Below are 56,699 nucleotides of genomic sequence, written 5' to 3'. Positions count from 1 at the left end.
ACTCTTTCTTTTTTCACCCCTCCAGAGTTTTTCTGTGGCCAATATTGTTAGATTTTTTATTTACTTTTACAATATTGCCCTTTATGTTCCCGTTTTGAAGATTCATGTACATATTATTTGAACATTTAGAAAATTCCATAACTTTACCGTTTTTCTGTAGGTCAACTAATAGTATTTGAATTTCCGATTAAGAAAGGCTAGAATTCCTTTCTTTCTCGGTTCACAATACAAACATGTACATATGTAAAGAGAATGTGTTTATGTGAATATGGTTTATTATTTGTTATTATCTATGGACGAAACTCGAGCTCTTTTCATGATGTTTTTTTTTCAATAAAAATGGAACTCGTAAATTTACTTACCTTGTCATTGGCAATTTGCAAAAATATTTTGTTAAAACACATTCTGATCCTTTAAAAAGATGCTTGAGATTCTGATTGACAAACCAGTTCTTTCAACAATCAGTTGGAATTCCAATGGGTACAAATTGTGCCGCGTTATATGCAGACGTATTTTTGTATTCATATATGAAGCAGACTTTGTCCTAAATCTTATGCGTGAAAAGACTAAAACACTTGCTGTGGTCTTAAACTCTACATTTAGATATATCGATGACGTATTGTCAATTAAAAATGGTAATTTCCATTCTTATGTCGATGCGATATGTCAGGGTGAGCTTGAGATAAAGATATCACAGAGTCTGATACATCTGTTTCATATTTGGATATTTTTCTTGGAAAAAGATTCTATGATAAACGTCAACTTCCCTTACTTATGCAGCAATTCACGCCTTCATCTTCATCCCTCAGCCACATAAACATGGCAATTTAAATATGTACCATACCGTTTTCCATATCAAGCAAGCGTACTTGGACTTATTTTTTTCTTGAGAAAACACGATAAAAATTTCGAACAGCGGGTGTAATCGGTTAACAGGAGATGCTCACTCCTCCTTTGCGCCAGATCCCACCTCTGACGTTTCAGAGGTCATTGTTTGCTGTGTTCCTATTTTGTATTATGTAATGGACTTTTGAGCTTGAATACTGTTCGTAATCTCTAGATGTTTCGTTCAAAAATGTGTGTTAATACTGAAGCTGAAAGGATAAAGACTGAAGTTAAATATTTCCAAAATTATCGGTTTTACATGTATATAATATCTTATAGTAATTTGTTGCTGTAGAATTTCACATGGAAATTTAATCTTTAAAAGAAACTTATTTTATCTAAAAATTATTAAAACTGAATTTTGGGACATTTTCATTGACACTTTTTTTTGTTTACACTTTTACAAAATAAACCTTACCCTTAATATTTAGGAAAAGAAGAAAAGAAATTTTGTTGTGTATTTATGAAACATATTAAATATATATATATATATATATATATATATATATATATATATATATATATATATATATATATATATATATATATATATATATATATATATATTCCAGAAAATTTCTGAGTATATTAATGTGAAGAAGCAAAACCAACTCAGCAGCATTGTCATTCCGTGCTCAGTGATGTGTGCAGAGTTTAACAATTGAACACACCAGATGAATCGTAAACATTAACAATAACAGAGCTCGTGGTTTTTTTTTTACGTTCACAGGTGTGTTGATTTGATATGAAGGCGCATGCTCTTGTGAAACAAGAATATCAGCAGTCTCGTTTAAAGTCATCATTTCGTAAGTTCTATGGTCGGTACTATGACCTGTCACAGACTTGAAGATAAATTTTATCAATTAAAGTATTTGACTAAAATAAATAAAACATTTTTTTTTATTTTGAGAATTATCGAATTTTTTTTTTTTTTACTAAAAGTTTAAATTTTGAAGCACAAAGCAGTTATTTCTCCCAAATTTCAAAATATAAAATTTTATAATTAAAGTATTTGACTGAAATAAATAAAACAATAAATTGTTTTTTTTTTAGTCATAGAAGAAATAATTATTACTTTTGAAACCTGCATTAATACTGAAAAAGTGAATTAGAACGATAAGGAACAGTAATTAAGCTCAAATGTACATTTAAACAGTAGAACTAAAAAGGATCTATAAAACATCCGTTGGGATCAGATGAAATAGAGAAGTTAATATCCTCTGTCGATTAGTTACACAAACTGGAAAAATCCGTTGACATTTCAGAGTCTAAATAATATAAAATAACAATTAGCATTCGACCTGGTGTCTAAATAAAAACTATACATGTATATTGATACTGTCAAGCTTAAACTCAATCATCAAACTAATATCAATTTTAGAGTACGTGTGTATACAACCAAAAAGATATTTTAACGAAATATTTGTAAATGTCCAGTGACAAAGTAATTACATTTACGGGTTCCAATTTAATGGAAAAGGCAACCGTCAATGATGTTAAAAAGCCTTGACTTTACTAGCAATTTATCATCGGGAATAGCTGTACGAATATAGAGTTTTAAAGCCTATGTGCAAATAAAAAATTGTGTGAATTTAAATTTTGTGGATTTGTATCGACATCCGATTTACTTCACTTCTCAAATACCAGTAAAGTGTTCTATTATACTTGTAATCCTGAAGTTGCACAAGATAAAAAGTAATGTAATAGCAAGAGACTATTAGTTTTTAGTATTTATCTTTTTGATCCTAGGTGAACGTGTATCTACTGAAAATGACGTAATATTTTCTCTAGTCAATGTATTATGGCGTCATAAAATACATTAATTGTCTCACATCCTGGAAATTCTTTAAATTTAAAAATATATTTTCAACATTTCATATAGAGCACATCCTCTGATCCAAAATATGCAATTACATATACATAGTGAAAGATTTATTTCTGGAGAACACAAAACATATTTTATTTTTTTTATCGTTGGCTGTGCTCGTATTTGGATTCTTTGCTGAAGGTAGTGAAATGCGAACGTTTTCTGCAAAATCCAAGAATACTGCATTTTCAAAACCTGTTTACAATACCTGAATTCTCAAGAAGAAATTTCATAATGGGAATTTTCAGCACCAAGTCTTTATTTTATTTTGATATGAAATGGAATAGAAGGTGATTTGGAAATTTCAAGAACTAAATTAAATTTTAACAACAGATGATTTATAATGAATAGTGAACTCGCACATGTGAATTGCATCCCGATGAAGCGACCATAAATTTTATAAAAGTTTTCAAATAAGCTTTTATTATTTAACCTTTCATTCAAACAGTTGAATATTTATGCTTACGAATTCCTCGTTGCGTATTACCTTGCTAAAATTTCTTAAACATTTTGTTTATCTTAATATTGTTCAATATCATCTTAATAGACCTTGTGGCCGAGAAATCCTTTTTAATTTTATTTGTGTACTCAATACTCAAAAGACCACAAAACAAATGTTTTAAACATCAGTAACTTTATATTCAATACTCCAAAAAACATGATAAATAAACAAAGGTAAATTTATTCTCATTCATTAATTTCTCTTTTTTAACACCGAGCAAATACACGTGTAAGAACAACTGATTATTAATGTCATGGTAGTTTTATCAAATAGAATAATACAAAATGCTTTTGAAGGACTCTTGCTACCAACATATACATGTATTAAGATATACTGTTTTGATTTCAAACAGGAAAATGATCAGTTTTAACTTTTCTGTTCTAATTTTTAAAATTAGAATTATGCATATAGAAAGTCTTATACGTTTTTGACAAATAAAATTAAAAGAAAAATACAGATTCTCATAAATACACTTAACCTAAATATCTTACATAAACAATAAATAAAAGCTAAAAATAGATGCTACATTTCCGCAAGTACTAGTATATTCATTGTGTAAAATATGTATATCATACACATATACACTCCTATAGTAAATAATAAAATTCCTATATAAAAATATATATATATCTATACAATAATGATTTTAGCTCGAAATATTGAACACTTAGTAGCATGTAATTTAAACTACATTCTAATATCACTCTTTCGAAATAATATCACATACAATGCATATCATATCCCTGTAGCTCTATAACAGATCTCGAAGCACACAGATATCTCTCCAAAACAATCAATCAAAATGACCGTATCGGGATCCTTTCTGTGATATCGATGAACCGATAAATCAATCCTGAGAATTATTTGTATATACAAGTCAGCTGTGTCTTGTCAACACAGTCCAAACTTGCACAAGCAAAGTTCCTTATGAATGGATTTCGGATCTGGAAAAAAATTAAACGCTTAAAAAATATAGCAAAATTGTGAAATTGATCAAAGGCATTTTAGTCAATTTCAATTTATTCATTGGTTAATTTTTACTGATCCAGAATATTGTGTATCTTATCAATTTTATGGTACTAAAAGTATACCAAAAGTATCCAGAAATATTAATTTTTAATACTTTGAAACTTCCGGGATCCTATGGGCACTTAAAACGTCTCTTTAGTAGCTAACATACGTGCATTTATAAGGTAAGAAGGGTATGGAGATAACGAACAGTATTCAATCTCAAAGTCCATAAAACAATACAAAATAGGAGCAGAGCAAACACACACCCACTGTATGTATACAGTTCAGGACATTATTTATTGAACAGCCCTTATATTGTCAATCAGAAACTCAAGCATCTTCTTGATGTCAACTTCAGAGTAATTGTGTGTGCAATCAGAATGTGTTTTAACAAAATAATTTTGCAAATGACCAGTGATCAGGTAAGTAAATTTACGAGTTCCATTTTTATTGAAAAGGCAGCCGTCAATGATATCAGAAAGCCTGGATTTTAATTTGTTTTTTTTTAATTTGATTTAAGAAGCAGATATATTATTTATAAACCTCTTCACGAGAAGAAGAAAACACTCGCTACTGCCTTCAACTCTACATTTAGATTATACCAACCATATATTAAGAAGGTTCCGTGAACTTCAAATTAAAGACACCACCGTGTCTGCCACAGATGTTTTATGTTTAGATGTTTAACTGATTAAAGACTTCAAATCATTTCAGACTTCAATCATATATTTTTTTTTAACTCAGACTGGAAACTGAGAGATAAGTCGATGTTACAGGAAGTTAAACAGCAATTCTATCGTCGTTATCATGACCTTGATATCAAATACAACTTATCATTTGGTCCTATTTTGGCTGACTTGTTTTATACCAATTTTAAAACAGACTGAATTTGACTGTGGAATGTTTTGTCTCCTTTATTAATACGTAATGCTCACGGCGAGTGTGTCCCGTCAACAGGGGATATTACTCCTCCTAGGAACCTGATGATCCAACCTCTAGAATTTCCCTAAGGCCCGTGTTTATATGCCCTTTTTAAATATTTGTTAAGTCTTTTTTTAAGATTGAGCACTATTCGTAATATTCGGCTTTTTTTCATTTTGAAGAAATAATCTTGACTTTCCTTTGCTTGCCCTCATCCGTTTATCCACGTAACACCAGTAAATCGTGGAAGAGAAAAAAATATAGGTTCAAATTTAAAAGTTTCTTGAAGAAGAATTAAAAATCTTTTATTACATTCATTCATAAATATTTTTATCTTATTACACGTATAAACAAATAAACCGGGATCTTTTTGTGTTAAATATAAGGATAAAGGAGATAACGAACAGTATTCAATCTCAAAGTCCATAAAACAATACAAAATAGGAGCAGAGCAAACACGGACCTCCGAAACATCAGAGGTGGGATCAGGACTACTTCAAAATTGAACTTATATAAAAGATACACTGTGCCTGTGTGCTATAAATCTTTCGAATTGTCCAAATCAAATTCAAATTATATAATTTACTAATTATTCATTTTTTATTAAACTGGAAACTAGAAATAGTGGTGAAATATGACACGACTTTTAAACCATCTATTTTCAAAAATTTTAATGCATTTAACTGGACCAAATAGTATGGATATATATGTAATTTATTGATTGATTGTTAGGTACAGAAAGACTTTTGAAATATCCCCAAACTCGATTACGTCATGATTGCTTGTGTCTCTCATTGAAAAAATTGTGTAAATGCCTTCGATATACAATCATATAGTTCACATGACCATATCAATGTAAAGTAAAAATTTTAAAAAGATATATAGGGACTACTAAAAGAAAATGGTTCATCGAAGCTGTTTGTGCAAACACAATAATTGAATCAACAGAATAAACTGTGTGATCTCATTTTGTGTTTTTCCCAAACGGTTACAGGACATGACTTACTATGACATTGTGGTTACATCGCTCTCTGTCATCAGGTGTACGACAACCGTAAGTTAATTTTTGAAATACGTCATTTCCTTCTGCTCCCCAGTCATAAACTATGTTGTATGTCTGGCTGGACTGAAAAAAGAGCATGAAACAATGCATTATTGTATTTAAACAGGCTTATCCTTGCTCATTTTTTGATTGTCTGTTTTTTCCCTTTTACTCTCGCAAAAACGATTTTATTGCATTTTGAATTTGACAGCCACAATTGCACAAAAGATATAAATTGTTATCTTTGTTTTCCTCCTGTTTTAAATTCACCTGCTTCCAAAGAGGGTGAAGATTGTAAACTAAAATGGGGCAAATATATCCTTGTGTACAGAATACAAATACCCTATATACAGGGTTTTCGCAGTCGTAAGCTATACAGAACATATACTGCGTTAAGAAATTTCAAAATGCATTATGAGACAAAACGGATATTTCTGTTTTTCCTAAAGGTTCTCGTTTATTAGGTGTCTCTTCCCCTCTCTCCCTTTTTTGTTTGGTGTCTTCTCCTTTTTTTGGAGGGGTATCAAAGATACTGCACTTCAATGAAAGGTTTTTTTACAAACATATATAAGAGATGATTCTTCTCTAGAATTCAATTTTATCAGCAAAAAGATGAAGTTAAACAGATAATTAACGTTCAGCATATCATTAGCATACCTTGTCTATTTTGCCAAAATTTGTGAAGGTGTCAATCGGTCCAGGATATTCAATCTCGCATCTGATAACATACCGCGCCCAGCGCTCCAAGTGATTGCTCCAGTTCTTTAAAGCAAAACATACTTGTATATCATCCTCAGCATATAAATCACGTGCAGAAAAAATAACATGCGCCAAATAACGAACTTTATTCCCTGAAGGCTTTGATAAACTTAAGGTGCAAGGGTATAAAGGTGTCACAATGTGCAGCCTTACCAGTTCCGACAATCCAGTCCCCCTGAGTGTGTTATGGACCTGGGCCAGGCGAACCTTGTCCGAACTATTCATTGGACCTGAACAAGATTATAACGATCTTCAAATCATAAAAATCAATCACAATAATTTTTATATTTTCATCATTTGAATATTGTTTGCTCATCTTGAAATCATCTTTTATTTATTTGTATCTTATTTTTGGAATTAAATTTAATGCAGTTGAAAATGATAAAAAAAGATATAGATACCATTACATGTATCCCTAAATCATTAAAAAAATGAATTGTATTGTTACTGTCAACACATACATTGTAGATTGTTTCACCCAATCTTTCTTTTGGATACTTTCTGATTTTTTATATCATAGAAAAAACAACATACAGACGTTTAAAGAAATGTATTGTTTAGTATGTTGAATTAGCATGCAGTAATGTTATCATTTGTAAATCAAGCAAAAGTAGTTAGAGATTATACCTTGTAAAATGAAATTCACAAATAAACAGTATTGAGATCAATCAAATATTTATTTTATTGTTAGAAATTAAATCGAAAACCACTTGACCACGAATTTGACGATCAGCCTGAAAATGAAGTAATAAAGAAAAAGTCTGTTAATGTCACAAATACATTGTTTCATTCGATCATTTACTTGCTATTTGTTGCTTTATAATTTGAACTATATGATAAAGTGGTAATATCGTTAAAATGATGTCAGGTTGCACAATTTTAGACAGTAGGTATGTGTCATGCATTCTCAAACTCTGCCATTGCACAGTAAGGTCAGTTTTGTAAGAAATATCTTTTAAAATAAACCTCCGCTTTTGTCACCAGATAATTAATGAATATCGCCTCAGCCAAAAACATGAAAAACAAATATTTTCTTAATATTTGATTTTCTACCAATATATATAAATTGTGTTTTCTTGTCACATTGTATCTCAAGGTTTTTTCTTAAAAAGGAAATTGCTCATTTTTTGGATTTCTTTTGATTATATGTCAAAACAGTGGAAAGAATGGGATGTTATCATATCATCAGAATCCAAATTATTTCAAAATTTACATGTATCTAATTTTTCATAACGCCTACCACTGAAGAATTTTTATACATGTATATAGCAAGAAAATGGCTGATAAAGCTACTGAAGGTTAAGTATTCTTATCTGCCTTTATTGTGCCATGTAGCATAAATTCTCATATTAAATGCAAGTATCACTGCACATCTTACATAATAAAAATGTCTACATGATGATCAGGGATGCAGTAAGTGACACTTCAGGCGAAGCAGACTTTGCGGGATCTACTGAGGGACTTACTTTCGATTCTTGCCGGTGCGTATCTGTTTCGTCTCTGTGCTTGTCGGCGTCGCTCTAGTTCACGCTGTCTTTCCCGCCGACGTCTCTCTTCCTCTCGTCGCCGCGCTAGTTCTGCTTGTAGTCGCTCCTCCTCTCTCTGGCGTCTCAATTCCTCCAACTGCCTTCTTTGTTCCTCTTGAAGTCGTCTGTCTTCGTCCTCATTCTTTCGGATAGCTGCAGCTCGCTCTCTGAGTTGTTGTGCTATCTGGTTGCGCCTGTGCTCTCGTTCCCGTCTGTCTCTTTCCTCTTCGCGCCTGCGCTGTTCCTCCCTTCTCCTCAGCAACAGTTGATATCGATAATCATCTCTCCTGGTCTGCCGTTTTACTGCGTGACATTTTATAGTAAGGACTCAATATGCATGCTTATCAGTTACCGTACCTTTGTCTGGGAATATAATCCACATTCTGCTACTCTTTATAAGGATAAGAACTTTAACATGTTTTGATTTATAGTATATATACACTAAATGTGTAAAAATATAAAATGTGATAAATCTAAACAGGTTTATTATATTTTTGGAAGAAAATTCCAGTTGATTCTAACATTTTTGTCATTTATTTGCCTTTTTGTTCAAAAACAGATATTTTATTGTTTTTTCTGCTATTCGTGTGTCCATCAAAATAATTGTTTATCTGACCAAATATCTTTTCTAAAATTTTACGATAAAGTTGTATGAATTTATTTCCTCATTTTTTATTGAAATTATCTAAATCTAGAAGAAATCTTTTGAATTCGTTAATGTTATGTCATACAATATAATTATAACAAATGCATTTAGTGAGTCTATTGTTGAAGATCATTATTTGCAAATTAGATGAGTACACAAGTGTAGAATTAGCGAGTTGATTAGATTTTATGAATTTTGTGAATACCATTATTTTAGAAGGGTTACCGTGTACAATTCTTTTATATTTATCGACTAGTAATAAACGTAAAGGACACACCAATGAAGCATTTTTGGGTATTAGAGCCAGTAAAACACATTATTTATAATGGATATACTCAATACCTCGTGCGGCTTGCGATGAGCGCCCTCTGGATACTGTAGGCGCCGCCCTCTGTTGACCAGTTCTCGTGTTATACTGTTGTTGTCTGTGAGATGTCGGTCGTCGTATGTAGCTCGGACTCCTTCCCTTCTGGGCCAGATACCTGGGCGTCGGACGGATCCGGATGTTGCCTTTGCTGTCTAGATACCTATATCCCTGGAGTACTCTCCCCTTGGTGTGTGATGATTTGTCATATCCGGTAGGTTTTATGATTTTATTCCAGTCTCTTGAAGAAGGTCTTTTTGTATTCAAAACTCGTCTTCCATTTGCTACAAAATAAAATTAGAATACACTAACGAATAACACATTTTAATTTGATTATTCATTTATTGCAGTGTTTTATTAACTGTTTTTTTAAATGATGACTTTGAAAGTGATAACAATATAATATAGAATATGCAGATCATGATGTCAGACAAGGTAAAAATACAATTATGATTATAATATGATATTGCTGATATTACAAACAAATGAAAATGTATAATGGGAAGTCAAACTCTATGCACTCGTCATGATGCCACCCAAGAAAATAAAAAAAGTAAATTCATAATACTGTTACATGATCATAACATATTTATGTCGTTATTCACATAAAAAGTAATTCAAAACAAAGCAAACAATGAGTTCATCTAAAGATAAAAAAAAGGTACAGAAGTTCATATCACGACATCATTCAGAGGCAAGAATGCGTCAAGGAGACCATATCATGATGGAAATGCGTATCATAGCATTTCAGACCCTGGATTAATAGATATTGTGAATTAATTACGATGTAGATCAACGCAAAGAAATGGAATTATGTATGATGATATCATACACACTTCATTACCATAGCAATCACATATTAATTACTTAAGTTTAATTGTCTAGCTTAATATCTTTCTCAGCAAAATAATCAGAAGAAACTTTACAGAAGTGCATTGTAAAACCACATATTTAGGTGGGGTCTAAGTTAAGGTTTGAGGAAAAAATATTGGTTTCTGATTTGGATGCGTGGTTGAAAAATGTTAAGTAGCATATGAAATTTTACATTTCATGATGGTCATTGATTTGCGGGTCTCTTCTTACCTAAAAAAAAAACAACGAAATTTAACCCCTCCCACGAAAATAAATGATTTCACAGTTATTAAAACAAAGATAGAGATGAAATATATGGAGATAACGAGCAGTATTCAAGCTCAATATTCCATTAAACAATGCAAAATGGAGCAGAGCAAACACGGACCTCCAACACAGCAGAGGTGGGATCAGGAGCGACAGTCAGCGATAAATTGTATTTGGTGACAAGGTCATTGATTCAACCATAGAACTTACAAATGATGACTTTAAACGAGACTGGTGATCTTCTTGTTTCATCACCTTTGTCGTTAACGTACCTGGTTTCAAAAACTGTTCGTATGTAGAGCATGCTCTTGCAAATTGTGTATCGAATCAACTGATGAAACATATGGATTTACTTACGACCATAGAACTTGCAAAATGGTGACTTTCAACGGTAGAGAAATATAAAACACATGTATTGGATATGTTCGCACTTTTCTGGCAGTAAGGATCAAATTCAATAGAGTCAGAAGAATTGAACATTATGTCAACATTCCTGATAAATAATCATTTAACCCAGCAAAACTAGAATAAAGAAAATAAACAACATCAACATCTCGAAGATATCAATGAAAGTGTAAGAATAAGGAAAATGACTTTCCCTGCCTATGAAACATATAGCGTACAGTATTCAAGATCATAAGTCCGTAGAGCAATATAATACAAGAGCAGAGCAAACACGGACCTTCAACAAATCAGAGGTGGAATCAGGTACCAAATGAGCACATGAACGAGCACACCTGCCGACCGGTCACACCCACCGTGTGCTCCTTGTCATGATCGGGAAAATCCGTCGTCAATTCAGTGTATAAATAATGGACTAACAATTAGCATGAAAAACGTCAGTCTCGCTTTCACTCAATGACAAATTGTATTTGCTGACAAGGTCATTGTATCGACCACAGAACTTTGAAATGATGAATTTAAACGAGACTGCTGATATTCTTATTTCATCAACTTGTTTGTCAATGATTTACCTCGTTTTAAAAAGTGTTCATACGTAGAGCATGTTTTTGCATATCGAATCAACTGAGATATATAAACTATGTATGTAGGTTATGAAGGTATATTGCTGCATAAGAAAGGGAAGTTGATGATAGAAAGGTAAAGTCATCACGTTTATCATAGAGCTTAGTTGTTAGATTACCATTAACTCTTTTTCAAGTAAAATATCCAAATATTAAACAGATGTGTCAAACTGTAGTATCTTCTTTCTCAAGCTCATTGGCATATATCGTATCGACATAAGAATGGAAATTACCATTGTTAATTGACAATACTTCGTCGATCGATATATTTAAATGTAGAGTTGAAGCCCAAAACAAGTAATTTCACGCATAAGATTTAGCACAAATTCGGCATCATATGAATACAAAGTAATGTAAGTCTGCTAATAACGGGGCGCAATTGGTATTCCTGGGGATTCCAATAGATTGTTGGAAGACCTGGTCTCCAAAAACCACATAGATATTGATAATTGTCAATCAGAAACTCGAGCATTTTTTATGACAACTTCAGAGTATGTGTGTGTACAATCATAAGGCTTTTTTTAAACAAAATAATTTTGCAAATGACCAATGACAAGGTACGCAAATTTATGAGTTTCATTTTCATTGAAAAAGCAGCTTTCAGTGATATCAAAAAGCTTGGATTTTAATTCATCGTGAGTAATTGTTGTGTATAAAGTTGAAAAGCCGTGAGGTTTTATTCTGTTGTGAAAGGGGGAGTAAAGAAGGCAGAAGCAGGAGAGCTGGTGAAGCTAAAAGGATCTACAGACTCTGCATGAACCTTTCAGAAGGACGAGACTGATCATGAAGTTCTCATCTAGTCAAGTGTAATATATGGTTTGCTATAATTGGCAAAAATATAGAAGATGGAAAAGATATGAAAAGCTTTTAGAGACTTCCTCCCAATATATCTCAGGGAGATTCTGAAAATTTTATTCAGCATAAATTACAGATGGAAGGGGTCATAGAATTATGAATTATTAAAGGTAAAAAAAAACACCAGGAGATGAAAATGGATAGGAGAAAAGTAAAGAAAAACGGGAGTGGAAGGCCGTACCAGTCTTAACTAAAAGTCTCTTGGAGACATTAGGAGATAAAAGGAGAAGACAAAGAAGACCAAAGGGACCAAACGAAACATGGAAATGTACCGTAGAGAGAGAAAAGAAAACACTGTATAAAAATCGTGGGATGAAGCCGCAGTGAACTGACAAAAATGAAAGGGAAGGAATAGAGTGAAAAGAAGTTACATGTACATATAATGTTTCCCAATATCATGATTATGTTAGAGAAATAAAACAGAACGAGATTCTAAGACAGGTTGATGCTTCGTTTAACGAAACCTTGGCCTCTTAGTCCTCTAGACATTTTATAAGGGTATATCTGACAGGTGTGTTTGTGTATTGACAGTAGTTTCCGGCTCAGGTATATTTTATGTAACCACCTTTTGTCAAAGTGACAGCTGAGGACTCCATCTAGAGAGGGGTTCTCAGCCGATGATACCCCCGTGATAATGGGTTCAGATAAACCCTTGTTTGAGTTTTGTTGATACGGATGTTCCGTGTACAAACACAACAAAAGAGCACGTTCATTTAACAACCCTGTATATATTAAGATAAGTACCTGTATTACTAGACCTCATGTCGAGACATTGTTAGAATATTAAGTTCGTGAATTTTATGAAAAAATGAAAACATGTAATCTAGCTGTTTTAGCTTACTTTGTTACTCGCTGTGCTATGATGTGTAGCGTCTTTTTCTAGAACTTGGAGTTATATCGAGTAGCCCTAGCTCACTTGCCTATGGAAGGCTGTACATCTAAACAAGTACTCAGAACTCATGTTTTAAAATCTTTGGCCCCCAGGCGTTGGCACTATTTTGATCCCCCACTTCTTAATGGCCCTGAGTACTGAGTAGATGTCTTAAAGACGTACAACACACTGGGGGAGATAACTCTTGCGATTTCAATTGAATGTTTGACGTGACGTCAAATTTAACGTCAAAAATAAAGCGTCAAAACGACGAGTAAAACGATCCCGATGTATATCAATCATGAAAGAAAATTGGGATATGGGGCTTGGCTTTGATTGCGCGTACCATATTCAATCAATAAGTATTTTTTAATTAACCCGATTAAACTCCGTAAAAAGCAAGACATAAAATACCATCCCTTAATGTTTATTTAATTTCATTTCATATACAATAAATTGTATTTTTGATCAAAGCGCAGCATTTTTTTTTTTTTTTTGAAAATTTTATTTTACATTGCCGAAATTCTCATTATGTACAGTTGGCTATATACATGTAACATTAATGGTCTTCATTACAATTTGTGCATTTACGATATAAATATTGTTTTTTTTTCTTTAATTAAATAAAATAACAATAAATAAACAAAAAAAAACTTTTTACAATGTAAAATCGATGTAGACCCTTACTGATCAAAGAGGAACAACTCTGAAAATGTAGGGGATGTTTATTTTCCTCCCTTTATTCACGTTTTTTTTCACAGAAACAGATACATTTACAGCAAGACCTGATAAATCCGAGAATTGAATACTATAGATCTCATATACACAATGTAAGTATAGAATTGAAAAGAATTGTTCACTTGTACTGAAATTATTTGCATTAGCATTGATGAATATCCTATTGCAGCAAATCGTTTGACTTTCTGTCAACAATGTCGGTTCGCATTTCCTCGAATCAAAACAAAACGTAGCCTATAAGATTTTTAAAAAATATCAAAGTGCGATTTGATATAAATCGAAATAGATGAAGAGTTTAATGTTTGTTATTTTGAAGTTAATGTGGACGAATACGGAATTTTCATACTAACTTTAGAAGCGACGACATTGAAAGAAATGCGTACAATATCATGAGGGGTGTACATCTATATATGCAAATGTCGATGTATCCCCACGGCCACATACTGTCTCGTTTGAAATAATGACATGAAAGAAACTACAATTATTCCATTAATATCACAGGAGATTTGAACATACAACATTTTTTTAATGAATAAAATTAAAGAAATAAAATTAAAAATCGACATATTGAAGTTCAACAAAACTTGAATTCGTATCCAGGTTTCATGTTATATGGAATGCATAACGCATACATATATGGACTAAACACTAAAATCCTTCAGTATTTTTTTCCTGATACATATAAAAAGAGTAGTCAATATTTATTCTGCATTCATGAATTTAAGAACTAATGCATACCTCCGGGATTCAAATGACGAAATACCAGTATCTTTGCACTGTAAACGACGTTTCGTCAAACGCTAATGGTCTGCGACACAAAAAAGGAAGGGGTGGGGGTGATAGGGGTATTCAAAAATTGCCTAAAAATCTACATTTAAATATGCTTTACATATGAGAACTTTTAAATTTGTAAGTTAATATATTTTTGAAGCAAAAGCAATATTCCAATTTATTGTTTTTAATGTGTATTTGTAGATTCATACATAGACCTAAATCGAAGGGACTGCCGACTTATGACGTCACAATCACTATCTTCTTGTGATTGCAGCGCCCTCACCGGGATGTATAGAAACAGACTTCCTGTAATGAAATCAATGTTGTAGCATCACGGATTTCTGCATTCTTTAAGGAAATAACAACAAATTAGAAAAATCAATCACATATCTAAGCTTTCTTCGACAAAATGATCTCGATTTACTACTTCAGAAGTTATAACTTTACGCTATGGAGTCGATGGAAACGTTTTAACTGCAGACATCAGCTGACTACGACGTGACATCTCTTGAATGCTGTCGATTATATTTTACGGTAGTACATGTTTATCTTCTTTTTTATTTTACAAAATAAGGACACAATTTATCTACCAATATTCGAAGAACTACCAATTTCAGATCTTCGCTGAATTAATATAAATAATAAATACATGATTGTGAAGTGCCGTTTACCATAAACTTGTGCTTGAGGACGGGACCCCCCTCCCCCTTTTTCGATATAGACCCCTGGGCTTTTTTCACATAAATAATCTTTCATTGACTTATTTGTGATAAGATCTATACCAAAAATTAGAAAAATTACCTAAAGTAAACGTTCTTTAGAATCTACCCTAGACTCTATATAAAAATCAACGAGAGTGCGGTAACATTTTTATAGAATGTTAGTTTAATCAAATTTTCTGAATTGATAGGATAGATTATATCACAAATGTGTCATCCATATATAATTTATGTGAAAAAAAGTCTAAAAGGCCCTGGGGTCTATATTTATGTGAAAAAGTCTAATAGGCCCGGGGGTCTATATTGGGGGGGGGGGTCCTGTTCTCAAGCACCTGTGCTGTTTACAGGTTTTAGATCAACAACTTAATAAATTGAGACTAGATGTTCCCGTGAATGATCTACATAATTATGTATTTTTAAGAAGCTGGATTTATGCAATTTATGTAATCGTGTTAATTCAGGATTACAACATTGTCAGTGTTGAAAAGATTTTCTAAGAGATTTTTTTTTTCATTTTTCCCCACAGGTTTTGTAGATAGCCTGTCGGCTTCTCAAATGAGAAATAGGGGTCTGCCTTGCACAGCAAACTCTATGGAAAATATTTTAGAACATGGTCATGCCATGTACCACCTGGTATTACGAGTTAAATGTGAAAGAACAAAGATTGGTCACAAACCTGCACAGGATTAAATCAACAAAAGTACCAAGTGGTGTGTCCCATGTATGCACGGATGAGTTGCACATGACTGGATTTCAATGATTTAATTATCATGTTAGAACTCCAATTTTTTCAACTATACTGTGTATATCCAGAATGTGATTATAATTAAATTTTGTATATCATAACTCAAAGACAAACTGCATCAATATAAATATTAAATAGTTTAATGTGACTGTAATGAAATATTATTAAAATCATTGTTATATTTAATTTTAGACTTTTCCTTTTCTATAGTGAGCTTATATTGGTGAGCACTGTTTTAGATGTACATGTATGTCATATTTAATGTCTTTTTAAAATATTTATTTTCAATGTAATCAATCACAACTCCAAAAAGCAAAATCATAATCGCTGAGCATCATGTTCAATCTTATCAGCAGCTTTGAAGAACAAACACTAGTAAGTAATTACTCTATATATGCAAGATCTACTGCCACTATGACTAAACTGTTTGATCTTGAACTAACTGCTTAAATAGAAGTTTTAATAACTTACTGTAGCTGTTTGTAGAAATTATACTCCCTATACCTTTTAGGTAGGACTTTAGGGAAAATGTTCTTCTTTATATCAAAAGAATCATATTTAAATGGGAACAACTTTACCCCTTTTAGCCCTATGGTAAATTTCAAACCCTAGAAAAGTTTGACAAGCTAAAAAAAAAAAAGGAAAATGTGTCCATTTTGAACAAACTAGAAAATCCTGTCGGGGGGGGGGGGGGGGGGGTACGTATAGGATTGAACTTCTTGCCTACTTTATAATAAAAAAAAATGGGGTGGCTATAGGCTTGCCAAAGAATGCTCCTATTAGTACTCATTACTTGTGTTACTGTAGGGGCCTGTTGCCATATCTTGTCAAACGCTGCTAGCATAAGATGTTTGCTCTTTAAAAAATTCACGTATCAATGGGCCTATCTGTTTCTTATATATGAACTTTTTTTTCATCGAGCAGCATCTTGAGCAACCTAGCATGCATTTTGACAGCTTCTCTGTGATCATGGTCATCATCTGTCTTAAATACTCAAACTATGTAGCTTTTTTTACTCATTAAAAACAAGATAAATACCTCAAAAGCTGCTCAAAGAACACTTTAGTGTATTAGTTAAAAGAATTTGGTACATTCGGAAAAAGTTTAATTCATTCCATGCTAAAATATCTCGACAATGTAGATGTAAATAACGTTATCTTTGTATGCCGGATGTTTTCATCCCCCCCAGGGCGCTTGGCATAGTGATATCTATTGTGACGTCATAGGAGTCGGCGATCCCTTCGCTTTAGGTCTATGATTCATATGACAAAGTGATCCCCCACTTTTTTGAATGGCCCTATTAAATCAAAACTGGTCGTACAAAAAATATACAAAAAATTATGAAGATTATTTTTACTACCAGCTACCTAAAGAAAGTTTTTTATCAAAATTAAACGACAGGTTTTTTCACAAAAAATTTTGAATTTGAAAAATACGTAATTTTCAGATCTTTAAAAATTATTTTGATGATATGTATTTGAAGCCCTTCACCGGTATATAGTGACTTTTTGAAAATCAAGGTTTAAGTAGGTCTTTTAAAAATTTTCTCTCCTCGTATTAATGTTCAAAATGTGCATACATACAGTAGATATAGTCATAAAAATAACAACGACAGGTGTGTTGTACATCCTTAATTTGAAGCCCTTCACCGGTATATAGTGACTTTATTGATCAGTAGGTCTTTTTCATTAACGTTCAACACGCTACAACCTAATATTACAATATTACTCTTATTGGTATAGAAGTATTATCAAATTTTGATAATTATACTTTCATTTCAGATAATAATGTCTCGTCGGTTTAGACGCATTTAACAAATCATTATATTTCCCTCATCAACAACACAGGTGAGATGGTCGACACAAGGATGGTATCGTCTGTTTCAGTTTACATATATTCAAAGAATTTGGGGTTAAAAGATGAGTGCGATTTTAGATTATTTATTTTATTCAAAACATTCTACACACCGAAAGAAGATTTTATGGTCATCTGTTGATTGAAAAAAAAAATCGTATTCAAATTATGTTCATCTTTTTCATCATTACAGAGCTAGAAGTTTCAAAAGCAGTTTCAGTGACTTACAAAATATCATCTTCCTGTGTGGTTCAGTCACATAATGACCTCTGACCCCATATTAAGTTAATATACCAAATTAAACAGGTTATATTTTATTTTCAGTAGTTTCATCTCAATAATTTTACCCCAAACATAACCTGAATGAATACACGTGTGTCCTCTTACCCGAGCAAAGTCCGCGGCGACACTTTGAATATAGCGGACACCTGGAGCACTTCCGGCCTCGCGAATATGGCGGACGACTTGTCACTGTTCTACAAAAAAATGTAAGTTAACTTTAGAAAAAAAAAGATTCAGATAATCATAGACATAATTGATTTTGAACATGTGATTCACCAGTTTAATCTACAAAATTGCAAAAGCATCGTCAGAAACAGACAAGGGTATCATTTAAGTTTGAATTTACGGATGTATGTACGCTGATTATAAATCCCCACTTTGTAGTAGATGAAAATGAAGTTTTTGTGACGTTAATTGGATCAGTTCCCTCATTCCTACTGTTCGGCCTATTCTTAATATCTTTTAAGATGTACGGGGATCTGCTGTTTTCCGTAAAAACACCTTGCATTTTTAACCTTTCACCCTTTATTTTTCTTTTTTAAAATAAGGCTATTTGCTATTTTCAATCGCTTCTTGATTATGATTGATAAAAGTATTACCTTGTCATTTCGTCGACCTATATATTTCTAGCTTGTTTTATAGACATCATCTCATGGAATTTGACATTTGAACTACATTGATTTTAAAATCTCAACTTTGCCACTTGAATACATGTACATGTATATGCTTACACTAACAGACAGCCTTTAACTTTTTTCGTAGGATTTTGGTCACAGTGTCCTTGCAGAAATACTAGATAATCAAGGATTTGCTATTTAGCAAAATTATTTTAAAAATTCCACGCAAACCCCGACTTTATATTATTACTTGACCTTCCTTCCTTCGAAGATAAAATCAAATCTTAAATTAATGTTGACCCCTTGAATATTGAATATTAAATGTAAAATGTCAGTCTTGGAATATTCTCGGAATTTAATCAAAAGAAAAAGCATATATCATGTATTTTGATTTTTTTTTTATTTCTGAAAAAATGGAAATTTTCATTATCTTACAAATATTGTATAACTTCCAAAATAATTCAAAAGAAATTAAGACTAGTAATCAAAATTTTTGCATAGTAATTTGTATGCAAGCAACTTACGTCGGCGAAAATAAACAAACAACAAAATACATATTTGCTTCCTCATCCTGTCGCTGATTGCGCATGCTTGAACAACGTGTAAGGGAACATGCAGCATTGTTTAAAGATGCAGTGACCATCTGAAAGCGAAAAAGGAAATAAAATAAATAAAGAAATAATCCTATAAGTCATCTTATCTTGTTTGTCATTCTAAGAACGATTGAAAGGTGCCATTTTGAAATATATATATATATTTGAAAATAACCAAAAAAATCACTGTTTTATAAAAGAAAGCAATCAAATTTTTAATGAAACAAAAAAAAAAAAAAATTAAGACAGTGGGATCGTTATTTGTCATTTATTTTTCATTCGAAAATAAAAAAAACTTGTAATAAAGAATATATAAGTATTTTTAGAACAAAATTGCTTTGATTTTCAAATTTCATAATTTGTTATACGCATGGATTGGACAGAATTTTACCCTCAAAGCCAACTTAAAAGAGTGTTTTGATTCAATTTATAAACTAAATACATGTATGCATAAAAAATAGTTTACCCATGGACCCACATACAATACTAAAGTAAGTCCTAGGTGTAATGTTTATATTCAGTTTCCTCCGAAATTTTATTTCAAATTAAAAAAGAAGAAAAGAAAACCTATATGTTGTTAAGAACTAAATGACATTGCCTCCCGCAAATCGTTAGATATAATCATCATATCTGATAAAACCCTAACGATGATAGATTTATGAATGGGAGGAATGCTGCGGTGTCATGGACGTTTGACGCAGTAGCGCCCTCTTTTGTGGCTGTAAGCGTGTTGATGACACAGATAGAGATGTTGTCTAGCTATGGAGGGGAATACCTAAGTAACTTGATCTACCTGAGATTTTATCAGACTGGAATATACACAGGTATATTTCACCAAATCAGCTCCGGTATGATGAAGGCTTTAAAGATCAGTTTTAAAGAATTATACACCCTTTTTCTTATAATATTTCAACAATTATTTGTAATTGTGCATTCATTCAATTATATGATGGCAATGAAATTTGAATACAAAAAAAGAGACTTTTCATACAGTCTTAACTTTGGTATAAAGGATGTAGAATTTGTATGCATCATCCATTTTGTGAATTATATTCTGGAAATTAAATGAGGAATAAATTCCATGTGAGACTGTGTTTGTACATTCCGACATGCAGGTGTTACGTAATTATTTTATGATAAATGTTTCCTACTCCATATTAATTTTTTCTGACATACCTTAATATATTCACAGGTGTTTCTTGCTTCACAAGACTGCCAGCCAAATCTGGTAATGTTGGATTTCTGTGTGGCCCAAAATCGGATAGCATTCATAATAATTTCCCCTGGCCGAGCTGTTGGATCAAATAGCTGTTTATAGAGAGCACTAGAGTATCGACTGTCTGGTCCACCGTCAAAATCACAGGATCGCCCTAGTCTGCGAGACTCTTTGGCCATCGTCAAGTCCCATCTCTTTAATTAAAACAAAAATATTTGTTAAATACTGAAGACTTTGTTCTAAAAAACTCTTTCAAAACAAATTTATATAACATTTATTGTAACTTGTATAAATTCATATTGTTTGACTTCATGATCAAAGTTTAGATGCGCATAAACGAAGTGACCAAAGCATTGGATTGGATAAGAAAGGGGTTGACAATATTTTGTCTGATATAATTACGTTATAGTCTATTTAGGTCGCTTATTAAGTTGTGGAAAACACGAAGCTATAGACTCCATGAGGATAAACAGGTCCAAAAAAGGACTTAATATGTACCTTCATTTGTTGTCAGGCACCGTCTTTAATCTGAGTGAAATATCTTCACTCTAACTTAGTACACCTTATAAGGCTAATTATTTGTGAAATCTTCTAAAACAGATAAAAGATTTATATAAAGAGGCCAATATAATTGTCTAGCCCTGGGGCGGATCTGCTCGTTTGATGGGCGAGGTGAGTGATTTCTACATTGTTTACAGAAGCCCAGGTGCTGTTCACAGTTGCCCGGGGACCATTAGATAAATATATACACCTGTCTGACGGAAACTGACACAGAAACCTATAAAATCATAACCCATATAAACCTATAAAATCACAACCCATATAAACCTATAAAATCATAACCCATACAAATCTATAAAATAATAACCCATACAAACATATAAAATCACAACCCATACAAACCTATAAAATCATAACCAATATAAACCTATAAAATCATAACCCATACAAATCTATAAAATCATAACCCATAAAAACATTTAAAATCATAACCCATACAAATCTATAAAATCATAACCCATACAAATCTATAAAATCACAATCCATACAAACCTATAAAATTATAACCCATACAAATCTATAAAATCATAACCCATACAAACCTATAAAATCACAACCCATACAAACCTATAAAATCATAACCAATATAAACCTATAAAATCATAATCCATACAAATCTATAAAATCATAACCCATAAAAACCTTTAAAATCATAACCCATAGAAATCTATAAAATCATAACCCATACAAATCTATAAAATCACAATCCATACAAACCTATAAAATCATAACCCATACATATCTTTAAAATCATAACCCATATACAAACCTATAAAATCATAACCCATGCAAACATTTAAAATCATAACCCGGTACTATAGTAACTTATTACCACAATGTATCTACTGGTGTATTATTTCCCAAAGAAACCTAAAAAATCATAACCCATACAAACCTAAAAAATCATAACCCATACAAACCTAAAAAATCATAACCCATACAGACAAGTTCTTGTACAAAATATAATTGGTTACTTAATGTTAAATACTTATTATTTTCAGTAGGATTTGGGGACGTTTGGTATTGTCAAAATATTACAAACAATAATATATATTTTTAAAATTTTTTAGACAAAGATTAACTGACTGTTTTCAACAAGAATGTGATGCTTTTTATTCGTCTTCAAAGTGTTTTGTGTATCGATATTTAACAAATTAACTGTGAATGCAATCCTATTTAACGAAACCAATTCCATCCAAGTATTTTCAATTGATTACAAAATATAGATTAAGCGGACATTTATTAATGATTAAGAAGGGAAGATTTACTCATATTCCTGGGGAGAATAGATTTTGTTTTTGTTGTCAGATGAAGGTTGAAGATGAGTGTCATTTTATTTTAAAATGTTCTTTTTATCATGAGTACAAGAAATTGTATATTAAAAAGTATTATTGGTATAGACCTAGTATGTATAAAATATTACAATTAATATCAACTGAAAATGTGAGTGAACTTTGTAATATAGGGAAATTCCTCCAAAAAGCAGAAGCACTTAGAGATATACATCTGTAAACTGAGTATTTTTTCTATGATTAGTTGGAAATATTGTATACAACAAGCAGTATTAACTTAAAAGACGTATGTCAAATATTTCATTTATGTATATTCATTCTGTGTTTTACATCCTGTATTTTGTAATCATGTTATCTGATAAGTCATATGATTTAAGGAATAAATAAATAAACAAACAAACCTACGAAACCATTACCCATACAAACTTATAAAATCATAACCCATACAAACCATAACCCATACAAACCTATAAATCATAACCCATACAAACCATAACCTATACAAACTTATAAAAGCATAACCCATACAAACTTATAAAAGCATAACCCATACAAACCACAACCCACACAAACCTATAAAAGCATAACCCATACAAACCTATAAAAGCATAACCCATACAAACCTATAAAATCATAACCCATACAAACCTATAAAATCATAACCCACACAAACCTATAAAAGCATAACCCATACAAACCTATAAAATCTAACCCATACAAACCATAACCCATACAAACTTATAAAAGCATAACCCATACATGTACAAACCATAACCCACACAAACCTATAAAAGCATAACCCACACAAACCTATAAAATCATAACCCATACTATAGAAAATTTTTACTACAATGCATCTACTGCTGTACTTTTCCCCAAAGAAATCTATAAAATCATAATCATAAGCCATACAAACCTATACAACCATAACCCATACAAACCTAAAAAAAATCATAATCCATACTATAATACATGTAACATATAACTGCAATGTATCTACTGGTATATTATTCCCCATGAAGATCTGAATACATTGTACATGTATATGTACATCTAATGCGATATACATTTTACATTAATACTCTTTTTTAAAAGTGTTGAATTATTATATTTGTAGCAAATCTTTTTGTTTGTTAAAATTGTTATTCATATATAATAAAAATTTAATAAGCATAGCCTAAACCCTGTTTGCACGGTATATATAGTGATGGTTCTTTGTCTCCGTTTCTATAAGATTAAGATTTTTTCAAAGTTCTTACGTAATATGCAAAGAGAGGTATTCAAATTCAATTACATCTTTATAGGTATTTGTCCGTTGCCCAATGGTAGAGTAAATATATATTTAAGAACATGAAAAAGAACGAAGAAATTAGACACCGGTATATTTGCTTTTATTTGGGAACACAATACTCATATAACTTCTTGCAAAAACATTTCTATGTACCAAGTTACGAGAGAGCGGATATTGACACCTTTAGTTTTCAGACTTCCTCCTGCCTAATGGCGTTGCAAAAACAAACGCAATCTTGTTGGAATCTACTTGACAGAACAGAATAATAGGGAAACAAGAACCACGTGACCTGCAATGTCCGGTTCGCCGCCACAAACAAATGTTTTCTCACGCCACCGTCTATTTAAATCCAAAAGTTTGCGAATTTTTCAATTTGATCAAATAAAGCTAAAAATATGTACATATTTATATTCAGCATCACTAATGAAATATACATGACAGATTATTGTAGCATTAAAACTTACCTGCTTAATGAATTTTCTGTTAATTTTTCGTTTAAAAAAATAGAGGAATAGGTGATTTAGAATAATACAAATTATAAATGTACTATTTTTAAATGTACTAAGGGATATCCCTAATCACAAAAATTCTTTTACCTGTATTTAAGTCGGTAGTAATAAATACACTTTCGTTTAATCTATTTTGAAATTCATATGGCTTTATGATATTCTATGCTTTTGTTTTCAAATGAGTGAAAAGGTAAATTCAAAGAGGAATAAATGCAATTTTTGAAGAGATTTAAAAGTATTTTAAAGTACAGTGTAGATATATAAATCTTTACAAACTCTGAACTACTGAGAAGTCAACTGAAATATTTCTTCTAGGGACAATTTGAAAAAGAAATTCTTTTGACATTTTGAATGCTGTGGAAAAATAAATTATTCTTAAAACTCAGTCATTTTGACAATTTTAATACACCTTGTAGTGTAAAATAAACATATTTTCATATTTGAAATATTGCAGTTATGATATATAAGGACAGATGATTCCGTTCGTATGCATTTAAAGGTACATATTTCATTAACTTCGTCATTGTGCAGTATGTTCTATCAGAGTGCCATTAGCGCTGTTAGTTAAGAAATTTCTGCGTTTTTTGACATTCTTGATTTATGTAGCTTTTGGCGACTTTGTCATTAAATCTAGCATTTTTTGGAATGGACTTAAACTGTTAATATGTTTAGACGTCTATTCATGTGAGATTTTATTCTGTATAGAAATATGGAGTTTTAAAATCATTTCAAAAATACATGTAAAAGGATTTTTTTTAAAATTTTGTTAAATATTAGAATTGGAGAAAAAAATTGATATCAAACATTTTAAAATCATAAAGGAATTCCAAAGAAAGACTTTTTTTTTTTAAAAATGGAACGATCCAAAATTGCAGCTTTGTTAGAACGCGAAATTATAATTATGAATGACCTTAAGCGGAAAGTTCTACCTTCATCTATTCCTTTATCGCAATCTACAAAACGGTATTTGAAACAGTCATTTTCCAAATAGAGAAGTTACTATAATCGGACTATATGGTCCCTTTATCAAAGTCAGATTGCCCTATCGTGTGCCAAAGACCCGAATAACACCTTAAATTAGCCCTCAATTCTATCACTAGACACTTATCACATATAATGTGCAAGTCAATTTGTACAAGGGGAAAATAACACATTTTTGTCAAGTGTTCTTGCTTTAATTTATAAATAAGGAATTTCTTTTCAAAAAAGGACTTTATAAGGTATGCAACGAGCGACCAAGGTAAACACGACAGTCTGATAGCTGCATGTGAACACAGCAATTTACGGAAAGGTTACAACATGGGATAACATCGGAATTAAACTTTTTTATTTTAATCAGAAGCGTGTTTTGATCGACAATTCAAGCAGCCAAGCTTTGTATCTACGATAAGACTAAAACAACGATACGTTGTGTTCGTATGCATTTTGTTAAAGATCACTAGGATATTGGACTATATATGTCATTCCTACAAAGCCATTAGTAAGTTTAAATTACGAATATATACATGTATGCAATATGATACACATTCATGAATTGCAGTTAGGTTTTTAATTGTACATAATTTATATGCGTAATATGGAAATGTATTAAATGCATTTCTTACTAATTCATTCATATCAGCCGCCCTGACGTCTCTCCGTAGGTCGTTAAAGTACTGCACGTTCATTTTCCTGTCCCTGTGGCTCAGGAATACTGAGACCCCGGGGTAGGAGGAACACTCGCACTCCAGGGCCAGAAGAATCCCCACGATCAAAGGCACCGTCAATAATAATGTACTATCGATTCCAGACATCGTTCAAAACTCTGTATTATTTCCAAGAATAACTGAATTAATATCACTGCCCCATTGTCTTTACACTATTTTCCACAAAAGTCTACGATTAGGCAGATAATCGGTGTTCCAGGTGTCATCAGAAGCCGCCAGAATCCGGAATAATTCACAGGTAGTCTGTACCTGGCCAAGTTAAATCACCAATTGCCGCTACTTAATTTAAAATAAAAAAAAAATAATCGTGGCCTGCTTCTAAGGCGAACGTTACCTGAGTAAAGATATATAACCCGTCACCACATCAAGGTACGGTTTTTTTTTCGGGCTGAGGCAAGATATAGTATTGATAAAATTCATTTTATGTACTTCACAAATGACCACGAGGAAACAGGTTATGGGCGACTTTCCAAACACTGCGTTTACTGCATATAATTCGTTTAATTTTGTCATAATTCAGTATACATTATATTATTTTTTTTTCAATTTTTCCTAGCTTGTATTCTGATGGAATTTGACGTCACACGGCGATATTGAATGAAGGGGTCAGCTGATCAGACGAGTTCACGTCAATAAGATGTTTAAATTCAACACTGATGACAAATGCATAATAAAACATTTGTATGCACAGGACAATGTAAACGTCTAAGATGAGGATTGCCAGAGACACGTTGACTCAAAATCCATGCAGGTATCCAAGATCAAAGTAGGGGGACAATCTTACATATTAGCAGGTTATTGGTTATGTACACAGTGTCTGAATATGTCCTCAGTGATGTAGTGTGCAAAACAATGTTTGTTTCTTAAAGCAATAAGAAAACTCTTTTCATGACTGTTGTATAAGAAAAGGGAACGTTTCTTGAATTTGTCTGAATGATTATTTTTGTAAACAAACATTTTGTGCATGCATTAACACTAAACAAAAAAAAGGAATTTTTGTCCATTCTAAAAACTAGAGGAAAAGACAAAACATTAAAAAAATGAAAACAAAATACAATGCAATAAAGTTTATTGCCCGGAAATGATATTTCGAAACCTCTTTTCTTACTTACTTAGTTGTTTGGTAAATGTCAGGGCTAATAAATTTTATTTACTTACATATTCATTTATCAGAAAGATGCCATATATATATTTTTTTCATTTGTAATTACTTGACTTTTTAAAGTGTCCTTTAGTTTATTTAAAAGTGTCTGAATATTAGAAAAAAAAATAAACTCAAACTAGCTTCATTTTCAAAGATTCCTAGTTACGTTAACCGGTTTTCAATTTTATTTTCTCACTCTCATTCTCACTTTCTTTTTAAGAATATATTTTTTTAGCGGGGCATGTTTTGAACTTTAAAACGAATCCATTTTATCAAAAATGAAGTAATTTTGCTCGTTTTAAAAGGACCATGCGTTAAACCCCAGCAGATAAAACCAGTTGAAGGAAACTCGAATAAAGGGAGCCTCGCCCGTAACCGATACTGTTAAAATACAGCTCTTACATACTAGACTGCGAGTAGGAGAAACTGCTACGTCAAACCTCGGGTAGTACATCTATCGCTCTCTACATCTCCCCGCCACACGCACTGTTTCCCTCCCCTCAGATACCGATCACAAATTTTGTTCCAGAGGAATTTTGTGTCAGTAAATGTGGACAATTAAAAACTTATATCTGTGGATTAATGTACGCATTTCCACCCTATGTCATAAACATATCATAAAGCGTATTAGTAACGCAAGAAATAATTTTAAAGTCACCAATATCATTTGTGACGTACTCATTGCCAATTATGGAACCTGAGGGACTGTTACCATGTCGCGAAAAATGGTTGTTTGGCCAAATGATGTTAAAAAATACTAGGCAAGCTATAAATTATATCAAATATCTTAAAATTAGCAAAAAACTTCGGTCATAAGCAATAAAATTTTACTTCACTTTTATTTTTTTTTTTGAGTTAAATGATCGTGGTCCAGTGAGAGAGAAGTTCATATTAGGACAGTGGACGTCAGATGGGGGCTATTAATAACGGAGAAGCTGGACCGCCCAGCCCGGGGGGGACGAGACAGCTGTCAAACTCGTGTCCTTTACCATCATCAACAACTGGTATGTAATGGAGGAACAAAGTTATGTATCATAAACAGACATGTTGTGCTTCAAAATAAGTACACGGTACATGCATGCACTCCAGTAAGTCATATTTGACGGAAAATTTAATTCTATTTCAAGAAATTGAATTCGTTATAAAATGTGCATAACAGCAATATTTATGTATATACCGTAATCCTTTTCCTCTTTTTTAATATTTGTTTAGATAATTTATTCTTAAAAATTGTATAGTTTTAGGGGGTTTTCATATCATTTTTAAGTACTTATGTAATATTTGATTTTTTTAAAATTTATATCCTATTGTTTTTTACATTTGAGTATTAGATACATGAAAAAATCCTTGTACCTCCGTCACTAAGACACACTGCTTCGATATCCTAGCCCCCTGCATTTCTTAGCAAAGAATTTCCTCGTCATATATGAATAGCCTATCAAATGTTTGCGAAATGGGGTTTAGAACATTCAATTTTCGTTTAATGGATCCCTAGAAGCATAGAAAGGCATGATTCAAAAAAGAAAACGAACATCTATAATTTGATTGGAAGGTGAAAACAAGTGTTCTTTTCAGGGAAGCGATCGGGAAGTGCGATATACAAATCTAAAGATATTGACAAAGTGTAAATTATATATTTGCATAATAAACAGAAGAATCATTTAGTAAACGCGGAAAACTTATTTTAGAGTACTTCACAGAACAAAATACATCTGAAAAGTAGCGCAAATCAGTTGTGGATACTTAAATAAAATACAAAGGCGATTAAGAATAAATAAAAAATACAAAACAAAATTAAAATCACAAAAATTAACTAAAATCAATTACATATATACTTTTTGCGTACTACATAATAAACCTGCAAGTTTATGGAGAAAATTTGTATAGGCAGTACAATCATATTCAAAAAAAAAATGTTTAGATAAATTTAAAAAAAAAACGCTGTCAGTTTCAATACACTTGATGTAACATGATAATATTTTTAAAATATATAACATGTTTCTGAATTGTCTACATTTAGTCTGTTTTTCCGATCTAGACAAGTAGTACAGGGTAGATATGACGGGTCTACAGGGGAAGCTTACTCCTCCATGGCACCTGATTCTATCTAGACAAGTAGTACACGGCAGATATGACGGGTCTACAGGAGATCTAGACAAGTAGTACACGGCAGATATGACGGGTCTACAGGAGATCTAGACAAGTAGTACACGGCAGATATGACGGGTCTACAGGGGAAGCTTACTCCTCCATGGTACCTGATTCTATCTAGACAAGTAGTACACGGCAGATATGACGGGTCTACAGGAGATCTAGACAAGTAGTACACGGCATGCAGATGTGACGGGTCTACAGGAGATCTAGACAAGTAGTACACGGCAGATGTGACGGGTCTACAGGGGAAGCTTACTCCTCCATGGTACCTGATTCTATCAAAGTAGTACACGGTAGATATGACGGGTCTACAGGAGATCTAGACAAATAGTACACGGCAGATATGACGGGTCTACAGGAGAAGCTTACTCCTCCATGGTACCTGATTCTATCTAGACAAGTAGTACACGGCAGATTTGACGGGTCTACAGGAGATCTAGACAAGTAGTACACGGCAGATATGACGGGTCTACAGGGGAAGCTTACTCCTCCATGGCACCTGATTCTATCTAGACAAGTAGTACACAGCAGATTTGACGGGTCTACAGGAGATCTAGACAAGTAGTACACGGCAGATATGACGGGTCTACAGGGGAAGCTTACTTCTCCATGGGACCTGATTCTATCTAGACAAGTAGTACACGGCAGATTTGACGGGTCTACAGGAGATCTAGACAAGTAGTACACGGCAGATATGGCGGGTCTACAGGAGAAGCTTACTCCTCCATGGCACCTGATTCTATCTAGACAAGTAGTACATGACAGATATGACGGGTCTACAGGAGATCTAGACAAGTAGTACACGGCAGATATGACGGGTCTACAGGAGAAGCTTACTCCTCCATGGCACCTGATTCTATCTAGACAAGTAGTACACGGCAGATATGACGGGTCTACAGGAGATCTAGACAAGTAGTACACGGCATGCAGATGTGACGGGTCTACAGGGGAAGCTTACTCCTCCATGGTACCTGTTTCTATCTAGACAAGTAGTACAGGGTAGATATGACGGGTCTACAGGAGATCTAGATAAGTAGTACACGGCAGATGTGACGGGTCTACAGGAGAAGCTTACTCCTCCATGGCGCCTGATTCTATCTAGACAAGTAGTACAGGGTAGATATGACGGGTCTACAGGAGATCTAGACAAGTAGTACACGGTAGATATGACGGGTCTACAGGGGAAGCTTACTCCTCCATGGCACCTGATTCTATCTAGACAAGTAGTACACGGCAGATATGACGGGTCTACAGGAGATCTAGACAAGTAGTACACGGCAGATGTGACGGGTCAACAAGAGAAGCTTACTCCTCCATGGTACCTGATTCTATCTAGACAAGTAGTACACGGCAGATTTGACGGGTCTACAGGAGATCTAGACAAGTAGTACACGGCAGATGTGACGGGTCAACAAGAGAAGCTTACTCCTCCATGGTACCTGATTCTATCTAGACAAGTAGTACAGGGTAGATATGACGGGTCTACAGGGGAAGCTTACTCCTCCATGGTACCTGATTCTATCTAGACAAGTAGTACAGGGTAGATTTGACGGGTCTACAGGAGATCTAGACAAGTAGTACACGGCAGATGTGACGGGTCAACAAGAGAAGATTACTCCTCCATGGTACCTGATTCTATCTAGACAAGTAGTACAGGGTAGATATGACGGGTCTACAGGAGATCTACACAAGTAGTACACGATGCAGATGTGACGGGTCTACAGGGGAAGCTTACTCCTCCATGGTACCTGATTCTATCTAGACAAGTAGTACACGGTAGATATGACGGGTCTACAGGATATCTAGACAAGTAGTACACGGCAGATATGACGGGTCTACAGGGGAAGCTTACTCCTCCATGGTACCTGATTCTATCTAGACAAGTAGTACACGGCAGATATGACGGGTCTACAGGAGATCTAGACAAGTAGTACACGGCACATGTGACGGGTCTACAGGGGAAGCTTACTCCTCCATGGTACCTGATTCTATCTAGACAAGTAGTACACGGTAGATATGACGGGTCTACAGGAGATCTAGACAAATAGTACACGGCATGCAGATGTGACGGGTCTACAGGAGATCTAGACAAGCAGTACACGGCAGATATGACGGGTCTACAGGAGAAGCTTACTCCTCCATGGTACCTGATTCTATCTAGACAAGTAGTACACGGCAGATATGACGGGTCTACAGGAGATCTAGACAAGTAGTACAGGGCAGATATGACGGGTCTACAGGAGATCTAGAGAAGTAGTACACGGCAGATATGACGGGTCTACAGGAGATCTAGACAAGTAGTACACGGCAGATATGACGGGTCTACAGGAGAACCTTACTCCTCCATGGTACCTGATTCTATCTAGACAAGTAGTACACGGCAGATATGACGGGTCTACAGGAGATCTAGACAAGTAGTACACGGTAGATATGACGGGTCTACAGGAGATCTAGACAAGTAGTACACGGTAGATATGACGGGTCTACAGGAGAAGCTTACTCCTCCATGGCACCTGATTCTATCTAGACAAGTAGTACACGGCAGATATGATGGGTCTACAGGAGATCTAGACAAGTAGTACACGGCAGATATGACGGGTCTACAGGAGATCTAGACAAGTAGTACACGGCAGATATGACGGGTCTACAGGGGAAGCTTACTCCTCCATGGCACCTGATTCTATCTAGACAAGTAGTACACGGCAGATATGAAGGGTCTACAGGAGATCTAGACAAGTAGTACACGGCAGATATGACGGGTCTACAGGAGATCTAGACAAGTAGTACACGGTAGATATGACGGGTCTACAGGAGATCTAGACAAGTAGTACACGGTAGATATGACGGGTCTACAGGGGAAGTTTACTCCTCCATGACACCTGATTCTATCTAGACAAGTAGTACACGGTAGATATGACGGGTCTACAGGAGATCTAGACAAGTAGTACACGGTAGATATGACGGGTCTACAGGAGATCTAGACAAGTAGTACACGGTAGATATGACGGGTCTACAGGGGAAGCTTACTCCTCCATGACACCTGATTCTATCTAGACAAGTAGTACACGGTAGATATGACGGGTCTACAGGAGATCTAGACAAGTAGTACACGGCAGATGTGACGGGTCTACAGGGTAAGCTTACTCCTCCATGGTACCTGATTCTATCTAGACAAGTAGTACACGGTAGATATGACGGGTCTACAGGAGATCTAGACAAGTAGTACACGGCAGATATGACGGGTCTACAGGAGATGCTTACTCCTCCATGACACCTGATTCTATCTAGACAAGTAGTACACGGTAGATATGACGGGTCTACAGGAGATCTAGACAAGTAGTACACGGTAGATATGACGGGTCTACAGGAGATCTAGACAAGTAGTACACGGCAGATATGACGGGTCTACAGGAGATCTAGACAAGTAGTACACGGCATGCAGATGTGACGGGTCTACAGGGGAAGCTTACTCCTCCATGGTACCTGATTCTATCTAGACAAGTAGTACACGGTAGATATGACGGGTCTACAGGAGATCTAGACAAGTAGTACACGGTAGATATGACGGGTCTACAGGAGAAGCTTACTCCTCCATGGCACCTGATTCTATCTAGACAAGTAGTACACGGTAGATATGACGGGTCTACAGGAGATCTAGACAAGTAGTACAGGGTAGATATGACGGGTCTACAGGAGATCTAGACAAGCAGTACTAGACAGATGTGACGGGTTTACAGGACATCTAGACAAGTAGTACACGGTAGATATGACGGGTCTACAGGGGAAGCTTACTCCTCCATGGCACCTGATTCTATCTAGACAAGTAGTACACGGTAGATATGACGGGTCTACAGGAGATCTAGACAAGTAGTACAGGGTAGATATGACGGGTCTACAGGAGAAGTTTACTCCTCCATGGTACCTGATTCTATCTAGACAAGTAGTACACGGCAGATATGACGGGTCTACAGGAGAAGTTTACTCCTCCATGGTACCTGATTCTATCTAGACAAGTAGTACACGGTAGATATGACGGGTCTACAGGAGATCTAGACAAGTAGTACATGACAGATGTGACGGGTCTACAGGAGATCTAGACAAGTAGTACACGGCAGATATGACGGGTCTACAGGAGATCTAGACAAGTAGTACACGGTAGATATGACGGGTCTACAGGAGATCTAGACAAGTAGTACACGGCAGATGTGACGGGTCTACAGGAGATCTAGACAAGTAGTACAGGGTAGATATGACGGGTCTACAGGAGAAGCTTACTCCTCCATGGCACCTGATCCTACCACTGATGTCTTCATGTCTTTGCTCTCTATTTGAATTGTTTTAGTGGACCCCTGAGCTTTATTACGGATCCTTATGTCTATATTTCAAAAATATTAAGACGTGTCTTAGGAAATTTTGAAAAAACACATACTGCAGTTCTTCAAAAAAATTGTTGAGTTGAAATCTTTTTACAAAGCCCTTCATTAGCTTAACTGTTTTTGTAATCTTATGTCAAACTTCAACAATGAAAGAAGTCGTCTTTATCCCTTTAATTCGACATTCAGATATATCGACTATACATGATCAATCAATTTTTTCCCCATTCAACAGTCTCTATTTTTGAGGGTTTTTTAGTTTAAAATATATACTCACCGTCAATAGAAACGCAACACCCTAATTTTAGGGGTGAAAATTATATACGGGATATAACTATGTACCAAAAAAGTTAGGACATCTTTTACTTTGCCAAATCAGTTATTTAACGGTTGAATGATTTTCATTCCATTACCGGAAGCTGATTTTTAGCTCCCTGAACAGAAATCAAAAAATAGCATTTTAAATAAAATTATTGTCAATATTTTGGGTTTTCAAGGTTTTGTACCTGTTAATCATAAGTCTTGTACTAAAAGTCCGGAAAAAAAATCCTTCTTTCTCTTCCGGATGTGATGCCTGTATTTCTTCAAAGTAACTGAAAGCACGCATTTTCATTGCTTATGTAAGAATTTTTCAAAATAAAGAAAAGGGAGAGCTACAGATGCAAATATACACTACATAACGACTTTTCGGGCTCATATGTTTCAAAAGCATGAATGGCAATTCCTTGACAAGAAGTCCAAGGGTTACTACACTACGCAAAGTTAGCGAAAATTCGACCTCAGTATCTGAAAAACAGGCATTTAAAAAAGGACAAGAATATTTACTTCGCTCAGATTAAGACATTGATAAACTTAATGCATGGTAGAATTCGGGCTGCTTATGTTGTACATGGCGGACTAGCACGTTTTAACTGAATGGTCAGAAGGGGGGATGTTTTAAAAGTTATGAGTTACTTTCTAAGGTCTAAAGATAACATTTAAAGTTTAAATGAAGTATCATTGTTTTGTAAATTTACTTTTTACATTTATGTATTCATTCTTAATCTTATCTTTAAACCTTATAAAGTAACACAAAACTCTAAAACATCCCCCCTGCAGATATGAAACGTGCTACCGCCATGTACAATATAAGCAGCCCGACTACCATGCATTAAGTTTATCAATGTCTTAATCTGAGCGAAATAAATATTCTTGTCCTTATTTAAATGCCTGTTTTTCAGATACTGAGGTCGAGTTTTCTCTAACTTGGCGTAGTGTAGTAACCCTTGGACTTCCGTTCAAGGAACTGTCATTCATGCTTTTGAAACACATGAGCCTGAAAAATCGTTATGTAGTGTATATTTGCATCTGTAGCTCCCCCTTTTCTTTATTTTGAAAATTTCCAACATTAGCAATGAAAATGCGTGCTTTCAGTTACTTTGAGGAAATACAGGCATCACATCCGGAAGAGAAAGAAGGATATTTTTTCCGGACTTTTAGTTCAAGACTTATAATTAACAGGTACAAAACCTTGAAAACCCAAAATATTGTCAATAATTTTATTTAAAATGCTATTTTTTGATTTCTGTTCAGGGAGCTAAAAATCAGCTTCCGGTAATGGAATGAAAATCATTCAACCGTTAAATAACTGATTTGGCAAAGTAAAAGATGTCCTAACTTTTTTGGTACATAGTTATATCCCGTATATAATTTTCACCCCTAAAATTAGGGTGTTGCGTTTCTATTGACGGTGAGTATATTTTATTCATTAAGAAATGGATTGAACAGCAGGCATAAATGCCTATGATCGTTCTCTCCATTGGTCAAGGTACAATTACAAGTACATGTAAACATTGAAAAAAATGTATGAAGAGTAGATTATCAATTGGTACATATTTAGAATTAATTCAGAGAGAGAGAGAGAAAGAGAGAGAAATGAAAAGAAAAATAATTTAACAAATGGATAGGAAAAATAATGATTATATAATCAAATATGAACAACAAAAAAGGGAGAAAAAACCAAAAAAATAAGAAAAACAAAAACATACGTTTGAGAAATTGTTGTTGACCCAGAGTAGGAAGAATTCCGTAACAGAGCAGTTTACCTGAAATAATATATTTCCCATAGAATATCATAATAAGCTAAAATTTCAATGAAAACCTCTTGGAGGTTCTTATAAAGGTATGTACATGATCAAAAAATGAAAAAAAAAATTATCCAGAGTTAGTGAGTCTACACCATATAATATGTTTTCTATATTAATTGGTATTTTATTTTCATTCATGTATTTAATCAGTAATTGTCGTTGTGAGGCATATTGTTGACAATACAAGAAAAAATGTAGTGAGTTCTCGTTTTGATATCCACAATTTGTACATGTTGGTGATTCGTTTAAGTGATCTTTGAAAAGATCAGCATTAAGCACACTGCACACTCTCCAATAATTTAGATTGTTCTTCAGTGCAATTATCCCATACCACATCCCCATATTCTACTACTGGTCGAACAAATGATAGGTATATTTTGATTAAGGAGTCTCTTTTTAATTTATATTTTAGTGTGCGCAGTATATTTAGTCTTAGGCAAGCTTTTTCATAAATTGTTGCGATATGTTCTGACCAACCCCATTAGACAGAGGTGTCAATCCGAGGTGACAATGACTTTGATTTTGGGAAATTATATTCATTGTGTTTCCAAATGTAATATTTGGATGTACTCGTTGAGTTCTAGAGGGTTTTTTAACAGAGAAAGGAAAATGTTTCATAAATCTCGCGTTAACTTAAATTTTCGCAAATTCTGCAGTTGATGATAGAATATTTGACTGCCTTTATAAAATTATTACTTTGTTGAAAAACCAAAAAAAAAAAAAATTAACACAAGCTGTATGTAACATGTGACATGTATTGTTTTGACAGTCAGACTTCCATAGAATTATTAGTACCCTTACTTATCCAGACAAAACATATACAGTGCCTTTAAAACCTTGCAATCCGTTATAAAAGTGTAGAAGAAACTGGAGTTAATACAACTTATACTCTTTCACTCTCAGCTCCCTTTCTAAGGAGGAAATTCTTCAAAATTGTATGTCACTTTTGAATAATTTTAATATTCCTGACAATGAACATGAATTTTAATTATCATGTCTATACTGGATACCGGTACTTCTGCATAAAAAATCCTAACAAGGATACATTGCGGGTTCCAGTATATGTTCAACCAAGCCTCTTTCTTTACTCTTAATATATTAACACTAGTGAGGGAGAAACTTCTAGAATACGAGTACTGTACAACACTATATTCGAGAAGTGGTGTAAATCAGATGTGGATGCTAAAACATTCTAAGAACTTTTGGAACATTTCAAATAAAAAAATACCAAAAATAATAACATAAAAAAAATTCCCACTTTTCAACTTTATATGCAACTATTCCAAAAATAAATAAAAGTTAAGGCTTTTTGATATCTTTGACAGATGCTTTTTTCAATAAAAACGGAACTCATAAATTTACTTATCTAGTCATTGATCATTTGCAAATTAAATTACTTTATTAAAACATTCTGATTGAACACGCAAGTACTCTGAAGTTGACATCAAAAGATGTTAGAGTTCTAGATTAATATGTGGGTTTTAGAGATCAGGTCTTCCAACAATTTTTTGGAATTCCCATGGTTACCAATTGCGTCCCGTTATTATCAGACCTATTTTTGTATTAAAATGAAGCAGAATTACATCAAAATCTTTTACGTGAAAAGAAGAAAAATCTTGCTGTGGCCTTATACTCGACACCTAGGTATATTGACGATGTATTGTCAATGAACAAAAAGTAAATATTGACCTATCATACCGAGGCCATGGACTGGTCAGAGATCCAGGAGAGTATGTCACTGAACAATCCTAACTACAAAACTCTGGGTTGTAAAGTAAGTCACACATTTCATTTCTTGTACTGATGGTAGCCATATATTGATGAAGTTTCCTTCTTTTAAAAAACCGTGCTAATGCTGCTATTATTGATATGGCATAAAAACTTAATAAAATGAAATGCACAAAAAATGTTTTCATGTTACTACTAAATGTCACTCAAATCTGAAATGATGCAAGGAGTCAAAGGGGCATCATTCCTCTATTCTTCAAATAAGCTCAAAGAATGTAAGGTATAAATGAATTATTAATTTGTTGAAACTTTAAAGATATAATTATTTATCAAAAACTTCGTAAAATTTGAAACAAAATATTAAGATTACGTACTATTATCAGGCACAAGGAGTGCATTGAAATAAAAAATTGTGAACAGAGCAAACACAGACGTTGAAAGATCAGGTGCCGTGAGGGCGGCAGCACCTCCATCCCCGTCCCCACACAGTAAACAGTGAATGGCTCATGAAGGATGTATACAATTCATCTTATTTGCTGAAAAGGTCATTATATCGACCACAAAACTTGTCTAATGTTGATTTTAAACAGACTTTGTTGTACTAGTATCTTTTATCCAAATACCTGGACAGTCCACTTCAATTTAATGCATAGCATGAATCATTTACTACATGTAGTAATTTTTTTAGTTATCACCGAAATGATTTTAAAATAAAAACAAATATTTTTTTTAACTAACAGTTAAATAAAATTTATCTGAAAGCTATATTCAGTGCTGTTGATTTTAAATGTAAAGCCTGATGTATGCAATCAGAAAATTTTGAGTTTAAAAGACGGTTTGCCATGGTGACTTTAAATTGTTAGTGCCGTTATTTTCACTAAGAAAAAAAACAAGAAATTACTCTATAAATGAAATATAAATAGCAGTCATACTTAGGACGAAACGAGAGCCTCCGTAGAGTTGTCGTTCCTCTGTCAAGTTGTACTAACCTCTATATTTTAGGTAGAGTTGTCGTTCGTCACGCTTTTAGACTAATAGCAGGATGGCTTGAGTTCTACATAATGCATGTTTTAATAAATATTTTCTATGACAATCAAAAAATGACACGGTATTTATCGGGCTAAATGTAGCAGAATTAGCAAGTCAACGACAGATGAATCTATGAAACGATGGTAGAGAACACATTTAAATTATTTACAGTATACATGTATATGGAGGAGTGTGGATCCCCTCCCGATTGCTCACACCCTCCGTGTGCTTCCTGCCACGATCGGGAAATAACGGATAATTCCTCTACCAATTCAATGTATAAAATATAATAGCCATACATTTAGTATGAATAATGTTTGTCAACTTTTGACTCAATGATAAATTGTACGTTTCCCCTTCGTTTGATTAAATCAAAGTACTCAGAAGTACAGAGAGCCGGGCTCATTTACAGAGTAGAATGGATTTCTTTCATGAATCACGTTTATATTCTGATGAAAAAATTATTTTAAAACTATCAGTATAAATGATAAGACAATGACAGTGAGTTTTTCAATCCTAATACCACGGTCCGATTTTGTCAGAATCAGAATTAATCTGGTACCGCAGCTGAATCTAAACAAACAGGCCAGACTGGTTCCCTCTCCTGCTTTACCTCGTATGTGTAGAGAACTACGGTAACACTGATTATCAAAAATCCTTACGCTAATGAACTACGTTCTTTGACTTATGAAGTTTTCAAAGTCATTACTACTAATGTTTATTTTATATAGATAAAACTTCGTTTTATTTTTTGTTGCTTTATTTAGCGTTTGTATTATCTCAAAAGCGGTTGAGAGTAAGAACTATATTTTTGCACGTAACTTTAAATTGGCGACTATGGGGTCAACATCCTGCCTTGAACAGGATCACATAAGCCGGCAATTGCTCTTTGAGCAATAAGCCCGGCTAAAAATATTTGTGATTCGCATGCAAACACTCACTAATTCCACTTTCTTTAAGAATTCTTGGTACCATTATACACTCATTCTTTTCATAATTAAGCCCTTTGTCAATGTTTTATTTTTGAACAGTAGCATAAGACAAGGTTAAAAATTCACATGTCACTCCATACGTCTGTCTTTTTGACAACGTCAGACAACACTGAACGTTTCCGTCCGATTTCCTATCTTCCGGTCTTCTTGTCCTCTGCTGATCATTCAGTGACCAATCACCCGACCAAAATTGCTGAAACCATCTATTAAGATGTCTCTTATTTACATTCTTTATTCTGTAAGTCTGATTAGTTAACGTGACTGTCGCTTTCGATGATTCCCATATTTTGAAGCAAAAATGCATTACAACTCATCGAACCGTTTTGTCACATTTCGACAATCCCTTTGTTCAATTTGACAGAGTTAAACAACAATGTTTATGGTCACAAATACCAATGCCGTCATTTCATTTTCAAATAAAGACTAGAAAATGACGAGAATTGTGTCTTTTAAAAAATTGGGAGATTATGTGCTTTTTTTAGAATCTTTTTAATGTGTTTGTCTTTTTCATTCTAAGAAACAAAAAATTTTAAAACATGACACTCTGTTGTGACGCGGCGACACCCCCTATGCTCTATATTTTAACCATATTACATAATTTCAAATAAACATTATTAAATGAAAATTTCAATGTAAATTAGATTTATATTTGTGCATCTTTTGGTATATTGTACTTGATAATATGACGCAAAATATAAAAGATATTGACACTGTGACATTATTTTGGGTCAACCCTCGTATTTGCTCACAAGGTAATTGTATCGACCATAGAACTTACGAAAGTATGCCTTTATATGATAGTATTTGCTGGACTGTTGATATATTCTTGCTTTATCAAATTGATTGTCAATTATTTACTTAGTACCTCGTAGAACACGTTCTTTTTCCATCGATTCAACTGAGAGAAATAAGTTCGTATGCAGGTGTCAAAGGTATATAACTGCATAAGTAAGGGAAGTGGGCGATTGAAAAGTTAAAGTCATCGCGTTTATCGTAAAGCTTTGTTATTAGATAACCATTAACCTCTCTTTCTAGTAAAAAAATCCAAATATGAAACAGATGTGTCAAATTCTGTGGTAAAATTCTAAAGAAATCCTTTTCATACAACATATCAAATTTAACGAAATTCCGAAAACCCCAGGTTGTAGATTGAAATTAAAGTTTAATGAATCGATTTTGAATATTTTTTCAACTGATAGGAAGTTGGACATCGTATTGTGTTTTTGTGTTTTTAACATAATGGTAAACTGGAGTTACTTTTGAAGGGGTAAGAGTGTTCTTCTAATATAATTTCTGTACGAGAATAAGCAAATTTCAACCCAGCAGACTCCCTTAAATGCCATAATATCTGTTTTGTAAATAAACCCCAGGAAGACATATGTAATATTAAAGTCAATGCAATGTAAGGAGATGGTTAGATTCTGAAATTAACAGTTGATTTTCTATTTTATTTAATTTTATCATTGCGTTTCTGATGCCAGGAATGTTTTAATGGTTCAACAATGGACTTAATTGGACTAAACTTTAATTTGAATTCCAGTGTTTTAATGTCAAGCAGTAGTTATATTTTGTTAAAGTTGTTTATCAAACACACGTTTATTGTCCATCAGAGGTGTGATTAGGTGCCAAAGTTGAGTAAGCCTTCCCTTTCAACCGGTCACACCTCTCCATATGCTCCACTTAACAATTAGAAAAATGGAAAGTCACTGGATAATTCATTGAGTAAGACATGGCTTAACAATTAGTCTAAAAACGCCAGCTAGTATTTGAATTAATGATAGAACAGATATGTCATACTGTGTGCTATCCTTTATTTCAAGGCCAAAAGGATATATCGATTTGACATATGTATGAAAATTATTTATTTTAATATATAATACTCTTTCGATATGAAATATATAGTTAATATAGTCAGTCACCTTAAAGACCACAGCACATCCAACTTACTCGTTTGAAAATGGATATGTGCATTTAGATAAACACAACAAATAGTAACTGATAAAATGGTCTTATCTTGAAACAAATCCCTTTCCAAAACTGTTGGAACTTCGAACAATGTCTCTTAGATGTGTAGTGACATTATTTGCCATTCTTTTTCATGTATCACAATGTAAGTACAAACTAAAAATTATACTGATTCCTTGATTTAAAATGTAAGATGGTATTAATTAGTATGTTTTACATCAACAGGTTGTGAACCGGGCTGGGTGACCTATCACGACAAATGTTACTGGTTTTCAAACTGTTATGCCGATTGGATTACATCTTCGGTAGTGGAGACGGCAGATTTAAATAAATATCATTTTGTTAATAGCAAGGGACTTCTATACGAGGATGTTTGTAATGAATTTTCTGGTTTGTATCATTTTGAAGGGAAGACTCGTTAGACCGTCAGTTTATTTTTTCCACCATTCATGGCATTGAAAATCCTTCGTTATATTATCAAAACATCTTAATATAGTTATTTACATGTGCATGTGTTAATTTTTATCAACCTAGAAGATTAAATTGGTGTCTATTTCTTTTCATTAGAGCTTCTGTAGATCTTTTCATTCCAAATTAGCAGAGCCAAAGACAATCCTGGAAATGAATTTCTTGTCTGGTCAAGCAATGACGAAAGGTAAAAACATATAAGTTTACCTATCAATATATTTAATACGAAAGAAAATGCTCTGTGTATGAGCAATTTCTAAAACAAGGTAAGTTCTTACAAGAAGAATTTCAAGTCTCGTTTAATTTTAAAGTTATCATATACGAGGGTTGTTCGAAAAGTTCGTGGACTTCTGTCATATCTTTTTTTTACTTGACGTCAAATGTTATCCAAATTTGGTACAAATATTTTAACAATAAATCTAAATGATATGTGTTAATTTTGACAAAATATTACGATTGATTAAAAACTTATCCAGATTTTAAAAATGCAAAAATCGGATCGCGGAGCAGGTCAAAATTTAGTCAGTTACAGGCAATACAATAAATAATGTCTATAGTCATATTCTCTGTAAAATGGAGGAAAAAACGAAAAACTACTATTCTCTGTAAAATGGAGGAAAAAACGAAAAACTACCTAGAAATTCAAATTAAGAATTGTTACATCGATACGTGTGCCAAATTATGGTTTTATATTTTGCGGTGTTCAAAAGAAATCAACTTAAGTTGAGAAGATAAGTTGTCCTTATTGACAACGACAAAAATGATGACGTTTTAGAACGTCACGGAGCAGCAGGTACCGAAGCAATTTTGTGTTTTTCTCAGGAAAAATCCTGAATAAACTCTAAAAATATTGAAGGAATCAAGAAAAAATGTCGCAAGCGAGTTGTGCATGTGTGTACAAATAGTACAGGCAATATTTGAGTGACAGGGACTCTGTATCGGATGAGGATGACCTGTGAAGAAACGGTTTAACTGTAAACATGTGAACAAAACTTTAAAATTTGAAACGTAAATGAAGGACAAAGGCACTTCAGAGTTGCTTATCCCGAGAAAGCAGAGTTAAGTACTAAAAGAAATTAAAACCTTAACAAAGGAAATTATACAATGAGATCAATTATTAAAAAATAAATGTCAAGTATTAGAAAAATAATTTAATGAATGGGCATTGGAATATTCTGTGTGAAATGTATAGGTATAGTATCTATTATAAATTCTCGACGCTATGTGTTGACGTTACATTGTCGTTTTGTGTTCTCCGCGGGTACAAAACATGTTGATTTTAAAATGAAGTAAATTTATTTGTGTTAAATCGAATGGAATGAAACTTCACACATCAACAAAACAAATATTTTTACATATTATAATGTGCTTGTTTTGAATTTCCAGTGAGTAATATAACGAAGATGGACATCGTCCACGAACTTTTCGAAAAATCCTCGTAGTAAGTTTTTCATAAGTGTCAGTGCGTTATTTACACTTTGAATTGGCGTTATTTCATGACAAGAAGCACACGGTGGGTGTGACCGGTCGGCAGGGAATGCTTACTCCACCATAGCACCTGATCCCATCTCTAATGTTTTGGAGTTCCGTGTTTGCTCTGCTCGTTTTTTGTAATGTTTATTGAACTTTTGAACTCGAATACTGTTAGCCATCTCCACATATTTCATGCTACTGTTCATGCAGCTGTTTGGTTATTTTTTAAAACAAAAAGAACATTTAAATTGATAAAATCAAATATATTTGAACTTGATATTGTTGACAATATAATCACATGGAACTTGATTGTGAATTTCATTGATTTATTTTTTTCGTCAACGAAACAATTGAGAAAAAGAATGTCATCAGCATACTTGAAAGAGCGGATGCTGTATTAGTTTACAACGACATAAATGAGATGTGGTAATTAAAAATATTTATTTATTTTTTTTCAAATTGTAGGTCATGGCTTTTGGATAGGAATAAGTGACATGATATTAGAAAACCACTGGGTTTATGCATCTTCTTTATTGCCTTTCACGATACAATTTTGGGGACACAATGAGCCAAATGGTGGAACAACAGAAAATTGTGCTTTCATATCCTCCAGTGACGGAAAACTTATTGACCATAAACAAAGTTCTGAACATCTCTTCATATGTGAAATTGAAAACGAGTATGTATTTTTTACCATTTCGATTCATGTATTATCACGAGTTAGAACTAAACAAAACAAATAAAATTGATGCAAATCATCAAATCTACTGCAAACAAAATGAATGACACGGTAAAGAAGGCGTATTTATAAGGAATCTACTAGTATTTAAAATAACATACATTCTGTGTGTTATATATAAAGGTATTAGTAATAAGTGATAAGTAAACAAAATTGTGTATTCTTTGAAATTTTTACGTGTTCTGGTCCAGGTTTACTGTAATATAGACATTATATGTTTGTTTTCGTGTTTACTGTAAATTCCTAAATATACGCGTGGAATTAATTATCGCGTAATTTCGCGAGAAGCACCACTCGCGAAATGAAATTGCTTGCTTTTATTTTTATGGTGTTAAAATATAATTTATGTAAAATCTCATGATCAACCGTCCATTCGCGAATTTATGTTCTCGCGTTTTGACGTCGAAGAGCCAATTCACGATAATAACCACTCGCGAAAAATAAGAAATCTACTGTACTGTTTTGAGGGGGTGGTGTTAAATTTTAGTATTTCTTCAAAGGCAGAGGAACTTATTATTTGGAAACATAATACGTGTCAACTGCATGTGATTTTCCTATTATTTGTTTTTTTTAAATCAAAAACAAAATGTTGTTATTATTTGTTTGTTGTTTTACGTTCCTCTCGAGAATTTTTCACTCATATGGAGATACCACCACTTGTCAGTGGAGAGCTACAATATTTTTTGTCCTATTTTCGTAACTAACAGCCATTTAACAGGCAGGGATCTTTATCGTGCCAACACCTAATGCGACATGGGACCTCCGTTTATACGGTGTCATCGTAAGGACAGGGGCCCGTTTTACAAAAGAACTTACGACCAAGACCAAAAACTCAAGATGATTGTAAAATTTTACAAAATAAATAATTGTCTGAGAAACTGTTTGTGTAAAAATATCTTCCCATATTCCTTTTAAAAGGTTTTAAATAATTTTTGATATAATGTTAATTAAAAAGTTATTTGAATGAAATTTAATCTTAAGTCTTAAGTCCTTTTGTAAAACAGGCCGCTGGTCTCCACGTCCCACGTTTGGGTTTAAACCCTCGACATAAGGATCAGCTTACTTCGCGACTATAAAGCAGACACTCTGTCAACTGTGCCACACAGGCGAGTATTTCTTATTGAATTTATCAATTAAAAATGCAAATACATTGCTGATTATTGCTGAATATTACAGACATTTTCAAGAAAGTGAACTCTAATTTTGTATAATCCATCAAAATAAGCAAAAGAAAAAATGGATACTTAAAAAAAAAAAACTACACCTCAAGGAAAAGGTGTATTGTTTAAAACGAAGAGAAATCTTTTATCTACGACTACAAATGATAAAATGTATTCTTTTTGTATTCTTAATATTTACAATATCTTGTATTTCTTGTTTATGGATAAGAAATCTTCCTTATTTGTTTTTACCTTTTTTCACAGATCCACACCCATCAGCATTATTGGCTGAGGAATGATTTGATGTTCAGGAATGTAATGAAAATATTTCAACTCACCACATCTTTTCAATAACAAAATTGGTTAAAATAAAAACAGTGAACAATTTCATGAATAGACTATATTTTGGTAACCAATTATACCTGATTACACTGATTTCCTGATTTTCATCTTTTTTGCCCATCTCACAAATAGTTTGAGAGATTTTTTCAGATTGATTTCTGTTCGTTATCTTCACCTTTTCATAAAGCTACAAACAATAAACTTCTACATGACTCAGTGGTAATTAAAGAAGGATATGGAGATAACAAGACAATTCAAAGTCCATAAAACAATACAAAATAGGTAATTAAACATCAGAGGTGGAATCAGGTGCTTATACGTACCCATAGCTCCCTTCTTAAGGAGGAAATTGTTTAAAATCATATATCAGTTTTGAATATTTTAAAAATATTTTTAATATTCCCAACAACTGTAATGAATTATTTGAACAACCATATCAATGTCGGATTTCAATACTATATAAAAATTCTAACAAAAAGAGATAAGTAGCGGGTTCCAGAAAATGCTCAACTAAGTCTCTTTCTTTACTCCTCACTTAAGTATTAACAGTAGTGTCGGAGAAACTCCTGGAGTACTGTGCAACAATACATTCTTGAGTGATGTAATTCAAATGTGGATACTTTAAAATTTCAAGGAACTTTTGGAAAATTTGAAATCACAATATTTTACCACAATCAACAACATTAAATCATGCGAGTTTTCAACTTTATACACACCATTCCACACGATTAAAAAGTCCAGACTTTTCGATATCATTGACAGCAGCTTTTGCAATAAAGGTGATCTCGTAAATTTACCTACCTTGTCATCGGTCATTTGCGAAATTATTTTGTATAAAATCATTCTGATTGACCACACTAGTAATCTGAGGTTGATTTTAAAAATGTTTTTTTGGGGGGGGGGGGGGGGGGGGGGGGGGTTTTTGGAGACCATTTATTCCAATATTCTGTGCCAACTGCGCCCTGTTATAAGCAGACCTATTTTTGTATTCACATGAAGCAGAATTTGTGACAGTATCCTTATCAATTGTTATTTCTATTCTTATGTCGGTACAATATATCTCAGTGATCTTAAAATAAAAGATACCATGGAGTCTGACACAAATATTTCATATTTGGATATCTTAAGAGGTGTAAATGGAAATTTAAAAACCAAGCTTTATGCTATTCCTTTGTGGTAGCGCCTACATAAACTGTCTCAATGCAGTTAAAAACAATATATAAGTAAATTAAAGTATGGTAATTACGAACAGTTTTTCAGCTCAAAATTCTTTTAAACTTTACAGATTTAGAGAGGAACAATCACGAACCTCCAAAATATGAGGTGGGATCAGCTTCCATTAAGGAGTGAGCATCGCCTGCCGACCAGTCATACCCACCGTGTGCTCACTGGCATAATTCGGAAATGAAGAGAATTAAAATCCTAGACAATACATAATATCACGAATACCTCGCAGTTATCTAACTTACTACCGCTCTTTTGTGGGAGAGTCGAGAAAGCTCTAGATTTTGGGGACACATGACATTGTTTACAGTAGTAACAATCAAATGATTCGATCAATTTAATGCCGAAAGAAAAATGTATTGCCAAGAATTGGACTCAAAGTAGTAGATTGTCAACTAAGGAAAGTTTTGAACATTTTATCAGCTTTAAAATGTGACGATTTTCAATGAAAATTTAATAAGAAGAGTACGCTTAGTGAAGAATATCGTTAAAAATGTAACATTTTAGGATTAGCTCGTCTCAAAAATTAATTAGGGTGATTCAGCAATTTTTAAGCAAGGTATTCCACCAGTATTTTTTTACTTATACATCCCTGTAAACTCTACATTGACCGATCTTGCATTGTATACAACAGCACAGTTGTCCCCACCCAACAGACGTTTCCTACCTCCATCAGGAAAGAGTTCCGCTAAGTTGAGTAATCGCGATATCAAGTATTCAATGTGTTTGCAATGACCTTACAGTTAGTATGAAAAAATTGGAGAAAATGGCTTTTGAGTTTGAAAACTGTTTCTTATCTTCATATACATGTATTTCATGCAAAAAATTAAACATTCGTACAAAACATTTCATATTTTGCAGCTTCAATTCTGTCTGTACTCTATTTTCTTAATATTCCATTTCACAGAGAGATTTTACTGAATTAAAAAATGTTTTTGAGTTTGTTGTTGTTGTTGTTGTTGTTTAATGTCCCTCCCGAGAATATACCACTCATACTGAGATGCCATCATTTGCCAGTGAACAGCTGTACACCCGGTATTTTGTCCTATACACAGCACTTACGGCCATTGTGCAGTGAGGGATCTTTACCGTACAAGCACCTAATGCAACACGAAACCTCGGTTTATACGGTCTCATCCAAAGGACCCGTCTTGCGCACGTCACACGGAGAGATTTCAACTCTTTACTTTGCGACTCTGGAGCAGACGTTGTAACTACCTTGAATGAAAAGAAGAAATCTTACAAATTACGACTAACCGTATATGTTCCTACAGCTAGAAAGTACGAATGAAAAGAAGAAATCGTACAAATTATGACTAACAGTATATGTTCCATTGGCGGATCCAGAGGGGGGGGGGGTCCAGGGGTTGGAACCCCCCCCCCTTTATTTTTTGCCAAGTGGAGAGAGAGAGAGAGAGAGATGATAAAACGTTTTCCGAGATTATATGTTTGTACGTCTTATTTATTGATTGAATAGATAGATTCTCACACATTTAGTAATAGTTTCCTCCAATCACCTCCTATTATATTTTTTAAGAGAGAATGGTAGAAAATATTCTACTTATTTTTATATATCTTATATATGATATGTAACATGCGAGGTTTAATTTGATATTAGATTCCCGCGATCTTGCTGTGTTAGCTATATATGTACCGTTTTTATCATATCTTGATCAATTGAACGAACTAACATGTAACTCTTTGTTTTAAAGCCCACCCGCACCCCACCCCGAAAAGGTTTTTCAAATTCTTAAAGAAAATTCTTTATAATCTTCGGAAGTGATACGAATCCATTCAATTTTAAGGCTTCCGTAGTTTTTGATTTTTTTTTTTTTTTTTTGGTTTTGTTTTCTTTTTTTGTTCGGAATGGGGGTACGCTTTTTTTTTAAAGGACATAAAACAAATATAGTATTTCCCACAACCTTAGATCTTTCCATACACGTCTATTAATCTTTGCTTCAGAATATTATCATTGGTTGAGGGTTTAACCCTGTTGAAAAATTGCTGGATCCACCCCTGTGTTCCTACAGCTAGAAAGTACTTTTATTTATCCAAACTTTAAAACACATCATGATCACGCATTGAAATGCTTACAAAACTAAACTATTACACAATGATTGCTTAGCATTACAAATTCTACTTCCTATACAATGAAGCATGATTAATTTACCAGAGAGGCGCATAAAATTAAATTTGGAGACGGATATGAAGAGATTATGTATCACCCAATTATGCATAAATATTGTTTGTATAATTGATTTTTTAAATCGGAGAGTTATCTATTGATCGTGAATGTATGTTGGCTTACACACTGTTAAAATATATTTTACTCTTACAGAGGTATTACAAAATACTGTGTAGGGAATTTAAATTTAGTATACTAGATACTAGTACTACATGCCCGTGATCGTGCGGATATTGTAAGCTGTAAAATAAACTAATATTTTTTTTCTAATCAAATGATGGTAAATACACCGTTCTAACAACATGACATACTTTACTTCGTCTTATCTAATATTTTCTTATCATTTCTAAAGTTTTCCAGGTGTACAGTATGTCAAATCACTTTTCATTAATTATTTTGTTCCAGTCAACGGCTTGTGAGTATCATCAATTAGTTGAATATCTTTAATAATTTGGATGAATTCCATTTGAATCCTGTAATTATCAACAATGATTTATATGAAGCGCCGTTTTGGTATTTACTGCCACAAAGTGATATCACCTATTCAAATAGAATCGATTAAATGTATCAGATCCAGTATTAAAAGTCGCGTATTAAAAGATTGAGGGGCAATATGAAAACCATCTATCCTTCTGTGTTCAATAATCCAGAAGTGAAAAAAGAATTAGATAGATTAAACGATCAGTACGTACAGGTTCCTGCCGACAAAGCAGGTAACAACATTGTCTTCGTTTGTAAGGATCATTATATAAATTGTATTTTAGAAGAACTTGGATTTTATTCTACAAGTGGTAATCCTAATTATACTCGTACTTCACTTTCTAAGGAAGAAATTCTTCCAAATCATATGTCAGTTATATATCTTGAATATTCCACAGAGCCGAATTGAATTTGAACTACCCTATATTTATTGGATTCCGAAACTTCATAAAATTCTTCCAAACAATGATACATATTGCGGGTCGTAAATGTTCAACGAAGCCTCTTTCGTTACTCCTCACTAAGATATTGCTTAAGGACAGATGATACAAACAAACTTACGTCAAAATTTTTGAAAATAATAACTTGGATCATGTTTTAATCAATAAAATGAATAAGTTTCACCGCGTAGTTTTTAATTTTTTATTCAAAGTTGCGCAAAAATGCAATTGGAAGTGAAAAATATTTGTATGGAATAATAAGGATGATTACAGAAAAGTAGAATTTTGAACGTCACAGAAGGTTTACAATTTCTTAATATTCTAGCAATTGATTATTTGCATCATTTGCAACGAAATAAGGTCAAAAAATAAATCACCAATCCAGGCATCCATTTTTTTTTGTATCATCTGTCCTTAAAGTTTCTGAGTGACAATATCTATGTGGTTTTTGGAGATCAGGTATTCCAATGATCTATTGGAATTCCCATTAGTACCAATTGCGCTCCGTTATTAGCAGACCTATATATTATATATTCATATGAAGCAGAATTTGTGCAAAATCTTATGCGAGAAAAGAAGAAAACACGTGCTGTGGCTTTCAATTCGATAGAAATTTTGACATTTAGATATATCGACGACGTATTGTCAATTAACAATGGTAATTTCCATTCCTACGTCGATACGATATATCCTGGTAACTTTAGAAAAAAGATACCACAGAGTCTGCACATCTGTTTCATAATTGGATATTTTACTTGAAAAAGACGTTAATGGTAATCTAACAACCAAGCTATAGATATGATAAACGTGATGACTTTATATTTTCTATCGTCAATTTCCCTTACTTATGGAGCAATACACCTTCATCACCTGACCTGCATACGGAGTATATATATATATCTCAGTTAATTCGAAAAGCAAGAGCAAGCTCCATGTATGAACAATTCTAAACCGAGGTAAATTATTGACAAGCAAGTTGAAGAAACAAGAAAATCAGCAATCTCGTTTAAAGTCATCATGTCGTAAGTTCTTTGGTGGATACAATGACTTTGTCAGCAAATACAATTTATCATTGAGTCAAATGCTTACTGACGTTTTTCATATTAATTGTGCGTCCATTATTTCTACACTAAATTGACGACGGATTTTCCCGTTATTTTCCGATCATGACAAGGAGCACACGGCAGGTGTGACCGGTCAGCAGGGGGTGCTCACTTCTCCATGGCACCTGATCCCATCTCTGATGTTTTGGAGATACGTGTTTGCTCTGCTCCTATTTTGTATTGTTTTATGGACTTGAGATTTAATATTGTTCGTTATCTCTTTATCCTTCTTCCTATAGGTGATATCACTTATTCAAATAGGTGATATCACTTTTTGCCAATAAATACCAAAACGGCGCCTCATAGATTTAAAACTGTTCACCCTTCTGTATTAGCCTGTAAACCAGGATGGCTGCAGTTCCAGAAGAAATGTTACTGGTTTTCAAACTTTGCCCTCGATTGGTATCGAGCTTCAGTAAGTGATGTGTACAGAATAGATATTACACAAACCTGCACATGTGTCGCTTATTTGTGGGCGACTTGTGACAATATATTCATCTAAATGTTAGATTACTTTATTGTTGATTATATTTGTAGGGAAACGCAAATAAGGCGCTTCATTTCATTATGATAGTGGTTGCTTGATCAATTTGAAAATCATCACGATCATGAATTATGAGATCATATTCAGAAGCGAGCATAATCTGAATTCCGTTAGAAAACCGCAACACGTTTCAGATAAGATTAAAAAATTTTAATCAAAATTCGAAAACCTAAGTTGGTTAAAAAATAATAAAATGAGCAAATTCATTTGTAATTTTTAAAATTTGCAGTCAGTGCTCAGAAAAAAAGGTAGACAGGGGGTAAAAAAAAAACAAAGATAAACAGTTCTGTAATTAAGTTTATTTTTTGTGGAGATTTAGATTTCGTTTCCTTGGCCTATTTTTATGTTTAAACTTGGTTACTTGGTTACCCAACTTTTCAATTATATTTACAGAGCTGTTGCCAGGCCTTAAGCTCCAAACTAGCAGAACCATTGACGAGACCTGAGATGAATTTTTTGTCGAGTGAAACAATGAGTAAAGGTGCTCTTTAAATCTTATTACATATTAAGAAACATCAGGTGATAAAAGGTTACTAACCTCACATGTAAGTCTAAGATTTCTTTTACAGGGAATGTCTATTGGATAGGTGTTACTGATATGGTCCTGGAACACAGCTGGGTGTATGCATCTTCTCTTTCCTCAATGACCGTCCAGAATTGGAACCCAGGTGAACCAAACGGTGTTTTGGACCAGAATTGTGCATTCCTCCATACTCATGGAAAACTTGTAGATCATATTTGTGACACATCATATCGCTTTGTTTGTGAAATGGAGAATGTGTAGGTACACGTCCTTCATCTCAAGCAAGAGTCTGTTACAGAACACATCATTTGAATATTGATTTTCTCGTATTTTAATTTGTATATCATGTAGGACAGTATATCATTTCACAGTATTTATCTACTTACATACATAACATAATTTTTAGAGGCAATAGTTGTGAACATCAAATTGAAGTGAAAAATAGTATGTTAAAATCATATAAAACTTTCACGCATGTTTCATGTGTTTTTATTCTATAGAAAATATTTAATTTCTGTTCTCAGGTACCAGATAACGTCCCCTGTTGGGTGAACTTTACAGAACCAAAATAATAAATAGAGAGATATGTTCTTGTTTGTATGTTTCATTTCTTTTTGCTAAATGAAAACTTAGACCTGAGCCCAGTACAATGATTATAACAGAGCTGACTTAGGTAAAATTTATACGTTGGCTTAATTTTTAGATTTATGACGTTTTCATCATGTGTTCTTCATGTTGCAAGATTTAATACGTTTTTTGAATGAAAACTTGTACTGAAATCTATTCTCGGGATTTTCAACAAATCATCTATAGAGGATTACTGGACTTGAGCTTTCAATTTCTCAACATTTTCCCAAGAGTTTCTGTACAGTTTGAGTTACCTTTTCTACTCAACATCCAAACACCATTTCTTGTCACGCTTAAAGTCTGTTAAACAAGTAAGGTATATTCTTTTTTTTTTTTTTTTTTAAAACCAAAAACTGCAGGTATTTATGAGATAGCGTGACATTGGTCACTCTCAATCACGTTCTTTACAGTCCGGATAAAGTTTTCGTCGAATATCTTCTTCCCATCCTCCCATATAGCATTTTTACAGAGGTCTAACGGTCTAAAATTTCAATAAGCTATTTGTGGACGAATGTCACAAATACCCTAGTTTACTACATATTTTATTATGCATATTTTAGATCTATTTTGGCGATATCTCGAGCATTACACATAATTTAACAAAAGTGTGGCGCGCCATCAATTCAGGAGACATCATTTTCACAGTCGTTTTCACGGGGATCGCATCAGAGAAAAATCACTATATTTTTGTTAATACTTCAAATATCATGTAAGAAATCTAAATACATAATAATAGAAAAGTTTAAAGATACATTTAAGAAATTGTCGAAAAATATCGCGAATTATAGAAAATTAATGAGTTAAATTTTGGATTCCGCATACTTTTGCTTCTATTATTTTGTCTTGCTCCGTACCTCTCCATCAGCGATATCAACATAGCGATAATTTTAGTAGAATTTTCCAAAATACAGAAATATTGCCTAAAATTTATTGAAATCTCTAGGATACACATTTCTGTGAAATTCAGAACGATGACTTCTATAAGAGTAAATAATAGCACAGTCCGCGTAATTTTTGAACGGCCCTCCTATGAAACAGATTGTCAGACTCTGTTGTATATTTTATTTCAAGCTCACCGGGATATATCGTATCAACACAAGAATGGAAATAACCATCGTTAATTGACAATACGCCGTTGATATATCTAAATGTCGAGTTGAAGGCCACAGTTAGTGTTTTCCTCCGCCAAACGCTCGGCATCAGAAGTGAAAGTCACGTGTCTTTCAGATATGACCTTAATTAAAAACGTAGGTCCCGTGTCACGGTAGGCGCTGGCACGATAAAGAACCCTCATTGCTCAATGGCCCTGAGTGCCGAGTAAAGGTCTAAATTTGAAGCCCTTCACCAGCATACGGTGACGTCTCCATATAAGTGAAAAATTCTCGAGAGGGACGTTGAACAATATACATGTACAATCAATCAGTCAGTCTTTTTACGTATAAGGTTTTGGATATATTCTGCTTCATATGATTTTAAAAAAATAGATCTGCTAATAGTATAAATAAATATAACGTCGCCAATATATTGAATTTTTTGGTTGATGGCCACAGAAAAGTCTTCTTCGTTTTATTATTATTATTTTTTTTGGGGGGGGGGGGGTCTATATTACTCAGAATTCTAGAAAATAGAAACACATTTCACATCCTATGGAAATAGTTATCAAAGGACACCACTAGATATCCTGATTGATTGAATAAGGTCTACTGATAGAGATAACCAAAGTGTTTTTCTGTGAAATTGTAAAATGCTCGATTTTTTCTATTTTTATTTTCTAGGGAATACATCAAGGATAAAGGGGTTTTCAATCTCAGACTTTTCCCGCCTTTGTTCGATCAAATTCTGTAATGCAATAATATTTTACATAATTGTTAAAAGACAATATTTTTTCAAGGCAATGCTGTTTCAAATATCATAGTAATTTTTTTAAAATACAATGAATAGTAATGATTCAAATCAAATATATATTCGTAAAAATCACAGTAAAGATAAAATAGCTTATTCATTGATTTTTTTAAATACCTCGTATGTCTTTCATATACTCCATCATTAGATACTGAGATACAGCAGCATTGTCGGTGGACACCACTAGGATATCTAACATGGCGGGTACAGATACATCTTGTGAAGAGGATATTTCTGTGTAAAAAAAAAAAAAGGAGCCATGCTTAATGAAGACAACATTAATAAACCAAACACACATAATTTTTCTCTTAAAAACTCTTTGGATATCAGATGTCTTTTTCAAGGGTTTTGCACGCTTAAATAATTTATTTGTTAGTTTGATTTTATCAAGTCTACAAAGTTATTGAGAATCCATTTCAATATTTCATTTACACGCCACCATTCTGTCATCAATAAGGTGCCTGTTATATTTCAGAGTTGCTTTACAATTTCTATTTTAAGTTGTAAAATTATCAAAGGAGTGAACATAAGTTATTAGCTTCAAAATCGTTTCCATTTGAACATAAATGGCATGAACGAAAGTCAACTATATGTGCCATATTATAATTTGATTATTCATTTTTGTAAGAATCCACACAAAGATTCCTCCTTTATTGGTTTCCCTTACCTTGTACTTTTTTTAAGTTTTCGTAATGTGTCATCCAAGAACAAAGATGAAATTCCTTAGTAAAATCATAAAAACGGTCCTCTGTGTCCATAAGACTGTTCACTGAAACATCAGCAAAAAATAGTTTACTTCTCTAGTATAAAGTGATATCTATAGATCAATATAAAACATTGGAATATCCCTTTAAGGAAAAATATGATATAAGTAATGTACGAATATATACGTATATTAAACTAATAATCTTTAATCTTAAAAATTCAGATATGGGAAAGATACAGTAACCATATTCAATCATGGAAATATAGAAACAAGATACAGCATTCGAAAATATGAAAAAAAACATACTTTTTTGACAAAAAAAACTCAGCACGAGAAAATTTATAGCAGAGTTGGAATGTAGTTGTTTCTTAAAGGATTATTTTAATGTTTATTAAATCTAATTAAACCGTAGCACACATTCTTGCAAATAAAGGAAAGAATTGCAATTTCATTCAGTAATTCGTGAAGATACACTTGATCTCTAATTGAACTGATTTATCCCAGTACTTCTATATTTTGTGCTTTCCTATTACATTAGAAGTATTTCAGAGAGAGTTCCAAAGTGAATTGATTATTGCTTTAAAATTGATTTCTTTCCTATCAGCACACTCAATCTGTTCAAATTAAAACCCTTCTTGGGGAATTTTACTCTTTAACTATCAAATCATAAAGAATTCATCAATCAAGATATATAAAAATCTGAATAATCTTACTTATTGCACATAAGTGAAAAACAGAAAGATTTTTAACTTTGAATGCGGGGATTTTTCCTTCACTAAATGAATATCGTTGAATCTTAATGACAATGGCTTTATGGTAATTGAAAAATTACAGTTTTTTTCTGTAAACTCAAACACAGACTAACAAATACAAACACCTCTCCTCACGCACACAAACCCTCACACACTACCTGTCCACCCCCATCCACCCCCCAAAAAAACAAATATACAAAGATACTCAGAGAAAAAGACTGGCAGACAGA

The 56,699-nt window shown here is 33.3% G+C and overlaps 3 protein-coding genes across 4 annotated transcripts; 2 read left to right on the top strand and 1 right to left on the bottom strand.

Annotated features, from left to right (window-relative positions):
* Positions 1-3,731: 3,731 nt before the first annotated feature.
* Positions 3,732-26,815, bottom strand: LOC134247824 (uncharacterized). The gene is made up of 10 exons (XM_062730222.1): positions 26,189-26,815; positions 20,892-21,125; positions 19,647-19,765; positions 18,611-18,699; positions 9,502-9,807; positions 8,454-8,816; positions 7,141-7,217; positions 6,886-6,990; positions 6,193-6,312; positions 3,732-4,198 (listed from the first exon to the last, which is right to left on the bottom strand). Exons 1-10 carry the CDS (start codon positions 26,375-26,377, stop codon positions 4,115-4,117), a joined length of 1,686 nt encoding a protein of 561 aa, XP_062586206.1. The 5' UTR covers positions 26,378-26,815; the 3' UTR covers positions 3,732-4,114.
* On the top strand, positions 18,606-53,642 carry LOC134247832 (C-type lectin domain family 3 member A-like). The gene is made up of 4 exons (XM_062730238.1): positions 18,606-18,711; positions 52,353-52,440; positions 52,529-52,739; positions 53,007-53,642. The coding sequence occupies exons 2-4, from the start codon at positions 52,407-52,409 to the stop codon at positions 53,032-53,034; spliced, it is 273 nt and encodes a 90-aa protein (XP_062586222.1). The 5' UTR covers positions 18,606-18,711; positions 52,353-52,406; the 3' UTR covers positions 53,035-53,642.
* Positions 25,553-46,010, top strand: LOC134247830 (CD209 antigen-like protein C). 2 transcript variants are annotated; one of them, XM_062730236.1, is made up of 7 exons: positions 25,553-26,064; positions 26,847-27,041; positions 28,290-28,438; positions 42,027-42,106; positions 42,369-42,456; positions 44,208-44,421; positions 45,906-46,010. In XM_062730236.1, exons 3-7 carry the CDS (start codon positions 28,345-28,347, stop codon positions 45,931-45,933), a joined length of 504 nt encoding a protein of 167 aa, XP_062586220.1. In that variant the 5' UTR covers positions 25,553-26,064; positions 26,847-27,041; positions 28,290-28,344; the 3' UTR covers positions 45,934-46,010. The 2 variants fall into 2 exon arrangements, with proteins under 2 accessions (XP_062586220.1, XP_062586219.1); XM_062730235.1 differs by lacking the exon at positions 45,906-46,010 and having other exon boundaries at positions 44,208-44,537.
* Positions 53,643-56,699: the final 3,057 nt, after the last annotated feature.

Source organism: Saccostrea cucullata, unplaced genomic scaffold, assembly GCF_032062105.1.
Source record: "Saccostrea cucullata isolate Sc308-1 unplaced genomic scaffold, CSIRO_AGI_Scuc_v1 ctg295, whole genome shotgun sequence".
NCBI lineage: Eukaryota > Metazoa > Mollusca > Bivalvia > Ostreida > Ostreidae > Saccostrea > Saccostrea cuccullata.
The sequence above is the reverse complement of the archived record's forward strand: the minus strand, read 5'-3'. Positions and strand labels throughout refer to the sequence as shown.

Bases quoted from the DNA above. Each gene is read 5' to 3' on its own strand.
- LOC134247830 (XM_062730235.1), top strand. From the start codon at position 28,345: ATGGGGGCTATTAATAACGGAGAAGCTGGACCGCCCAGCCCGGGGGGG. The intron at 28,439-42,026 runs GTATGTAATGGA...TTACATCAACAG, and splicing joins TTTACCATCATCAACAACTG to GTTGTGAACCGGGCTGGGTG. The intron at 42,107-42,368 runs GTAGTGGAGACG...TCTTTTCATTAG, and splicing joins CCGATTGGATTACATCTTCG to AGCTTCTGTAGATCTTTTCA.
- LOC134247824 (XM_062730222.1), bottom strand. From the start codon at position 26,377: ATGTCTGGAATCGATAGTACATTATTATTGACGGTGCCTTTGATCGTG. The intron at 19,766-20,891 runs GTATGTCAGAAA...TTTCGCTTTCAG, and splicing joins ACACCTGTGAATATATTAAG to ATGGTCACTGCATCTTTAAA. The intron at 8,817-9,501 runs GTATTGAGTATA...AATGTCACGCAG, and splicing joins CTCATCGCAAGCCGCACGAG to TAAAACGGCAGACCAGGAGA.
- LOC134247832 (XM_062730238.1), top strand. From the start codon at position 52,407: ATGAATTTTTTGTCGAGTGAAACAATGAGTAAAG. The intron at 52,441-52,528 runs GTGCTCTTTAAA...TTTCTTTTACAG, and splicing joins GAGTGAAACAATGAGTAAAG to GGAATGTCTATTGGATAGGT. The intron at 52,740-53,006 runs GTAGGTACACGT...TTCTGTTCTCAG, and splicing joins GTTTGTGAAATGGAGAATGT to GTACCAGATAACGTCCCCTG.